We start from the raw sequence: 60,948 nt of genomic DNA, 5'->3' as shown, positions 1-60,948 counted from the left end.
AGCTATCTGCAATCTGCTATCTGAGTCTGCACTGAAAAATAGAAGCTTCAGTCCTAAGGAAGGTTCAGCTCTGCTTTTAGATTAGCTAGAAAGCAAGAAATTCAGTGATTTCCTGCTTTCTAGCTAATCTAAATCTCCTGGCACAGCAGAACAGCTGATGGTGGGGGGGAAAAGGAAAAATAGCAATTTAGCAGGCAAGTTTGATGGTGCCCATGCTAGGTAGGGAGTGAGTGGGTGGGGCGGGGAGGCACAGTGCCAGCCAGTGGCATGATTTGCCAGTTTTCTGAACTGGGCAGAATCATAACAACCAGTTCTATACAACCGGTCCAACCAGGTAGAATCCTACCCCAATTAAGAGTCAGAATATTATATTTCCCCAAAGGAGAAATGGAGAAACGTATTCATAGAGGCAGAAAGCAGCCCCCAGTCTTTCTTGATAGCCTCCAGCAAATGCCTGAAGTCTTTAGAGGTGGATATTTTGTGTCCATTAAGAAAGACTGGGCCAATCTATTCACAAACAAAACACCTTCAGCTCCAGCTGATGGGATTAAGAAGGACAGGACAGGATCTTTTAGGACATAATAGGATTAACCCAGAGGTGGTATTCAGTAGGTTCTGACCAGTTCTGGAGAACCAGTAGCAGAAATTCTGAGCAGTTTGGAGAACCGGCAAATGCTACCTCTATTCTCTGCCTCCCGAATCCCAGCTGATTGGCTGGGTCTTCTTTTGTTGCCCTGCCACAGGAGAACGGAGCTGGAAAGCAGGTTAATGGGGTGAGGAGGAAATGGGGATTTTGCAGTATCCTTCCCCTGCCACACCCACTAAGCCACACCCACCAAGCCACGCTATGCCCACAGAAGCTACCGAGAGTCACTTCAGATAGTAAGATGGTGACATATAAATTTAATAATAGATAAATGAATGAATTAGATACTTTCTTTGTTTTATCTCTAATCTTTTCTAGATAACCAGAATTTTACCTCTTGTTCATCAAGGTATCCCTGCCTCTTGCCCTTCTCAATGCAACTTCAAAGTTAAAGTATCTAGAATGCATGTGGCCCCCAATGTCAAGTTAAAGTACAACAGATGAACAGCGAATTGCATAAATCACCCTCTGGGTGAAGCCCGTAGCCTGCAATGTATTGCTTGTTCTCCCTGTGTTATGAAATGTTTGGTAATTTATGGCAATGTTTGCCAGTTTACAATGTTTACACCTCGAGTACTGCATCCAGTTTTGTTCACCACATTATAAAAAAGATGTTGAGACTCTAGAAAAAGTGCAGAGAAGAGCAACCAGGATGATTAGGGGACTGGAGACTAAAACATATGAAGAACGGTTACAAGAACTGGGCTAGTCTAGTCTAGTGAAGAGAAGGACCAGGGGAGACATGATAGCAGTCTTCCAATATTTGAGGGGCTGCCACAGGGAGGAAGGGGTCAAGCTATTTTCTAAAGCACCTGAAGGCCAGACAAGGAATAATGGATGGAAAGTGAACAAGGAGAGATTTAACCTGGAAATAAGGAGAAACTTTCTGACAGTGAGAACAATCAACCAATGGAACAGCTTTGCCTTCAGAAGTTGTGGGAGCGCCATCACTTGAGACCTTCAAGAAGAGATTGGACTGCCATCTGTCAGAAATGGTGTAGGGTCTCCTGCTTGGGCCTATAAGGTCCCTTCCATCTCTGATTATCTGTTATCTGTTATCCGTTGAGCATTGCCAACATGATTGTTATCCTATTATAGATAATTTCCAACCTGGTTGCCGATCATTTCTGTGGTATCAGGAATTTTGGGCACAAACCTACACGTCCTTAATATCCCTGCCTCTTCTGTATGTTATCACATGAGCCCTAAGTGCTGTGATTCGATTTAAGCCCTTTTAATTTGTATATTAAACAACTAGCTCAATACCCGTGCTTCGCTACGAAACTATGTGATCGGGCTTAGTTTTTTGGGAGGAAAATAAGGAAAAAAAGTTCTGCTTGTGCCTACCAGCGTCCATTGGTATTCATCTGGCTAGCGTCCTGTCAGTGTGTGAGAGAGTTGAGGCCTGTTTGGAAACTGAAACAGTATTTGCTGTGTGAGCAAGAAGGAGACAGCAAGGAGCCTAGGTGTGGCTTAGCTCAACTGTAGTTGGAATAGATTTATTTTCAGGTGGGGAGTGATACTTGAGGGCTGTTTGGAAACTGAAATACTATTTGCTTTGTGAGCAAGGAGACAGCAAAGAGCCTGGGCGTGGCTTAGCTCAACTGCAGTTGGAAGAGATTTCTTTTCAGGTGGGGAGGGGGAGTAGAACTCCTTAGCTTCAGAGCCTGTTAATAATAATAACATAGGAAATACTAATGCTCTGATGGTCATTTCGAAAAATCCTTTCTTAGTGAGCACCTAGAAGGCAAGAGGAATATACGTGGCAAATTTCAAGTTTGTCGGCTTTATGGTTCTGGAGATTTTGTGATGATGCGTGAGTGGCATTTTGCTTTTATATATGTAGTTTGGGGGTGTTTGCTGCAGATGCTCTGACACTCACAAATTATATATGCAGACAATCCTCAACTTATAACAGTTCATTTAGTGATCGTTCAAAGTTACGGCATTGAAAAAAGTGGCCTATGACTGTTTTTCACAGTTATGAACTTTGCAGCATCCCCATGGTCACATGATCAAAATTCAGATGCTTGGCAACTGGTTCATATTTATGACCTGTCATGCCCTTGTTAGAGTCAGACTCTGAGGGAGAGGAGGAACAGCCGACAGGGAGTGAAGGTGTGGTTCCGGAGGTTGTGGAGGAGGCTGGGGAAGGGCAGAGGCCGGCTGGGCAGTCAGAGGAAGAACCAGGCCCATCCCCTCTTCATCCTAGGACATGCAGGGAGGAACGGAGAAAGAAACAACTTGGCTTACAGGAGAGGAAGCGGCCATGATCCCCTCATTGGTTGCAGCTGGGGAGACTAGTATATAAGAGAGATGGTTAAAACACAATGTTGCCAGAAGCAAAGCAAAGTTATCTTGGTTGGCGGCCTTCCAACAGACTGTGCCTTGTTATCTCCTTGAAGTTGGTAATTACTAATCCTGGTCCATTGTGAAAATTCCTTCATTGTAGTTTGTTTTAGTTTTTTATTTCACCTCTATCTGCTCATTAAGTTTGGACTGTATTGCTTTCTTTTGAAGACTATTTTTGAATAAGTTTTATCTCCAACTGAGAATTATTGAACAGTGGGGCCAAGTTGGAGGCATTAAAGGACATTTATTTACGTTTTGGCTTTTGTTATGTTTGTGTTACACTCTGGGTCATCACATGACTGTTGCTGTGTCCCCAATCTCCTTTTGCGACCTTTTGACTAGCAAAGTCAATGGAGGCTTAACAACTGGGTTACTAACTTATCAACTGCAGTGAAACATTTAACATCCATGACAAGAAAGGTCATAAAATGGGGCAAAACTCACTTAACAAATATCTCGCTTAACTACAGAAATTTTGGGCTCAATTGTAGTCGTAAACTGAAGACTACCCGTATTGTCAATTTCTGCGGTATAGCAAAAATTGGTAATTTTTAAAACGCCGTCTTCCTCAACCTACTTACTGGTGCAGATTGGGAATTCTGGGATCTGTTATCCCAAGTACAGGTAGTCCTTGAGCCCAAAATTTCTGTTGCTAAGCGAGACACTTGTTAAGTGAGTTTTTTCCCCCTTTTACAATCTCTCTTGCCCCAGTTGTTAAGTGAATCACTGCAGTTGTTAAGCTTAGTAGCATGATTGTTAAGTAAATCTGGCTTCCCTATTAACTTTGTCAAAAGTTTGCAAAAGTTTGATCACATGACCCCAGGACGCTGCAATCCATCCTAACTATGAGTCAGTTGCCAAGCATCCAAATTTTGATCATGTGACCACGGGGATGCTGCAATGGTCATCAATGTGAGAACTGGTTGCAAGTCACTTTTTTCACTGCCGTCGTAACTTGGAACAGTCCCTGAACAAACTGTTGTGAGTCGAGGACTACCTGCACTTTGGAGGTTGCCAGATGAAGGCGACCTTAAAAAACATCGCTTGATTCTGAAAAAGGCAACTTCAAAAATTCAGGTCTGTCAGAACTCACAAGGCTGGTGTGGGAGGCTGTGTGTTGTAATCCACAGTGAAACTGTTCATGTTGCCATTCTCATCACTGATCAGGACTTCTGCTAAAGGAGAACAGCAGCTGGACCTAGAGAGGAGATAAACATAGAAGATGGCTAAGCAGGTGATGGTAAATGGACACTCCTTAAGAGCTTTCTGAAAGGCTGGTAGAATCAGAAGGTGATGACATTCCAAACATGCAACCCAAAAAGACACATTTTCTGGGTCTTCCTAGAACAGGGGTCACCAACCTTTTGGACCTCAGGGACCACCAAACTTATAATTTTAAACCCCGCGGACCACTAATATGAATTTTGACTGACGGTGGCTTGCTGACGTTGGTGGGAAAGTCGGTCCCATATTCTAGAGCTGCAGTAGTCACAGGACTGGCGCTTTGGTCATCCCGGAGCAGCTGCTCTTCCACCCGGTTGCACCGGCCTGCCATGGACTGGAGGAGCTGCTCTGGGATGACCAAAGGGCCAGTCTTGTGACTATTGCAGCTCTGGAATATGGGACCGACTTTTTCCACCAATGTCAGCAAGCCACCCCAGGGTGGATTTCTCTCCTCCGCCGCTGGTCTTAACTTCCAGTTCCAGCTCACGTGGCTCTACTCAAGGTAAGGTTTGCACTCGGCTGAAGGGTGGGGGCCAGCGGGTGGGCAGGCCATGTGGGTGGCGCAGCCTTGTATTCCGGTGCAGCCTTGTGTTCCTGCACAGCCTGGATTAATTGCTTTGGGGGGAGTGCTTTGGGGGGGACATTTCTCTGAGGACCACCAAAATTTTCTCACGGACCACCAGTGATCCCTGGCCCATCGGTTGGCAACCACTGTCCTAGGTGATATTTTTATTGATGGGAACTGAAGTGTGTTCCTCTTGTTGGACCTGATGAAGCACATAGAAGCAGGTGGGGAAACACGGTCCTCCAGATGTATTGGCCCCAAGCTATAAAGGTCAAGGGTGGGATCCTGCCGGTTTGGAGCGGTTTGTGCGAATCCCTAGCTCCGGTGATCAGCTGGCTCCAAACTGGTTTGCTCCAACGATCATGTGGGCCCGCCCACTCGCCCGCCCCTGCGCTGTACTTACCTATATCTGCTCAACGGATTCGCGTGGCAGAGCTGAATTGCCGCACCTCAACTGTGTTACTTCCCCAAAGTAACATCGAAGATAAGTAATTTTGAAAGCTGTGCATGGACATGCAGCGCGCGCAGCTCACGATTAGCGAACCGGTTGTTACACTGGCAGCATCCCACCACTGATGAAAGTAGTAGGAGATAACCAGAATCTTGAATTCCACTCAGAAGCATATGGATTATGGAAGCCAGGGAAACTTGCCGAAAAAAGGGTGCAACACGAACATAACATGATGGGAGGGGTCCTTGGTGTGCTCTCTGAGCTTGTTTGTTTTCTTGCAGATGTTTTTAAACAGTTAAAATCGTACTCCTGCTGTTCCCTCCCTGCCTCCCCAAAGTACATATAGTACATGATTAATATATAAGGCATTTCATAGGTGGCTTACTTGTTTCTTTCTGTGTGGAAAGGCGAAACGTGTACAAGAAAAGCAGGGATGGGATTCTACTGGTTTGGACCGGTTTGGGCGAACCGGATGTTAAGTTTTCATCTGGTTCGCCAAACTGGTATTTTTCAACTGACCGGCTGGCCTTGCCCACCCCGCCCCACCCTCCCAGGAATCTCCATGTAATGCAGGTAAGTGCAAGGTCCACATGGAGGCTCTGGGAGGGGAAAAAAATGGGCCTTCCGGAAATCTGGAAACAGGCCTGTTTCTGGCTTCCGGGGGCCCTCCAGAGCCCGGGGGAGGCCATTTTCACCCTCCCAGAGGCCTGAGGGAAGCCTCCGGACTCTGGGGAAGGCGAAAAACAGCCCTCCAGGAAGTTCCAGTAGGCCACACCCACCATGGTCACACCCACCCAGCAACCGGGCAGCGAACCAGCTGCTGGAATTTTTGAATCCCACCCCTGAAGAAAAGCCATGTTTGAAATGGGCCTCAGAAATGGCCCTGAACTGAGAAATTTCAAATATGTTATACATAAGCTCTATAGCTATACTAGACACATAGACAGACAGCAGCTTAGGTAGCTTAGGTTATAAACCAACAAGATAAATAGAAAAGATAAATATATCAATCTTTCACTGCAGCAGGCAGTGGTCCCATCGTGCTTTAAGATGGCCATTATTTTGCCAGTGCCAAAAAAAAGTCTACAATTATGGGTCTCGATGATTACCGTCCAGTTGCACTTACATCCATCATTATGAAATGTTTTGAGAGGCTGATGAAGGACTTTATGGTATCCAGCCTCCCTCCGGCATTTGACTCACTTCAGTTTGCTTACTGTCCAAATCGCTCTACGGGGGATGCTATTTCTTCTGTAATCCATCTGAGCTTGCCGCACTGAAAGAAGCAACTGTGTGCGAATGCTGTTTGTCGACTTCAGTTTGGCATTGAATATAATCATTCCTCGGCATCTAGGAGACAAACTGAGCCTTTTATAGGCTTTAATACCCCTTTGGGCAACTGGATTCTTGATTTTCTTATTGACAGGCCCCAGTCAGGGGTGTGATTCAACCAGTATAACAACTGGCTTGGTGAGCATGTGCTTTGCGCACGCACATCCTTCGTGTTTAAGAAAGCTATTACTTACCTTCAATTGCAGCTGAAGAAAACAGCTGAGGCACGGCAGACCACTCTGCCGTGTGAATCAGTTGTGCTCTGACAAAAAGACATAAAGCACAGGAAAAAGCAGGGGCGGGCAGGCAGGCCCACTATTAGGAATATAAGTCACCTAACAGGTATTTGGGTTAGAAATATATAAACCAGGATAAACATTTTAGTACTATGTCTTTAAGAGATTGCAAAAACTGCAATTGGGTGTGGTTTTTCAAACAGCCATAAGATGGAGCCAGAAACCTGGATTAGTCTTAGTCTTAGTCTCAGAAGAGAGTGTGTCTGAGTGAGTATCTCTGTTTCCTTCTGTTGGAAAGTATTGCCGTTGCTCCATTTCTTCTAATTGACTGATATTACTGGATTTAATGTAAGTCTGATACTGAACTGTTTTTGACACTGGAATTTGTTATTGGATTATCCCTGGATTGAAAACTGACTGAATTTACCTGTGAATGACTTTTGGACTGCTTATTTTGGACTTCGCTTAAACCTTTCTGGAAGTAAAAACCTACATTTACTGTACAGTGTATCTGTGTGCTGTGTGTGTATTATTCCAACACTACTCTCTATACGTCTCCCTGTATGCACTCATTCTCCTAATGGGGAATTACCTCAACACCCACATGGCTTATCGGAGTGAACTGGTTTGGAGCCACCTGATCGTTGGAACAAGGGGTTCTCCTGAACCAGTATGAACCAGAAGAATCCCACCCCTGGCCCCAGTATGTGCGAGTTGGGATTAATCTTTCTAAACACCATTTTCTTGAGCGCAGGTTCTCCCCAGGGCTGCGTCCTAAGCCCGCTGTTGAACTTGTTGACCTGCGACTGTTGTGCTAGGTTTGCTACCAACCATATTGTGAAGTATGCAGATGGTACGATAATAGTGGGCCTTATTCAAGATGAAATGATGGTGCTTACTACAAGGAGGTAGATGGTTGAGTGAACCGGTGTAACAAAAGACAGCCTCGTTTGAAACGTAGGAAAAACTAAAAGGGATCATTGCCGATTTCAGAAAAGGCAGCCACAGCCGCACACTTCTGTATATTAATGATTCACCTGTGAAGGTAGTTAGCAGCGCCAGGTTTCTGGGTGTGCAGCTGAGTAAGCTAGCTTGGTGGCTCAACAGTGAGATGCTGGGGAAGTGGGCACAGCAGCGCCTGCATTTTCTGCATCGCATGAGAAAAATACATCTTCCTTCCACTGTCCTTACCACTTCCTGTTGAGGGACAATCGAGAGGATCCTGTCCTATTGCATGACAGTCTGGTTTGGAAGCATTACTGCTTTGGACAGGAAGGCGGTGCAGAGAGTGGTGAGGATGGCAGAAAAGATTATTGACAGGTCACTGCCTTCTATCCAGGACATGGCGAATAAGTGATGCTTGAGCAGAGTCCGCAAAATTGTCCGGGACGCTACACGTCCTCTTCACAACCTGTTTTCCTTGTTAACTTTTGGGGAGAAGGCTCCGTGGTATCTGAAGCAGACCATCCAGATTCAGCCAGAGTTTCGTTTCATATAGCACCAACCTTGCTTAGAGAGGGCTGGAAAGCACTGTGAAGCGATATATACGTCCAAGTGCTATTGCTATATAGCATGTGCATATGTTTGTTATGTATGGGTAGATATATATACTTTCTTTTGCGAGCAGGCAACAGAATTTCATTTTTAATGTGGGCCAGTATGCTCACAGTAAGAAATGATAGTAAAGGTTACCTTATCTTATTACTGATGATGTGAGCAAAACTAAGAAAACACATATGGTTCTTGACTTACAACTGTCATTGAGCCTGGCAATTGCGATTGTAAGCCGGTCACCCAATGAATGGACCTGATTTTGCAAATTTTTTTCATGGCTGTTATGAAGCAAGTCCCCCCACTGTTTGCTATCGGATGGTTTTTGCCGGAAACCAGGAAATAAAGACCTGTTTTGGGCGCCATATTGATAAATTGCAGTCACATGACTGTGGGGTGTTGCAAACAGCCGTAAGTACAGGGGTCGCCGAGCGCTTAAAATGTAGTCACTTGACCATGGGGTGGGCAAGGTCAGAACTTCAAAACCAGGCTATAAGTAGTCTTTTTTTTGGGGGGGGGGAGGGGTCGGTTGTAATTTTGAACAGTTGTAAGCTGAGAACAACCTGTATATAAAGCGGGAACCTAAACACTCCAGAGCAAAAGAACCAGCTCTTTGTACGGAGAAAGAGACGTAGCAATCCTTCTCCCACGGTTTGATGGATCAACCCAACCTTTACAGGTTTTCTGAAAATCAGAAGGGAGAGACCATTCGAACATCTGGAGGGGGGATACTGGGAGGGGAAACATCTGGAGCAGCCACTGAAAAGCAGTGGTGGTATTCTACTGGTTCGGTTGAACCGGTAGTAAAAAAAAAAAAAAGCTATTGGTTTGTATTTCTTTTTTTTCCTCCCAACGACCGGCTGTTCCAAGGATCACCTGCGCCAGGATCCCCCTCACTGTCTTACTGCTTCTCCCGGGAGGCTTCCTGAGGCCCAGGAGGCAAAAAAAGGGGCACAGACCCCCGCCCATGCTCCGTTTTTTGCCTCCTGGGCCTCAGGGAAGCCTCCCGGGAGCAAAAACGTGGTTTTACCAGCAGGCCTGGGGAACCCAAAGTGTGATGGAGCCCATAAAATGGCTGATTTAATCATGTGCTGAGGCAGGAGCTGGGTGGGTGGTAGGTTATTGTTTTATTTTAATCTTTTTTCTATTTTTTTCTATTTTTATTTTTTTCCTATTTTGTGTTTTTTTTTACTGTTTGTGAGCAAGTAGCCGGCTATATAAATGTCATAAATAAATAAATAAACAAACAAATAAATAAATATTACTCTGGAGAGCAGCTGGTTGACAACTGTACATTCTGTACTACAGTTGTTCAGAAAACAGAGATACCCACTTGTAATCACAGATGAGCTTCTTATTGCTACCTTCCTCTTCTGAATGACAAGATAAAGCGCTGGGATCTGGGCTGATCTGGACGCTAACAGCAGCTTCAGCACCCTCAGCAGAAAATGTCATGTTCCAGATGTGTTGAGAGCAGTCAGGTCTTTGCCAGCTGTCAGCTCCACAAGGCATGTAGAATTGAAGAAGGTGATAGACTGGTGGGTTTTCTTTAGTTTCCTGGAGGAAGAGCGCATATCTATTAATCCTCCTGGTGACTAGACATTTAGATACAGATTAACAGAGTTGGAAGAGACCTTGTAGGTCATCTAGTCCAACCCCTCCGCCCAAGCAGACCTTACACCTTATGTGACAGATGGCAGTCCAGTGTCTTCTTGAAAACTTCCAGTGATGAAGCTCCCACAACGTCTGGAGGCAACTGTTCCATTGGTTGATTGTTTTCAATGTCAGAAAATTTCTCATTTCCAGGTTGAATCTCTCCTTCCACCCATTATTCCTTGTCTGGCCTTCAGGTGCTTTAGAAAATAGCTTGACCCCTTCCTCTCTGTGGCAGCCCCTCAGATATTGGAAGACTGCTAACATGTCTCCCCTGGTCCTTCTCTTCACTAGACAAGCCAAGCCCAGTTCCTGCAACCCTTGATCGTATGTTTTAGCCTCCAGTCCCCTAATCATCCTGGTTGCTCTTCTCTGCACTCTTTCTAGAGTCTCAACATTTTTTTTATAGTGTAGTAACCAAAACTGGGTGGAGTACTCTAGGTGTGGTCTTATTAAGGCTTTATAGAGTGGTATTTGTGCATAATTGAGCAGTAAAGCAAAAACAGTAAAGAAACAGCCAAGCCTCCTACAACTGGTCCCAATCCATTGGGCTCACAACCTCTGGTGATCACAGAAAAAGAAGTCCAAGATCTATTCCACAGACAAAAGCCAGGAAAAGCACCAGGGCCAGACAAGATAACTCCTTCTTACTTAAAAGTCTGTGCTGACCACTTGGCCCCCATCTTCACCCGAATCTTCAATAAATCATTAAAGATGTGCTATGTTCCTTCTTGCTTCAAACACTCTACTATCGTCCCAGTGCCAAAGAAGCCCTCCATCAAGGAACTGAATGACTACAAACCAGTTGCTCTAACATGTGTAGTTATGAAAATCTTTGAAAGGCTAGTGCTGTCCCACCTGAAAACCATCATGGATCCGCTGTTAGATCCCATGCAGTTTGCATACCGAGCAAATAGATCGACAGATGATGCTGTTAACATGGCTCTGCATTACATCCTACAACACCTTGAATCTCCAAATACCTACACGAGGGTCCTCTTTGTAGACTTCAGTTCAGCATTCAATACCATCATTCCAGACACCCTTTTAATTAAATTAAACCAACTAGCGGTACCTGAACACACTTGTAAGTGGATCATAAGCTTCCTAACAGACAGGAAGCAGCAGGTGAAGCTAGGCAGAATCACATCTGATACCTGTACCATTAGCACAGCAGCTCCCCAAGGCTATGTGATTTCTCCACTTCTCTTCTCTCTCTATACCCTATATTCCCTTGCTGGCTTGGGAATTCTAGGAGTTGAACATCAAACATCCTAGTTACCAAGTTTGAGAAACATTTGGCTAGACAGAGAAAGGTTTTCTTACTGTTTTCCCCTTAAATCAAGCAAACCAGAAAGAGCAGGAACACGGGGTTGGACTTTGAGCCATTGTCCGCAAGTTGAGAAACCTTCTGCCCAATCTTTTGGTTTAAATTTAGCTAATTTAAGACAAAGTGGCTCCATTTTAATCAGTGCTTGTATTTTTTCTTGTTTTTCGGAGGAGCAACAGTTGTTTCTCCTAAGACAGGTTTGTCAAACTGGCAGCCCGCGGGCCGGATGCGTCACATGCAGGCCATGCCCACCCCAGCTCCGCAAAGCGATACGTCAAGTGACAGCAACATGATGCTGTGAGTTTGACACCAGTGTCCTAAGATATTGGTCTGGATCAGTGATCCCCAACCTTTTTGACACCGCGGCCCGGTACCGGCATCAGCTGGGCGCCGCCATCTTTTTGATGAAACGGCTTCGGTGAGCTGGGCACCCAGAAAAGCTCACGGCAGCAGCTGGCGCCGCCATCTTTTTTGATGAAAAGTGCTTCCGGTGAGCTTTCTACCTGGAAAAGCTCACCGGAAGCGCTTTCGCCCTTTTTGATGAAACCGGAAGCACTTTTTCTGAAAACAAAGATGGCGGCGCCCAGCAAGCCGCGACCCGGTGTCCGCGGACCGGTGGTTGGGGACCCCTGCTCTGGATCATGACAAGGCAGAGAACCAAAACCAGAGCTGCCAAACCAAGTAAAAAAAAAACAAACAAAGATTGCAGATTACGATGCTCTCCTTGGCTGAGGGATTGAAGTCCGCGTATCTTGAAGTTGATAAGGTCAAGAAAGACTGCAACGTAGAACCAGTGGTGGGATTCAAATTTTTTTACTACCGGTTCTGTGGGTGTGGCTTGGTGGGCGTGGCAGGGGAAGGATACTATAAAATCTGCAGTCAGAGGTGGCATTTGCTAGTTCTCCGAACTACTCAAAATTTCTGCTACTGGTTCTCCAGAACTGGTCAGAACCTGCTGAATACCCACCTCTGTGTAGAACACACAAACAAATTTGCAGAAGTTTAGCAGTAATTTGGGAACCGTGAGAGAAAAGGAGACTCACCGAGGCTGTTTTGGGAACGACAGTGATGAGCAGAGTCAGGTAGTTTTGTGATGAACTGGTTTTCGCTGTAAATGTCGCAAGACTGAAAGAAAAGTTAGTGGTGATTGTTAAGAATGGAGGCATTTCTTTGGAAGGGTGATATGAAAAGCCCCCCCAACACACAGGGGTCCCCAACCCTTGGGCCGCAGCCTGGTACTGGGCTGTGGCCTGTTTGGAACTGGGTCACCCAAACCGCGGACAAGTGCACACATGCAGCTCAGTGGTGGTATTGAATTTTTTTTACTACCAGTTCTGTGGGCATGGCTTGGTGGGTGTGGCATGGCTTGGTGGGAGTGGCAGGGGAAGGATACTGCAAAATCCCCATTCCCTCCCCACCCAATAACCTGCTTTCCAGCTCCGTTCTCCTGTGCAGGGCAACAAAAGCAGACCCAGCCAATCAGCTGGGACTCGGGAGGCGGAGAATAGATGGGGGCGGGGCCAATCAGAGGCGGTATTTGCCGGTTCTTCAAACTACTCAAAATTTCCACTACCGGTTCTCCAGAATCTGTCAGAACTGGCTGAATACCATCTCTGATGCAGCTCCATTTGTGTGAGTGGTGGGCACTCATGCACACCCATGAAACTCCAGCACAAATGGACCTTCGCTTGTGCATGCAAATGCCCACTGCTCATGCACATTGAGCTGACCATGCGAGCATGCCTGCCTGCCACCTGCATGGGTCCATTTCCTCTCCCCCGCTTCCCTGGCTGGTTCTGCAGAACCAAAATGGTTGGAGATCACTGCTTTAGACAACCCAGCACTTACACTGCTAGTTGGGACTGGCTCTGACCCAGAGGTGGTATTCAGCAGGTTCTGACCAGTTCTGGAGAACTGTTAGCAGAAATTTTGAGTAATTCGGAGAACCGGCAAATCCCACCTCTGACTGGCCCCACCCCCATCTATGCTCTGCCTCCCGAGTCCCAGCTGATTGGCTGGGTCTTCTTTTGTTGCCCTACACAGGAGAACGGAGCTGGAAAGCAGGTTAGTGGGGTGGGGAGGGAATGGGGATTTTACAGTATCCTTCCCCTGCCACGCCCACCAAGCCACGCCCACCGAACCAGTAGTAAAAAAATTTGAATCCCACCACTGCTCTGACCCCATTTCAAATTTAAAATAATTCAAAGAAGTCAAGAAAGTTATAAAACATGGCTTTCAGAGTTTCTCTCTCTGAGATTAAGTATTGGAACTGCAATCCTATCTGCTTCAAGATTCCCTCTAAGGAATCTTTCCTTTTAATCCAAGTCAAACTGTAGGTAAATGTTGGAATAAATGGAAGGTTGCCTCAAGATGGCATGAATGCTTGAGGCAGAAATTGGTTTTCTAATGACTGGGTTTGTGTATCGCAATAAACCATAATGCAATTGCTTGGGTGCACTGTCCAAAACCAGCCATAATGGTTTAAAAACTGGATTTAGTAGAAGGAGGAGAAAGCTACTTTAATACCAATACTGGCAGGCCTTGACTTATGACCAGAATTGAGCCCCAAATTTCTCTTGCTAAGGGAGACAGTTACGTGAATTTTGTCCCATTTTATGATCTTTCTTGCCACAGTTATTAAATGAATCACTGCAGTTGTTAAATTAGCAACTTGATATCAGACCTGCCCTAATTTAGACATTTTGGAAAAAAAGACCCTCCATTTGATTGAAGTGATAGGTTCTGTGATGACCCGGGGCGTGGCACAAAGGCAACACAGATAACTAGTAGGAGTCCCTTTATTAGCTCCAACTTTGCCTCCAGTGTCCTGGTTACCTTCTGGCTGGAGAAAAACTCCCAGGAACAGCCTTTGGCTGCAGAGAATGAAGTCCAAAACATGGTCAACAAAAACTGTAACTATAAGTCCAATCAAGGCAAAGTGAGATAATTAATCTGGCAGGGCAGGATTAAGAAGTCCAGACATGAAGGCATGGCAATAACTCAACATGGTTGGGAAGACACCAGGAACACAGATATCCAAAGTCAATACAAGATAAACTCATGTTTGCTCCCAGCAGCTGCCACACTCAGCATGCATTTCTTTAAAACTCTCTTCCCAGCTGTGGCTAATGAAGGGAATCAGGGCCCTTTCCTCCCCCAAAAGCCACACAACCCATGTTGCTCTCTTCTCCATTCCTCCCTACATGCCCTAGGATGAAGAGTGGGTGGGCCTGGGTCTTCTTCTGGAATCCCTCTCCCTTGTTCTACCTCTTCCCTGCTCTGCCCAGCCGGACTTTGCCCTTCCCCAGCCTCCCCCACCGCCAACGGAGCCACACTCCCACTCCCTGTCAGCTGTTCATCTTCCTTCTCAGATTCAGACTCCGACAGGTCCTTTAACTAAAGCTAAGTGGTTGCAGAGAAAGTAAAGCTAGATCTGAACATTCCTGCAGAAAGATTACACTTTTCCCCCTTTCCCTGGCCCTCCCCCCTTGACCAGTCCATCAGTGTCCAATAGGATGTCTTTTGGATGTTTTGGGAATGACTCAAAGTGTGGCGTTGCTCACTGCGTTTTTGCATTTGGTTCCCAGCCCAAGTGTCCTTGGAGACTGGTTTATTCCTATTTGGCACCTCTGGTTCCCATTAACATCCCTCCTGCCGTTTGTCTTCTCCTTCCCCTATTACTGCCCAAATTTCTCCCCCCACTCCCTTGCAATTGATGGCAGGATGCCAGCAAAGTGAAGAAGCTGAAGATGCCGGACCTGACACACGATATCCCAAATGTTGGTACTGCTATCTTACCTTGAGGCAAAATTGGAGCTATTGACAGGTGCCACAAACGTTGCCACGAGAACAGCGCTCTCTCCTTTCTTCAAGAAACGTTGTGCTGGTCTAAAGCTCTGTGTGAGACGCAGGTCATCTCGGACATTAAAGGTGAATGTTGCAGCTGCTGATCCATCATTCACCACCTGGACAGAGACCTCTAGGCTCCCACCGGGCAACAACGTACCTTGGAAATACAATAGGGCACACTGAAGATGGGGATAACTTGCGCGATTAAAGGTGACTGAGTTGTCATATAATGGAAGTCCTCACCATTTGGGACTGATGGCTCCATTGAACTTTCTGAGAACCATGGTGGCGCAGTGGTTAGAATGCAGTATTGCAGACTAACTCTGCCTACTGCCAAGAGTTCGATCCTGACCGGCGCAAGGTTGACTCAGCCCTCCATCTTTACGAGGCCAGTAAAATGAGGACCCAGATTCTTGGGGACAATATGCTGATTCCCCTGTTGGAATCTGATTCCGAGGGGGAGGTGGAACAGATGACAGGGAGTGGGAGTGTGGCTTCGGTGGCTGTGGAGGAAACTAGGGAAGAGCACAGTCCGGCTGGGCATGTAGAGGAAGACCCAGGCCCACCCCCTCTTCATCCTAGGGCAAGCAGGGAGAAACAGATAAGGGAGCAAAGTGGATTACAGGGGAGAAAAAGGCCTTGATTCCCTTCATTGGCTGCAGCTGGGAAAACAGGATATAAAGGGTGTTTGTGCACAGCACCATGCTGGAAGCAAAGCGTGCATTATCATTGTTTGTCAAGTCTTATCTGGGTTCTGGCAACCTCCCAACTGTGTGTTTCATTATCTTTTGAAGTCTGCAATTGCTTATCCTGCCCTGTCTCGTTAATTGCTGCAGCGTGGTTTGTGTTGGTTTTTATTTATAATTTATATGTACTTTGGGTTCGGACTGAATTTGTTCCCTTTAAAAACTGTTCTTGGGAGAGGTTTTTTTTCTCCAGCCGATGATAACTGGACATTGGGGGGCCAAGTTGGAGGAATTAAAGGGACTTTACCTACTTTTGTGACTTGGTTGCTTTTGTGCCACGCCCTGGGTTATCACAGCACTGTGAAGCAGTGTATAAGTCTAAGTGCTATTGCCAAGTGCTAACCTGTAGTAGGTGCTGAAAGGCAATGATTATTATGGGAGAGGAATAACCTTCGACCCAAATGACTCCAATGGGGCTGAGCGATCATCAGTCTCAAAATAACCATTTTTCAGCCAGCATTCATCAAAAGCCAAATTCATTTATTAGAAGGCCCAAATTCCCAAATTCTTCATCCTTTCAGGATTCTCTCCATCCTCCTGTCCCTTAAAGGTTTTCCTTGACATACGACCACAATGGAGCTCAAAATTTTGGTTGTTACGTGAGACATTTGTTAAGTGAGTTTCGCCCCATTTTATGACCTTTTCTTGCCACAGTTGTTAAGTGAATCACTACAGTTCCTAACTTAGTAACCCGGTAGTTAAGTGAACCTGGCTTCCCCATTGACTTTGCTTGTCAGACGGTCGTAAAAGGAGATCACATGACCTTGGGACACAGCAACGGTCATAAATATGAACCAGTTGCCAAGTGCCTGACTTTTGATCATCTGATCATGGGATGCTGTAAAGGTCATAACTGTGAAAAACAGTCATAAGACACTTTTTTCAGTGCCATCGTAACTTTGAATGGTCACTACATGAACTGCTGTAAGTCCAGGACTATCTGTAGTCCTCACTTAACAACCCGTGGCTTCAAAAGTGACCATTTGAAGTTACAATGGACCTCCACAGAAGGACTTTCGATTTGATTTCAAAGTTACGATGGCCGCTTCCCCCAGACAGTCACATGATCACTGTCAACTTAAAAAAGCACACCCTCCTTTGGTCTTTTTAGTTGCCAGCAGAAAGGGAGGGGGGAGGAGGGAAGCAGTGCATTCCTTAAATGCCTTAGATAATCGCCTTAGCAGCCCAAAGCAGTCAGCAGGCAAGAAATTTGCTGGAGAGCATGATTGATGACTCTTGGCTATGGATGTGTCCCATTGGAGAATGTACATCCAGGGGGTGGGGAGAAGACCAGGGTCAAGGGGGAAATGAATGATGTATTTCAGTGTTGGCTGCACCCAGCTAATGCCAACTTGGCCATTCCTAATAAAACATTTTTTTTTAACTCTGAGAGATGCGGCTAGAGACTTATAATTTGAATGGGGGTGGATTTGTTAGTGCCCTGACAATTGCACTTTGGATATGTGGCAACCGGCTCACATTTATGGCTGTTTGCAGCATCCTGCAGTCACATGACCAAGTTTTGGGGCAGTTTCCAGCATTTCTGGTTTCCAGCAAAAAATAATAATAATAAAGTCCATTGGAGAAAAATGGGTTTGTTCGACAAATTGCCAGGTTTGCTTAAAATCCGCTACAACAAAGTTGTAAAAGCAGGCATAATTACAGGGTCATTATTACAGGTTCAGTTACAGTTGTAAGTCGAGGGCTGTCGTATTTTGGTTTTTTTGAGAAGACGGTCACATTTATTGGGCGTCGATAATTTTTATTTTCTAAGGCTGACTTTGCAGGTTTCCATGGAGCTGAAATACCGTTGGAAACAAAGCTAGATATTAGAGGCTGGGACCAGGTTTTACAGCACGCCGACTTCCCTTTTCATTCTGTTTCAGTCACTGCTAAGAAAGGAAATGGAAAAAGGAAAGCAAGCCATTTGGTTCCTGAACAGCAAGGGAAACAGGTGTGCTTCTCCTCAGGTGTGCAGGCATTGCATTTATATCAGCTGGTTTACCTGCTTTGAATAGTAAAATGGAAAATGCTCCTGGTTTTTTTTTTTTTAAAAAAGACGCCTCCTTCCATTTTTTTTTTCTGGGATGAAAATTAACTGGACTCTTTCAGGGGAGGCAGGAGGGGGAGTTCTGGGAGTTGAAGTCCCCATGTCTTGAAGTTGCCAAGTTTGAAAAATGAGGTTGCACACCTTGGTTTGTTTCAACAATCTTGTCCCAAAGACAACTGGACTTTCTTTGCTTTGCTCGAAGACCTTTCGCTTCTCATCCAAGAAGCTTCTTCGGCTCTGAATGAAGTCTGAACTGATAAACAACTCTCAGAAAGAGTGCTAACAACCAGATGACTGTAAGGAATATAAATCCTTCCATTCACCACCATTCAGTCAGAACTGAAGAAGCTTCTGGGAGGAGAAGCGAAATGTCTTCAAGCAAAGCAAAGATAGTCCAGTTGCCTTTTGAACAAGCATCTTTGGGACAACCATGACCTGGATGAGTGAGAATCTCCATAGACTTTCAACATTCTTCTTAGCGGTGTCTGTGAGTTCTGAATGGAAGGTAGGTAGATGTAGCACCAATTGAAGAGCATCTATGTAGCTCTGGGTTGAACTGTGGAGTCCTTGAGGCTTTCTGTCCTTTGTTGTTTGCTTGTAGATGTTTTGTTTCCTGACTTGATAAGATCTAATTACTTGGTTGGCAACATCTGTTATCTAATTGGGGAACAAAATGTCTACAAACGAACAACCAAGGATTCCACAGGTAGATGCAGTTCCACTAGAACTGACTATGGAGATTCTCCATTATCCAGGTCGTACTTGTTCCAAAGGTGGTTATTCTAAAAAGCAGTGGGACTTTCTTGGTTTTCCACTTAACGTTTCGCTTCTCATCCAAGATGTTTCTTCAGTTCCGAAGTGATGAATAGCTGAAGAAGCTTCTTGGATGAGAAGCGAAACGTTAAAGATAAAACCAAGAAAGTCCAGTTGCCTTTTGGAAGAAACATCTTTGGGTTTGCTAGATCTGACATGCAAATATTCAAATGACCAATAGGTGGTAGCAAATTCTTATATATATTTTTTCTGTACCTCTTTGCTGCCATGTTTGCTTTTGGCTCACAGCTCTGGTAGTCCTAGGTCCATGATGGCGAACCTGTGTCACATGTGCCAGAAGTGGCACGCAGAGCCATCTCTCTGGGCACGCTAGCCATCGCCTGTTGCTCTTCCGTGTTCCAGCATGCCAGCCAGATGGTCTTCGTGCGCACAGGAGCACCAGAAACCGGAAGAGGAGCACATGCGTGTGCCGGCCAGCTGGTCTTCGCACATGCATGCACATTAGAAACCAGAGGAGCAAGTGGATGGCGCATATGCACATGCCAGGAAGTTAAGCTTCTGGTTTCTGGCGCTCCTGCGTGCATGTGTCAAGGAGGCTGCTCTTCCGGTTTCCGGCGCCCGCGCAGATGGATCAACATGGCAAAAGAAGTTTTCATACTGCTGCCAGGACTTACAATCTTGGTCGGCCAAGGGTAGAATCCTTATTGATGCCACATGGATAGGATTGGTGTTGAGGCGTGAGAAGGGCAGGTTGCCAGGCGACAGGCCTTCCACTCTCAATATTGGAGACTGGAAAGTTAAAAAAAAGGGAATTAATGGATTTTACATTGTTTGTCTCTTGCATCTTGAACAGAGAAGAGATTATTCCAATCGTTTCTGCTGTTCTGGGTAGATAACTGTACTCAGCTGCTGAGAAGCTGCTTTTTAAAATATAAACAAAGTCCTTAAAGGCTTAAGAAATTATAGCTATAGTCATTTTTTGCAGTTCGTAATACCGTAGCTGGCTATAGAAGGAAACCTCGATTCTGCTTTTTTCTTTTCTTTTTTCTTTTTGGGCTTTTATTTTAATCCTTTGTAGTTTTAATTGGAGCAATCTGGATTTTGTTTTGAATGCTGCTGTTTTAGACTGTGATTGCATTTCTTCTTCTTTTTTTTTTTTAATAAAGTTTTATTTGGGTTTTCACACATACAAAATACAAGTAAAACATCTTTTTTGAAAATAGCATGGTCCGGGGTTGAACTTCTTCATACAGACACAAAACTCAATTTTATGCTCCTTTTTGTGTTCTATTCCATATCTTATACTATTTTACATTTTCTATATAGTTTTTCCCCTCTTTTAATTTTCTCAATTTTATTTTGATTATCTCATCTCAATTCAAATCATTATATTTATACTTTTGTCTGTTCTGTTTCAATTTCATATTATCTTTTTTCATTAAACAAATGTTCTCCTGTAGTTATTAAATGGAGTATGACACCTTTATATCTTTTAATTACATCCATTCAACTCTTATTTAAACTTCAATATATACCTTAAGTTTATGACCTTCTGTGGAAAGGGAACTTCATGAGGACAGTGGTGACACCCAAGCAGGAAAATCCCAAAGGGAACAAACACTTCAATATAATACATAATACATAACTTCCAATCGAACTCTGCTTGGTACATTCTCATAATACACACTGTATTCTTTTTTAAAAAATAAATTGTAAATATATGTAATTATAAACCCTCATACCATTCCAGTTCAGTTCTATCATTAATAATCATTAAAATCTTAACATCTTTAACACTTCTTTTCAATTAAATATCATACTTCCTTAAAAACTCATATAATCTCCATAATTAATTTTCCTTATTTCTCTTCACATATGTTTTATAAATCATTAAATATACCTTTTGTTACATTTATTTATTGACAAGCATTCCACTAAATTACGATAGCTATTTTATCAGACATTTTAATCATACATTGTTTCATATTTTCTAAAATTATTTCTGCTTCTAATATAACCATACTATCTTATGTACCTTTGCAGAATTCCTTTTTCCATTAAGTTTTCACCCATTATCTCTAAATAGGCCCCGTTTCTCTATATTTTGCTTCTGTCCTTTATAACTTCTTTTCCTTTCTTTCTTCCCTCTCATCTTCTCCCTCCCCTTTTTACCCCTTGTCTCTCTAGTTCTAATTCTCTCTTCTGCATTTCCCTCTTCTGTTGCTGTCTGATTTTATACTGTTTAAGATTGGGAAAACAACTCCCCCCAAAAAAAATAGAGTGAAAATCTCTATTTTTTTTTTTGGAGTTGTTTTTCCCAATCTTAAACTTTCCATTCTCTTTCCCCTTTCCTTCCCCCCCCATCTAGGATTACTTGTTCATTAAAGATGGCTTCTTCTTTGTTGCAATCTTCTTGTTCTGCAGGCATTTCTTGTTTTTCTCATAATTCCAAATCTCCATTTCTAAAACTGAAATACGAAGCCAAAAGAACATCTCCTTTCTTGTGCATCTTCTTTGTACTTTTTAAGTTCCATTTTCAGTTCTTCTAAAAGTGGAGCCATTTTAAACAGTTTTAAACAACCACCCGATTGATTTTAGTCATTCAAAACAATAACCAAGAATCCAGAAATCATCAAGTAATCCGGATAGTCCTGAGTTATATCTTCTTATTTCTTTTTCGACTTTTTCTTCCTGGGGTTTTTGTTGCGATATTTCAGTTAGAATGTATCTTTTGGAAGTCTTGTTGAGATTTTGCTATAAGTTCTTTTTTAATTCCAGGTAGTCTCCTCCCTTCCAGATCCTACCCTTTTATTCTTTTTCTCTCCTTTCCTGTTTTCAAAAGCTTTTAATTATCCAGAAATCTTTATTATCCCTTTGACTTTTTATTTTCAGCATGCCTATCTTGCTTAAGTCTCTTAGCTGTCAGTATAGGAAAAGGAGAAAACCAAATCTTTTCCCTTTTCTCTCTCCTTCGCAGCTTAAAAATCTTCTTACGGAACAATGTTATTGTTTTTTAACAGTTTCAATTCCAGGGTACCTTATCTGTTGCTTTTGCTGTTTGACCCGGTCAACCAAAACTTTCTCTTCTTATCTTCCTCCTGCACATTCTTTTCCGGTCGAGTTCTTCTTTGTGGTGGCCATTTCTGACCACCACTGCAACCGCCTTCGGGAAAGGGAGTAATGGCCAGCTGGGGAGGAGAGATGCGACTCTCCTCAACCCTGCTGGCAGTCTCCCCTCCTCTTCACCACCTCTACGGGGTGGCTTAGCCCCGAAACCATCCGGCTCGGGCGCTCCAGCGGTAAGCACGGATCGAAGCCTTGCAGAAACGAGGTTTCAGTCTGTTGCTGAACAAGCTCAAACCGGAAGGCCCCGCTGATTGCATTTCTTTGGTTGATTATTTATTTATTATATTTAATTCCCTTGCCCTGGGGGACTATAAGCCAGGCTCCTAATTCAGCTCCTTCACCACTGCCTCATATGAACTCATATCCTCATGAAAGAGGTATCAGGGTTCCAAGTAACAGACCCAAAGCAATCAAAACTCCGAGGCAGACATATTCCTCAAAGTATGAACTTATTAGGAACGTCATATTGGCACAGCTGGTTAAAAACCTGACTCTGAAGGACCAGAGGTTTTCCCCACCCAAATCAAAACCACAAAGTTCTTGCCCCCAGATCACACGTCTGTCACGTGGTCCAATCAGGTCGCAGCCCCAGCTCCGTCTGGTTTTGGTCCACGCCTCTCCAACACCTGGTTAGAACGTCCTTGGCTCCCATGGGAAAGAATGTTATTTTGGCTACATATTCCCCAGCTATCACTATCTCTCCCCTCATGTTTCCCACAGCTCCAACCCGCCTTGCTGTGGCAGGCCTGAACATGCTCCCAAAATTGAACGGGTTCAGAGGTATTTCTCGAGAAAAGTACTCCACTCCTCCACTCACAATAGAATTCCCTATGCTTCCAGGCTCGAAATTTTGGGCCTGGACAATCTGAAACTGTGCCGCCTGTGGTCTGATCTATGCATAGAATTTTGAATTTTGGTCATGTGACCATAGGGATTTTGACAAACTGAATTTTGGTCATGTGACCATGGGGAAGCTGCAATGGTGGTAAGTATGAAAATCAGTCATAAGTCATTTTTCTCAGAGACGTTGTAGCTGTCACTGAACAAACTATTGTAAGTCAGACTACCTGTGCCAATAAATGAGGGAATCAAAGAAGATAATAAGAAGGATAAGCATTAATATTACAGTCACACTATATGGATTAATATGCATAGACATTAGACATAACGTTATCTTAATGGTTACCATGGAAGTTTTAAATGGTCATGCGACATGAAGCCAAATCAGAATGAAAAAACAAACAAACTGTGATTCATACCAATGAATCCAAATGAATTGGGACAAAGGCCAGGATATTGCCAAGGCCATCAGATGTTTGGTTTAAAACGATGGAGTGAATAGGACCTCTTAGTCCATCAGAAACGACCAGACGCTGCATCTGGATACCTCTGGCTGCCTCCAGCATCTTTATGGAGATGGTATAGGTTGATCCTGAGAAAAATGTAGAAAGTTAGCAGAGCACTCCTCCAGAGTCCTGTCTCTTCCTCAATACTTCTGAAATATCCCAAAGGTGATTTTTTTCAAGAGGTAACGGGACTTTCTTGTTTTTTCTTTTGAAGAAGTTTTGCTTCTCATCCAAGAAGCTTCTTCAACTCTGACTGGATGGTGGGGAATGGAAGGATTTATACTCCTTGCAAACAACTGGCCATTTTGTTAAGGTATTAGGAGTTAAGAGCTGACCAGCAATGAATAGCTGCTATATGCTGTGAAGCTGATATAAGTCTGGCTGAAGTAACAAGAGTGATTCAGCAGAGTATGAGTATTTTCCCTTTAAGATCCCCTTAAGAGGTGTGTATATAAATGGCAGCCATTAGAGGGCGTGGTTCTCTTTCCTTGTGACCAGTATTCAACGCAGAAGTTCTCCATGTGTTAGGAAGAAGAAAAACTTGCTTGTAAAATTTTGCTACCACGTGTATATTGTCTATATATACTTGTATATTAAACCACTGTTAATATCTAAGTCTCTGTGTGCTATATGTTGTTCCTGGGTTATCTCATAAAGGTAGTCACACTGCCAAATGCTCTGACAATTTGCATACTTTTTAGAGAGTCTTTGAAGCCACTTGGAGTTTAATTTGTATGTCCTCAGGGTCACCTGAGTAGTGCCAGCATCTCAAACTGAAGCGCAAATGGTTCCTGTAGTCTGTAATTTTTTTCTGGAAATCCATTCATACTCCAGCACCATTCGAAGAGTGTTCATCCTAAAGTGGACAGTTAAATGTCTATGGAGATTCTCAGTCATCCAGGTCATGGTTGTCCCAACTTACTTTTTCACTTTCTTGTTTTTCTTTGAAGACATTTCACTTCCCACCAGTGGTGGGATTCAAAAATGTTTACTACCAGTTCTGTGTGTGTGGCTTGGTGGGCGTGGTGTGGCTTGGTGGGTGTAGCAGGGGAAGGATGCTGCAAAATCCCCACTCCTGGGGAAAGGATACTGCAAAATTCCCATTCCCTTCTCACCCCACTAACCTGCTTTCTAGCTCCGTTCTGTGCAGGGGAACCAAAGAAGACCCAGCCGATCAGCTGGGACTCGGGAGGCAGAGAACAGATGGGGGGCGGGGCCAGTCAGAGGTGGGATTTGCCGGTTCTCCGAACTACTCAAAGTTTCCGCTACCGGTTCTCCAGAACTGGTCAGAACCTGCTGAATACCCACCTCTGCTTCTCACCCAAGAAACTTATTCAGCTCTGAATGGATAGTGGGGGACGGAAGGATTTATAGTCCTTTCAGAGAGTTGGTAATTTGCGTTCTTTTAGATCAGGAGTGTCAAACTCAATTTCATTGAAGGTCGCATCAGGGTTGTGTTTCATTTCGAGGGGGCAGGGGGGGCATGGCCAGCTCGACATCACTCGTGCCGGGGTCACTTGTGGTGGCTCAAGGGCTCTGCCAGAGAAAACAGGCTCCCGAGCTTTGTTTTTGGCTGCGATGGCCTCCTGCAACCCTCTGCCAGTGAAAACGAAGCTCGGGAGGGCTGTGTGTAACCCTCATGAGCTTTGTTTTCACTGGCAGAGGCACCGTGGGCCAGTCCTTTACTGTCTTCAGAGCAGCCCTGCAGGCCAGATCTAAGCACCCTGCAGGCCGGATCTGGCCCCTGGGGCCTTACGTTTGACACCCCCTGTGCTGGTTAGACAGTATATAGTTAGTTTAGGAATGAGAGCTGCCCCCTTAAGGGAATGCTTCATGGGAAATGTAGTTAATGCCTCTTGGGAGATGTAGTTCATGTCACGTGGTCACATCTTTAATCCTGATTGGTCACTGAATTGATCTCCGGTTGGGCTGGGGGAGTTTTGGGGGCATTCTTACCTGGACCACAGCATCGTGCTGGAGGCTTCCTTTGCTATAATACCATGGGATGAAGATAACCATCTTTTCACTTTCATGTTCCAGGCAAAACTTTTATGTCCCCAAAATTCCTGGAGCAAGCAGTCCAACACTATTGAGGTGACTATCAAGGCAAAGATTGGACTGTTAGTTAGATGGATCTCAGCATAAATGTGATTTATATTTTGAGGATGCCTAACAAAATCCAGTAAATGAACTTTGCATGGAAGCCTTTGTACTGTTGGACTGCTTGTCCCAGGAACTTTGGGGACATAAAAGTATTACCTGAGACATGAAACCCCTGTTTTAGAGAGTTGTGGAGGCCACCTTGGGACAACCATGAGCTGGATGATTGACAAGCTCCATAGTCATTTAGCTACACACTGAGAGCTTATGCACTGGAGGCAAATTCCTTGTGTGTGTCCAATCACACTTGGCCAATAAAGAATTCTGTTGACTAGAAAACTTACCTTTCACAGGCTGTCCTTGGATTGGAAGCATGTAGCCGTTCTGCTTTTGCATTATCTGGTAAGTAAAGCCAAGCAAACTCTTGCCTCTAATCTCTACCTCATAAGAGCCGCCGGGAGTCATAGATACAGCCCACCGACCTGGCTGAGGGAGAGGAGATACCTCCACGATCTTGTGATTGCTTGTGTCAATCATCATACGATACTTGGTGAATGGATCACCTATCGTGGAATATCAGACACAAAAAAAGGAAGGAATTATATTACAGGTGCTCCTCAACGTCCGACCACAATTGAGGTTGCTCCAAAATTTCTTGTTGCTAAGTGAGACGTCTGTGAAGCGAACTTTGGCCCCTTGTACGACTTTTCTTGCCGCAGTTGTTAAGCGAATCCCTGCAGTTGGTCAATTAGTCACACACGGTTGCTAAGTGAAACAGGTCTCCTCCCCCACCCCATTGATTTTGCTTGTCAGGTGGTCGCAAAAAGGGAATCGCTTGACCCCCTGGACACTGCAACCATCATAAGTATGAGTCAGTTTGCTAGGCGCCTGAATTTTGATCATGTGACCATGGGGATGCTGCAATGCTCCTGAGTGTGAAAAATGGTCACTTTTCTCAGTGACGTAGTAACTTTGAATGGTCACTAAATGAACTGAAGTCGAAGACTATCTGCAGAGGCTAAAATGGCCGGCATTATGGCTTCCTCCAATTCCGGGCATCCATGATTGTGCAACTGAAGCCCCCCCCTTTTTTTACACATGTCCCACATCAGACAAGGGAAGATGTTTGTGTGACGACCCAGGGCATGGCACAAAGGCAACACAGTCAGATAATCAGTAGGAGTCCCTTTATTAGCTCCAACTTTGCCCCCAATGTCCTGGTTACCTTCCGGCTGGAGAAAACCTCCCCTAGGAACAACCTTTGACTGCAGAGGATCAAGTCCAAAACATGGTCAGCACAAACTGTAACTATAAATCCAATCAAGCCAAACTGAGGTAATTAGTTTGGCAGGGCAGGAGCAAGAATCCCAGACTTGCAGGCATTGCAATACTCACACGGTTGGGAGGACGTCAGGAACACAGATAAGCAAAGGCAACACAGGATAAAGTCACGTTTGCTCCCAGCAGCTGCCACAGTCAGCATTCAATTCTTTTAAACTTTCATTCCCAGGTGTGGCTAATGAAGGGAATCAGGGCCTTTTCCTCCCCCATAAGCCACGCAACCCACGTTGCTCTCTTCTCCGTTCCTCCCTGCGTGCCCTAGGATGAAGAGGGGGGTGGGCCTGGGTCTTCCTCTGGAATCCCTCTCCCTTGTTCTACCTCTTCCCTGCTCTGCCCAGCCGGACTTTGCCCTTCCCCAGTCTCCCCCACAGCCAACGGAGCCACACTCCCACTCCCTGTCACCTGTTCATCTTCCTCCTCAGATTCAGACTCTGACGGGGGTATGACAGTTTGCTTGCATTGTTGCAGCCTTGTGTGACCTTTTTATATACTCCCTTTTTGACTCTGTTCAATTACCTGAAGGTTGGAAGATATTAAAGTTGAATCTCTCGTGCCTTAAAGTCTTGACTGAGATTGATATTTTGGAGAGAGTTTCATCCACAGGGAAGGAGAACTGGGACCCATCCACACAGTTATGGGCTATTTTAACAGGAGCGGCGTTCATGGACAGCTCCACTGTGCCAAAGGCCTTAGAAAGTTGCTTTTTCTTCATGTTCAAGAAGTAGCCACCAGAAAAGGATGCTAAATCTTCATAGACTCTTTGAGAGGCTCTAGCGTTCCTCTTAACAACTTCTGCAAACAAAAATGAAATACACATTTCTCCTTTTAAGTAGCTCCTCCCGAGTTCACCCTTTAAGGCAAATCATTTTAGAAAAGTGCCCTTTTGTTCCTATACAGGTAGTCCTTGACTTACGACCACAGTGGAGCCCGAAAGGTATGTTGTTAAGCGAGATATTAGTGAAGTGAGTTTGGCCACATTCCTTAAGCGAATCACCACAATTGTTAAGTTAGTGTGTCGTGTAAGCATCTTTTGTGACCTTCTGACAAGCAAAGTCAGTGGGAAGGCAGAGTCACTTAATAAACATGTTACTAACTTAATCCCTGCAGTGATTCACTTAACAAACTCTGGCCCGAGCGGTCGTAAAAGGAGGCAAAATTCACTTAACCACTGTCTCACTCAGCAACAGAAATTTGGGGCTCAATTGTGGTCGTAAGTTGAGGACTACCTATATATGGTCCCTTGATCAATGAAATATGCCTACGGCCAGGGAGATTTGCATGTTTCTGAAATGCCATGGAAATTGACAAAACCACTCATAGCATCATGGCCCTAGCACAGTCCAATGAAGTGTTGAAGGGGCGGAGTTTGAATCATGTCCTCAGGACACGCCCTTCCTCATTTGCCCTTCCTTGCCCTCCTTCCTAGACTTATATACCGCGGTATACCTCTAAGCGGTTTTAGAGAGTCAGCATATTGCCCCCGACAATCTGGGTCCTCATTTTGCCAACCTCTGAAGGATGGAGGGCTGAGTCAACCTTGAGCCAGTGGAACCCGAGCTGCCAAACCGCTGGCAGCTGCTGATCAGCGGGAGTAGCCTGCAGCGCTTGCATTCTAACCACTGAGCCACCACGGGTTGGACTAGAAGACCTCCAAGGTCCCTTCCAACTCTGTTATTCTGTTCTGTTCTGTTCTATCTTTACTGCCCTCCCCACTAAGACTCATGGATGCCATTGGCAGCAAGGGCAACCTTTCTTCAGGTTGTTTCAGACCACCAGGGATTCTGGCTTACCATCTCGTACAAAAATGTTCTTTGCGGCTTCAGTGGCCATTTGTCCAGCTTCTTGGTGCAAATAGGAATGAGAAGAGAGGAGAAGGTCAGTTCCCTTTTTATGGCTTTCCCCAGGAGAGGAGGAAGCTTGGGTGGCATCATTTTTCCTGCCATGTCCACCTTTGCCTGAATGGGGAAAAAAAAGCATAACAAAAATGCACATTAAAAAAAAGGGCAGGGTTTTTCATTATGTAGTTGCAGTGGCTTCCCCCCCACCTCTTTTAAATTTATTGAAAACATTTATATAGCTGCCCAACTTACAACCAGCTCTGGGCGGTTCCCAGTCAAGAACGAAAAGACATTTAGAATTCTTTTGAAAACGATAGAAAACAACCAGTGAAGACATAAAACATGAAAGAGAACAAAAAACCTGGCAACAGCACATGCTAACGTGTCATTCTCTATTATTCCCCCACCTAACACCTGAGAGAAAAGCCAGGTCTTTAAAGCCTTAAGGAAAGTGCAAAGGGTGGAGATTAAAGGGCAAGGTGTTTCATCACGCAAAGGCTGCCGTGGAAAAGGCACACTTCCTATCTCCCATCAGATGACAATATTTAGGATAAGGGACGGAGTGTGCTTGCCCTATTTGACCTTGTAGAATAGGTTAGATGTTCTTAGGCAGGGGTCCCCAACCACTGGTCCCCAGACCGGTACCGGTCTGTGGATCATTTTTTACCGGGCCGCAAAGCTTGGGCGCCGCCATCTTGTTTCGACGGCGCTTCCGGGTTTTCGGTTGGAAAGCGGCGTTTGGGTGCTCGCGCCTTGGTTTCGACGAAGAGGAGGCGGCTTCGAACGAAGAGCCGTCCCGATGGCAGTGGAGTCTCGCGTTACTCAGGTACCGGTTCGTGGAAGAATAAATAATCGTGAAACCGGTCCCTGGTTCAAAAAAGGTTGGGGGCCACTGTTCTTAGGGATAGGATGGTCTGCACAGTGGTGAGATTCATTTTTTTTTTACTACCGGTGCTGTGGGCGTGGCTTGGTGGGCGTGGCAGGGGAAGGATGCTGTAAAATCTCCATTCCCACCCCACTCCAGAGGGAAGGTTACTGCAAAATCCCATTCCCTCCCCACCCCACTAACCTGCTTTCCAGCTCTGTTCTCCTCTGCAGAGCAACAAAAGAAGACCAGGGGCCAGTCAGAGGTGGCATTTGCCGGTTTCTCCGAACTACTCAAAATTTCCCCTACCGGTTCTCCAGAACTGGTCAGAACCTGCTGAATACCCACCTCTGGTTCTACAGATAATCTAGCCCAGTGCCTTGAAAGATTATGATTTGCACCCTGAATTGCACCTATCAAGAAACAGGGAGCTAGTGTAGTTCACACAACAGAGGTGTTATCTGGGCTGAGCTTTAGTGATTTGTACGCCTTCCTCAGTAGCAATTCTTAATAATACTTCATCATTCTGGGCCCTGCTGACGATGTGATCAAAGTATGTCCCAACGTCTGAAGACGTTTAAAGTTTAACTAAATGGAAAGAAATAGGCTCTGAGTAAGGTTGAGTTTTTGTTTCTATATCGAAGTTCCCTTTTGGTTCCAGTCTCAAAGGGTTCGCGCTTCCTCTTGTAGGAAGAAAAATCCATCTGGTTCGGTTCCAAGCTTGGAGAAAGGCGCTGGAAATAAAATGGAGGCTGACTGGAAAGAAAGTTTATTGGTGAAGCAGAACCACTAATGGCGTGTGGTTCTGGGGCAGCTGACCAATTGGTTGAATAAGTGGATGGATCTTTATAGGTTTCTGTGATGCTGCTGGGGGTTGTGCAATGTCTGAAAGGCCTCTAGGGGTTGTGCGATGTAGTGAGCTCTGTGTCTTTTGCTATTCTAATAGCGGTGGGTTAATCATATTATATCCTAAAAGATCATGTCCTATTCTTAGAATTTGGGTGGAGGAGAATGTAAATTTTTAAAATTTAAATTTAAATTTAAATCCCATTGCTGGAGGTGAAGGTCTTTTATTTGTGAGTAGGCTGGCCCAGGATTTTTAATGGGCACAAAATGAGTTATTAAGAGAGACTGGGGCGATTTTTATGTCTCTAAGAAGATGTTTCTCCATTTCTCCTTTTGGAAAATATAAAATTCTGCCTCCAATATTCCATATTCCCCAAAATATTTCATTCTCTGATGTGTGTGTGGGGGGTGGGGGGGTGGGGGGGCTTCCCACACTCTGAAACAGCAGATCCTGCATTCTGGATCAATTAAAGGTACCAGGTAGTCTTCAGGGACAGCCCCATGTAGAATGCATTGCAGTTATCCCCACAGGAGATGACCAAGGCATGAGTGACAGTGAGCAAGGCCTCCTGTGCAAAAGACCCCCTAGCCAGAGCTGCCAGGTACTTCTTGAGCAGGAAACTTGACTCCAGGAGATTTCCCCAAACTGATCTGGGGGAAGTCTTTCCCCACCCAGATTCAAAAGAAAGAATCATCTGGGCCTTGGGAGGGGCAAAACCCCAAACCACTCCATCTTGCCAGGATCAAATCTGTTAGAAATTCTGTTTATACTGTATATAGCAAACAAAGAGTACAGTCACCATGTGCTTTACTGATCAACCGTTTAAGAACAAAAGAGCACAGAGCCAAACTTGTAACACTGCCATCAATCGGCTGAATACTACCATAGTTGTCGCATGGAAATACATTCCAACAGAATCCAAGCTGGTTCCTCCTCAGCCAGACCTTATAATCTCCAGGCACTTGACCAGCAAGTCACCACATCACTTGTCTTGACTCTTGTGAACTCTTCTGCTTTTTTAAAAAAGTGAAAATACCCATTTTGTCACCTGAATTGGTATTTTGTTGCTGAATTTGGGGCCTCATCAACTTTTTCCCCAGCTAGAGTCAATCTCTTGAATGAGTATCAAATCAATCACAGGTCACGTTTTGGGAAAACTGCTATTTTTTTTTTACTTCGCTGCCTTCTCCAAAATCATTACAGATACAGGTAGGACAGCCACAGAAAAAGTGATTTATGACCGTTATAGCATCACTCCTGCAGTCACGTAGTTGCAATTACAATTACTGGTTGCAGCATCATGTAATCCATTAAATTAAATTCTACAAATTACGTACTTTTCTTATAATTCTGGACACTTTGCTGAGAGCTTAAACTTTTCAGACAGTACAACTGTTCTAATTATTTGGATTCTTTTTATTTGGAAACCTGTCTTTCTTTTCTTTAATAGGGCCACCTTTCTATATAAGAGATACTCCAGTGCTGTTAGCACAGCTGGTAGACCAGATCAGGAAATCAACAGAGGAAGGCTAAAACTATTTTCTATTGAAATTGACTATAATAACAGTATTTTACAAGTCTGATTGATCTCTTTTCTTTCTTACACTCCTGTGAGTGTAAGACAGGTGTCTGTCTAGGTCTCTGCTGAATATTATCTGTCTATTTGGGACCCGATATATTTTTCTCCTTCATCTCTTTGATAATGTAGTTTGTGTATCTCTCTCAAAGTCATCTTTTTTACTCTCTACATCTCTGTTAAAGTTGTCACGAATATAGAAAAAACAAAGAAATGGATCCCTAACAAATTTGCTCTTACCATATTTTTTTTTTTTTAAAAAAAGTTTCATTTCTTTGTTTGATTGTTGTGAGACATCAGGAGTTGTTAAGAATCAGGTGGCATGTAAGTTAATACATTCTTATTAATGTTTTTTTAAATTCTTTTCCTGGCTGGGATCCCCAGATCAATGGAAAGCATACAAACAACAGATGTTCCTCATGTTGGTTACACATAGAAAGGAGTACTCCATCTTCTCTAGCCAAAATGTACATCAAATGTGCACCTCACATCTCAAAAAACAATGAAAAATGACTGATTTCTTTTTCTAGAAGTGCAGCTCCAGAGAATGTTTGTGAGCAGAACGATTGACATGGAGGAAAAGGGAACCAAAAATTATAGAGTAAGTAAATGGTCATAAAGCCCCTATTGTTCCTGGCCAGATACTACAGACAAAAGAACTTCAAATATTGCAGCTGAAATAGCTGTTGCTAAGAAACACTTAAATCCTGGCAACCCAGAAGCTATAGGAAAATCTTAAATCCCTGACCAATAAATTCAGACCTCATGCTTTCCCTTAACACAAAAGCGTAATCATGAAATCTCAACTCTGAAGATACTTCAGCCTCCTCTAAATTAGAGTTTCATAACCTTGGCAATTTTAAGGTGTGTCCCTGGGGAATCCTGGGAGTTGAAATCCACCTCTCTTCAACTTGCCAAAGTTGAGAAACATCTATATTCTGTCATAAGTACCCTGTTTCTCCAACAATACGGCCTCCCCCAATAGGAAGTCCCAGCATGTTTTATAGGCATGAAATGAAATTAAGCTCCTCCCCCCAAATTAAGGCCTATATTAAAACATGCGAAATGGGGGGAATGGTGGGGGGGCTTGCTGTTAGGAAGTACTTTTGTTGCACACCCGGATATGGTGCTACCTGCGTTGACCCCGATACGAAGTGCCCCACCAACGCCGAGGTCAACATCCAAGCCGTCACCGCCCGCCCGAAGATGCAAGGGGGGGGGAATTAAGTCACCCCCGAAAAGACGGCCTAGCCATTTTTTCAGGGCTCAAAAACAAAACAAAAAAGACCCGGCCTTATTATATGAGAAACACGGTATAATATATCCAACCTCCCACCAGTCCATCTGTTCCCTGATCTCACTCGATCATAGCTATAGAGGCTAGTGAGAGATGTGGAAAGGAAGGTGCTGGCAGGTCGGTCCCTTGGATATGCCTGCTTGAATTCAAGCACATGGCAGCTGTAACAGATCTAAACAACTTACCTGAGCTTGGTTGCTTTCTTGCGGACATTGCATTATCCCGACTAGATGGGATAATGTGGACCAGTGGATTAGCACTGATGATGTTAACTTAGTTTGGATAATGAAACGTCTCCAAGAAAAACAAGCAAGCTCAGAGAGAGATGATGATTTGCACTGTCAGTCATAATTGTGGAGACATGCTCGGTGACAAAACTCGGTGACATTACCCGAATGTCTACAAAATATTAAATAAAATACGCCCATGACACCTTGTACAGGCTGAGTACAACTTTTTTTTTTATTTTGCTTATTTTCTGGAGGAAAAATATATTAAGGACAATGGCTCTGAAGTTTAGTAGTTAAAAATTAGGACGGGGAAATTTGTATCCCAGAAAAATTGGTTTAATTTCATGTGGCTTCTATGGCCTGTTGAGATATGACAACCAAGCTAACTCTTATTTGTTTTTCTATATAGAACAACTACTTGTATTGAACCGTGGTAGCTTAGTGGTTGGAGGGCAGTACTGCAGGCTACTTCTGCTGACTTCTGGCTGCCTGCAAATTGGCAGTTCAAATCTTAACAGGCTCAAGGTTGACTCAGCCTTCCATCCTTTCAAGGTGGGTAAAATGAGGACTCAAATTGTTCGGGGCAATAGGCTGACTCTGTAAACTGCTTAGAGAGGGCTGTAAAGCAATATAAAGCGGTATATAAGTCTAAGTGCTATTGCAGCCTCCTCAGATGCATGGGGGAGATGCTCTTGGTCTGGCCCAGAACCAGAGAGAGAGAGAGAGAAGAGACAAAGTCGTGGGAGAAATGAGGAGAGACAATAAGAACTACAAAGATTGTTTTAGAAGGGAGTAGGAAGAGAAAAAAGGTGGAGAGTACTCGGGATGTGAGTGTGTGGAACAGCTGGTTCTCCACTGGAGCAGAAAAATATATGGCGGTTTCTCTGAAGGAAGAGAAGCGAAATACCATAGAGATGATATTTTCATCCTAGATGGGACAGAGGGAGAAGGTGGCTATGATAGAAGGTCTTTAATAAAGCCCTAGTCTCTGGGAAGAAAGAATTGGCGGAAGACTCCCAAGAGAGGTTTTCTTTTCCCAATGGAGCAGATGCAGAAGAGGATCAGCTAAGCAGATCCAAGGAAAGGAGATGAGTAGTGCTGAGCATGCTCATTTGTAAATCCACCCTTTTTACTCTTTCTCGATAATCCTGGAAATGGAGATATAGTGAAGGGTGGGGAAGAAATGAAGCATTCAGGAGGAGAGTTAGAGGGGAATAGTCACCAGGATAGAGACCTAAGACCCTGGGTAGAAGTCAGGATTTTGTTGTTAATATCTATTGTAAATAGTTTTGCTGTATACAGTAAAGAAGGTCCATAAAAGCCTCCACTGTCTTGTCCCAAAGGTGCTTTTTTTTCAAGTGGCAACTGGACTTTCTAGTTTTCTTTGAAGATGTTTCACTTCTCACCCAAGAAGCTTCTTCAGCTCTGACTGGATGGAGGGGAATGGAAGGAAGACAGCTGGTCATTTGCACTCTTTTGGAGGGTCACTGAGGCCCCTTGGAGGTTTATCTGTCCTCAGGGTTGTCTGAATAGTGCAAGTGGGTGTGGAGCCTTCTGGGAACTGTTGAAAGGACTGTGTCTGAGATAGATGACTACTCAGATGACCCTGGGGACACAGATAAACCTCCAAGTGGCCTCAATGATTCTCTAAAAAGAATGCAAATGACCAGCTGTCTGCAAGAAGTATAAATCCTCCCATTCCCCACCATCCAGTCAGACCTGAAGAAGCTCCTTGGATGAAAAGCAAAACATCTTCAGAGAAAAACCAGAAAGTCCAGTTGCCTCTTGAAAAAAAAGCACCTTTGGGACAACCATGACCTGGATGACTGAGAATCTCCATAGTCCACCACTATCTTGGTTTCTCTGTGTCAGTTACCCTCTTGTAACTCTAATTACACCTCCCGTCCTAAAAAGAACCCAGTTGCACCATGGCAGGTGGAAACAATGGACCTTCTGACGTCATACCAAGCTTCCTGTATTTTCACGATTTCACCATAGGGGAAATGGTGGAGGATCTATTTGAGCTTGGAGGGGAAAAGCAGGACGTATCCCATGAAGACCTTCCCACTCTCCCACCAGTTACCTTCAAAACGGGCTTGGAATGGTTCCGTCCCATTCGTCTCTTTAAGGGCTCCACCTTTCTTGAGATATTTTCCAGGCAGAGGGTTTTTCTCCACGACAGTCTGCCTCACCCTCTTTTCTGGGACATCGGCGTCGGTGAAAGCACTTGATGCCATGCCCTCCGATTCATGGTTGGGATAAAACCCGTTCACCAGCCCCACGCACAGGAGCAAAGGAAGCTCTCTGGCCAAGAGCATAGTTCGTGGCTTGATTTGGGTAGGCAGGACAAAAACTGAAAAAGAGGTTCCCTCCAGGTCTGCCTCACGACCTCTGTCTACCTGCCTTGGCTGTGGGAGTTTAATAGCTGAAGTTACAACCGGGGGGTGGGTGGGAGGTGGGGGAAATGAGCAGCTGTCAATTGTTCATCTTTTTTTTGTTTTTTTGTTTTCCATATTGAATCTGCCTCTCTAATGAAGTCAGCATCGTTACCCTCCAGCTGCAAAGAGGAACATGGCAAATTGAGTTTCTGACCAGTTGCCAGACTGGCATTTGCTCAAACTCCATGGGTTGCAGTGGGGGGAATATGTGAGTCCTGTTTGTTTAGATCCGTGTTGCGTAACCCTTGGCCACTTTAAAGATGTGCGTGCTTCAACTTTGACAGGAAAGACCTTTCACAGTGTGTTTGTACTGAAAGCATTGGACACGTTGTCATTTCCTAAGTTTTTCTGGCACAAGAGCACAATGCAGCCTTCTGATAACAGAATAGTAAAAAAAAACAGAGTTGAAAGGGACCTTGGAGGTCTTCTAGTCCAACCCCACCCCCCCTGCCGAGGCAGGAAGCCCTACACCACTTCAGGCAAATGGTTATCCTACATCTTTTTTAAAACTTCCAGTTAGCTTGAACCCTTCTGAGTCACCCTTTTAGAGTGTAGAAATCTAGATGGTCATAAGAATTATGCCACCTTATGCCACCAGACATGAAATTCTAGAACTAGAAAACCTTGAATTACGCCGTCTTCGGTCTGATCTAAGTATGGTATATAAAATCATACATTGCAATGTCCTACCTGTCAATGAATCCTTCAGCTGCAACCATAACAACACAAGAGCACACAATAGATACAAACTCAAGGTTAACCGCACCAAACTTGATTGCAGGAAATACGACTTCAGCAACAGAGTGATCAATGTCTGGAATACTCTACCAGACTCTGTGATTTCTTCCCCAAGCCCCAAAAACTTTAACCTTAGACTGTCTACTATTGACCTCACCCCTTTCCTAAGAGGTCTGCAGGGGGCGGGCATAAGCGCACCAACGTGCCTACCGTCTCTGTCCTATTGTTTCTTTTTATTTTTCTTATATGTACCCATTTCATGTATTCATAACTATGTATATACTTATACTTATTATCTTGTAAACAATTGACAAATCAAATAAATAAATAAATAAAAGAATGTCCCTGGCTCTACAAGTGATGCTGTCGAGGTTCTTAACCAGGGCCTGGAGTCTGTAAGGGTTTGGACGGGAGAGAACAGATTACAACTCACCCTGGCAAGATGAAGTTGACTCTGGGTCTTTGGGTCCCCTGGATATGGTGATTATTTTTTTTTTTCATCTTTACCTCTTTATGAGATAACATCCCCCAGAATGAATGGTGTACAATCTTGGGGTCCTCCTGGATTCATGGTTGCTGCTCAAAGAGAAGGTGGCCCAGAGGTGGTATTCAGCAGGTTCTGACCGATTCTGGAGAACTAGTAGCGGAAACTTTGAGTAGTTCGGAGAATCGGCAGATACCACCTTTGACTGGCCCCACCCCCGTCTATTCTCTGCCTCCCGAGTCCCAGCTGATCGGCCGGGTCTTCTTTGGTTTCCCTGAACAAGAGAACGGAGCTGGAAAGCAGGTTAGTGGGTGTGGGGAGGGAATGGGGATTTTGCAGTAACCTTCCCCTGCCATGCCCACCAAGCCACACCACACCACACCCACCAAGCCATGCCCGCAGAACCAGTAATAAAATGTTTTGAATCCCACCACTGAGGTGGCCGCTGTAATCACGAGGGCCATTGAACAGATTCATCTTGTGCACTGGTTGTAATGTTTCTGCTCTACACAGTATCACTTCCTGATTGGATTACTTCAAGGCAGTCTATATGGGGCTGCCCTTAAAGCAAGGGTTGCCAACCTTTTGGACCTCAGGGACCACCAAACTCTAATTTTAAATCCCGCGGATCAGAGACCCTGGGAAAATCCCCGAAAAAGTCTGCAGGACAATTCCCCATCCCATTTTCCTACCGATCGATCATTCTTTAATTTGGGATCGCAGGATACTGTCTCCAGCTCCATTCTCGGGGGGGGGAGGGGGGGGAGAGAGAGAGACTTTTGGCTTCATGCAAAGAAAGCAGCAGAAGTCTTTCTTTCTCTCCCACAAACTCCACCAGAAATGAGTCTTTGCCGGCGCAGCCTCTTGGAGCAGGATGCCTTTCAGGGTCCCAATGACTCATTTCTGGCGGAGTTTGGGGGAGAGAAAGAAAGACTTTTGCTGCTTTCCTTGCGTGCAGCCAAAAGCAGAAGAAGAAAGAAGCGGAAAGAAGCAGCCCGGTGGCCAGGCCAGGCACATGGGGTGTGTGGGGCAAGTTACCCCATCCATCCTTTCCCCCCTCCCTCCCTACCTCCTGATGTTCCCAATGCAAGCGATGCATACTTGGGTTCCCGCAGGCTATGTGGGTGTCACAGCCTTGTGTTCCTGCGCAGCCTGGATTAGTTGCTTTGGGGGGGTTGCTTTTGGGGTGACATTTCTCTGCGGACCACCAAAATTTTCTCGCAGACCACCAGTGGCCCCTGGCCCACTGGTTGGCAACCGCTGCCTTAAAGAACATTTCAAAGGTGCAGAATGTGGCTCGGTGTTTATTTTTGGGTGCTCCAAAGTTTGTTTATTTATGGAATGTACTGTATTTGCCACCCATAGCACAACCTCCTTAAAGCATTAAAAATATTAAAATCTACAATCATATAACACAGCGAATAAAACCATTAACAAATAAAATCCATTAACATCAGATGGGAAAGGAAGGAGCTGGACACCCGGGGTGGGGTGAGGAGGTGGGTTAAGTTTTAATTAGTAACCATTTTGTAGAAAGTTAGCAGCCACCCCTCTCCTAGAAGAATTAAATATTTTGAGAAATGTTAAAAAGGCTAAAATATTTCCCCTAAGGGAGACAGAAAGACAGAGCTCCAGCTGCCTGCCCCCAGCAGATATTTGGTGCCCATTAAGAAAGACTGGGCCAGCCTATCTACAAGACAAAAGACCTCTAGCTGCAGTCTGATGGGATTATGACATGACCCTCCAGGACATAATAGGATTAATCCATCTAGCAGCAGAGCTCAGCACATGGAAAATCTAAGGACATTGCATCACCCAGCAAGCTTCAACCAAACCTGGGAGCTCAGACAACCTCTGAGCTCCCAGGTTTGACCTCTGCATAGCCCCGTGGGAGTCTGACAGCAACCAATAGAATACATGTTCTTGCACAGGAACAGTGTCAGTGTTCCAGAGATTATCCATTCCAGTCAGTAACTCCAAATCAACCATAATCTCAAAGTACTTTTATTAGAATAGAAACTTGGTACCTGTGTGGAATTCCGAAACTAAAGTTTCCCCCCAGATTTATTTATTTTTATTTATTGATTTGATTTGTCAATCGCTTACAAGATAATAGATATCAGTATAAACATAATTATGAATACATGAAATGGATACATATAAGAAAAAACAAAAAACAATAGGACAGGGACGGTAGGCACGTTGGTGTGCTTATGCATATCCCCTACAGGCCTCTTAGGAAAGGGGTGAGGTCAATAGCAGATAGTCTAAGGTTAAAGTTTTTGGGGTTTGGGGAAGAAACCACAGAGTCAGGTAGAGTATTCCAGACATTGACCACTCTGTTGCTGAAGTCGTATTTCCTGCAATCAAGTTTGGTGCAGTTTACCTTGAGTTTGTATCTACTGTGTGCTCTTGTATTGTTATGGTTGAAGCTGAAGTATTCATCGACAGGTAGGGCATTGTAATGTATGATTTTATATACTGTACTTAGATCGGACCGAAGGCGGCGTAGTTGTAGGTTTTCTAGGTCTAGAAGAAATTTCAAGTCTGGTGGCGTGAGGTATTCTGCAACGAGTAGAGGAGTGGAGAACTCTTCTTGTGAAATATTTCTGGACTTTCTCAACTGTGTTAATATCAGATACGTAATGCGGATTCCAGACTGATGAGCTGTACTCAAGTATTAGTCTAGCAAATGTTTTTCCCACAAGGTACCAACCTACAAACCATTCCCTTTTCCCCACATCATACATCACGTGAACCAATCCCCCTTCAGTCTCAATTCTTCCTGCGCCATTCATAATGATCTTGAATGACTAAAGAATTGATTTTGTCTATTGAGAGCTACTCAGATAATATCAGCCCTGTTAGGAATATAAGTCACCTAACAGGTATTTGGGTTAGAAATATATAAACCAGGATAAACATTTTAGTACTGTAACTTTAAGAAAATGCAAAACTGTAATTAGGTGTGGTTTCTCAAACGGCCATAAGATGGAGCCAGAAACCTGGTTTGTCTTAGTCTGAGTCTCAGAAGAGACTAAGTGTATCTCTGTTTCCTTCTGTTGGAAAGTATTGCCGTTGTTCCATTTCTTCTAATTGACTGATATTACTGGATTTAATGTAAGTCTGATACTGAACTGTTTTTGACACTGGAATTTGATATTTGGATTATCCCTGGATGAAAACTGACTGATTTACCTGTGAATGACTTTTGGACTGCTTATTTTGGACTTTGCTTAAACCTTTCTGGAAGTAAAAACTTACATTTACTGTACAGTGTATCTGTGTGCTCTGTGTGTATTATTCAAACACTACTCTCTATACATCTCCCTGTAAGCGCTCATTCTCCTAAAGGGGAATTACCTCAACAAGCCCCGTCCAATCCTCCGCAGCTGTGTGGCAGCTTTTAATAATGATTCCAAAGCTGACAAACAGGAAGCTCAAGTTCAAAGCCCGAGCGAAGGTATAAATATCCTCCACTCGCAACTCCATGTAGTCAGCTACCCAGAACCATCTGCTTGGCGGTTCCGCTTCATCAATAAACCATCTTTCCAATCAGCCTCCATGTTTCCAGTGCTTTTTTCCCAGCTTGGAACTGAACCAGATGTATATTTGTTCCAGCAATCTCCAGTATGAAATTGCCCCATTGGGTCCCCAATCTGTCACTGATGGAGTTGCTATGTAGTAAAGCTGACGGAGGTAGCAAAAATGGCGAAAATGTTTAATTAGAGAAAAGATTTTATCTAGCTTTGTTTCTGTGTGGAAACCTCCTTTGGAATTTTGCTTGAAACTGAAAAAAAATGAAAATTTGATTTTAGGTTTTGATGATTAAAATAATTTTGTTATTATAGGTTTAGCTTGAAAAGTGAAATGTGAAGCAAAAGGTTGACGTGTTTTTATTTTTATTTTACTTGCACTGAAAAGAATCAGAGGTCACCACTTTTTCCCCTTTTCTCTGTTTGCACTTTTTCTTTCTCTTAGCTTTCTAGCTTTTGTTTTTTTCTGTGTTTTTATTTTTAATGCAACTTAATAAAAATTATATACAAAGAAACAATTTGCTATGCAGTACCTGGGCATTTTTTTTTGTATTGGGTTACTTTAGTTGATGATCATTTTTAATATATTTTTTCTACAGATTGTTCACCATCCAGAATTGCTTGTTTAAGGTGGGAGACTGTATAGATTTTCTAAATAGAATAAAATAAATAAATAAAAACTCTCCACAGACACAAGTGCTTCTGAAGTTAGTTTTATTTGGATCCACCAGAGACTTGGGGCAAGGGTACTAACATTTTTTATTATCTCAGTGTGAGGCACATCCAGGGACCAGAAATACAATCCATTTTGTGTCAGGACATTCCTTCAATGTACGTCATCTCTATGGAGTAAAAGTGAACAAAGGAATTGGTGCGAGAAATGTAAGCTATTTTTCATCATCTCCCTTCCCCAGATCTTATCCATAAGGCTATCAGAAAAATTGGCAACCCTGGCTTTCTGGCTAACAACTGTTATTGTTTTGTTTTATTTTTTATTTTTTTAAATACAGCATTTCTCAATGTTGGCAACTTGAAGACGTGGCTGGCTGGGGAATTCTGGGAGTTGAAGCCCACATGTCTTAAGGTTTGAATTCTAGTGCCGAGAAGGGCCAATGGGAGAAGATGCACCTGCTGGATTTTACACTGGCCACAAGCTGTTCAAGAGGAAGTCTATTGCTTTGTGGGGTCTTAATCCTTTTTCTCTGACTTTGGAAATTCTCTGTTTGGTGGACTAGTGTGACAACAAAGCAAAACTACAATGTGGCTGCAGATGGCCTTTAAAGTTGTGTTGTATTCTCCTTAGGAGCGCTCACAAAGTCTATTCCAGCAAATCCATCACTTTTCTGCATGTGATATTGCAAAGTGCATAGAAAATGGGCGGTGCTTGTGTTGTGATGTTGTCACACTGCTTGTGTTACTCTCTCATTGTCCCCCTGGATCTATCTTAACTCTCTTTGGTATAAACAGGAGGGAAGGAAGGAGGCATAGAGGAAAAATGCCACCAAGCTTCCAAGATTCCTTACTTGCCGTGTCCTGCAGAGGTGGTATTCAGCAGGTTCTGACCAGTTCTGGAGAACCGGTAGCAGAAATTTTGAGTAGTTCGGAGAACTGGCAAATACCACCTTTGACTGGAGATTTTACAATATCCTTCCCCTGCCACGCCCACCAAGCCACGCCCACAGAACCGGTAGTAAAAAAAATTTGAATCCCACCACTGGTGTCCTGTATTAGTTTTTCTCAACCTCAGCAATTTTAAGATGCATCAGGGAATTCTGGGAGTTGAAGTCCACACATCTGAAAGTTGCCGAGGTTGAAAAACACCGCTCAATATCAGGGGTGTCAAACTTGATTTCCTTGAGGGCCACATCAGGGTTGTGTTTTGACCGTGGGATGTATGTGTGTGTGGCCGTTGACGGGGTGTGTGGCCAGCTCGACATCACTTGTGTTGGGGGTGCTTGTGGCGGCCCGATTGCTTTGCCAGAGAAAACGGGCTCCTGAGCTCCATTTTCGGGTGTGACTGACTCCTGTAACCCTCTGCCAGCAAAAACGGCGCTCGAGGGGGCTCCTCTCCCGAGCTCCATTTTTTCTGGCAAGGGTACTGCATGCTATTTCCAGGACGGCCAGATCTAAGCATCTTGCAGGCCGGATCTGGCCCCCAGGTCTTGAGTTTGATACCCCTGCTCTATATCAATAAAACGGGCTCCAGAATTTCTGGTGCAGTCTATTCTTTCCTTAAGGGGCTGATAAATACAACTTCCAGATTCATAGGTGACATTATTTAAAAGAATTTTTTAAAAAAATTGCTGTTGTTATTTACACACAGTGTTCCAAATAGTTCTAACTGGATCCAGTACTTTTGGCTATTAGGTCCTTCCTAAAATCTGGGACCCATCATTGCCACAGAATTGAAATTTGGCAAATTTTATAAAAGCATTTTAGGACATCCAAATGACCATAAAGCATTTTGTGACAAATTACAAAATGTCATGAAAGATTTCCTGCGGCCAACTGGTGACGTTTGACTGTGTTATACAAGAGAGGTGCCCATTGCCCGGGCCGCAGGCTGATACCAGTTTGTGGACCGTTAGGAACCGGGCCTCACAAGCAAGCGAAGCTTCATCTCCACGTGTGCGAGATCTAGGTAGTGTGTGAAACCACACACATACCATTAGTCTGTGGAAAAATTGTTTTCCACAGAACTGGTTCCTTGCATCCAAAAGGTTAGGACCCACTGCTATACGGTTCAACACTGGCTATTTTCAAGGCAGATACATCCCTAAAATTTTAAGAACATTTGTAATGAAAGCAGCAGTGCATTAAGTGCCAGAGAAATCAGAAAATCCAGGCAGTTCAAATGAGTATAAAGGTTTATTGCTCGCTACAAGAATCTGAACTACTAACAGTCAAAGCAAATTGGCGGTAGATGTCAAAGGAATTCAAGGATTTCTGGATTTAGATTTCTTATGATTGCGAAAGGATTCATGACTGATGACACATTTGACACCCCCCCAGGCTCAGCCAGGTCATCTCCTACACCTGCCATTGTTGATGGCATTGAAGAATCTGGCAAGAAAACATCTCTTTATCTACGAGCCAGGCTCATGGGTTGTCTAGTTTGGACTAAAGAGAAAGGTAATGTGCTTTAGTGAATGAGTTGGCAGCTTCAGATGTTTAACTCACTAGCTTGGAGGAGGATTAGGGTTTCTGTAGTCCATCGTGAAACTGCTCGTGTTCCCGTCTTCATCACTGATCAAAACTTCTGCTAAAGGATCGCAGCAGGTTGACCTATGGAAGAGAGCAAAAATAACACGGTGGATAAATAACGGGAGAGAGTGAAGGAGGAAAGAGTTTGGACAGCTACAAGCGGAATGGGGTTTAAAAACAAGGACACCAGAATGAAAGAGTTCTGCAAGCAGTGAAAGAATTAGAAGGCGTGACCGCTTCACTAAGGCAATTCCGCTGTTAACATGTTTCATCAAGGCGAAGTGCAGGTTGTCCTTGACTTATGACCATTCATTGAGTGGCTGTTCGAAGTTACAACAAAACTGAAAAAGTGACTTACAATCAATCCTTGCACGCATGACATTGTAGCATCCCTACAGTCACGTGATCAATATTCAAATTCTTGGCCTGTGGCATGTAGTTACAAACGGTTGCAGCACCCCAAGGTCATGTGATTGGGGGGGCCTTTCCAGCCAGTTCCCAACTGGGGGAAAATCTGGATTCACTTAATGATATGCAACTCATTTAACAACGGCAGTGATTCACTTAAAAACTGTGGCAAAAAGGTCATAAATTTGAATGTGACTTACTTAGAAACCACTATGCTTACCAGTAGAAATTCTGGTCCCAGTTGTGGTTATAAGTTAAGAATGACCTGTACTTATTTTCTTATGCTACACAGTCTGGTTGAAATACGAACATACATTATTTTACCTTGATCAATGAAGAAAGAAAAGGAAGAATATAGACTAGTGTTCTGCAGCTGCTGTGTAGCTCCTTTTAGGTTCAGGGCTAAAATTGGGGTTTGAACAGGATGTCTCAAAAGTAACTGGTCAGGGCATCATAAAAATGAAATTTTGTTCAGATTAAATTTAAATATGGTCAATACATTTTTTCCGGTACTAATATGTTTTTACTATTTTTTTTACCTTTACGTTCAGAATTACAGTTTGGTAATAACTGTGGGAATTTAGAATGTCAACTTTTCTCAAAGTAAGGAAATGCTTTAATAAGATGGTGATTTGTAATGTTAGTAATTAGTAATTTTACATGGATGGAATGACATTTATTCTCTTCATGTTAAGGAATAGATTCAACATATGTGATGTGAAGTTACCATATATACTCGAGTATAAGTCGACCCGAATATAAGCCGAGGCACCTAATTTTACACAAAAAACTGGGAAAACTTATTGACTCGAGTATAAGCCGAGGGTGGGAAATGCAGCAGCTACTGGTAAATTTCAAAAATAAAAATAATTAATTTGGGAAGCGATCTCACTATCATGAAAGGTTTAATTGATTCACTAACCCAAAGAAGAAGATGATGATGACAGCGGGAGGCAGGAGTCACTCTCTTCCCCTCCCTCGGAGGCCCCTGAGTCAGGAGTCACTACCGCCGGTGCGGCCCCAGTCCGCCGCCTCGGGAAGGGAAGGCAAAGCGCTTTTGCCTTTCCTTCCCGGCTGAAACTGTGGGAGTCGCTGCCGCCGGAGGCCGCGACTCCACACCATTTTTTTTCAGAGGGAATCTGACTCGAGTATAAGCCGAGGGGATTTTTCAGCACAAAAAATGGGCTGAAAAACTAGGCTTATACTCGGTATATACAGTATTGTTATTATTATTTGGAATTATAGATATATTCTAAAAATGGAGCATTTTTTTCTAAATAGTGTCGATTTAATAGCCTTAAGGGCCAAATTAATTTCATATATATATATATATATATATATATATATATATATATATATATATATATATATATATATATATATATATATATATATTTCATTTCTTCTTTTTCTTATTTTTCTCCCATTATGTTCATCTTTGCTTTAATCCTTGTAATGTATGTAGGATTTGTATTACATACCCACTGACATTATTTTTGTTATTAATAAAAATAAAGCAATTGTACTGCTTTGATTTTTTTTCATTGCTCAGAAAATTAAAATAAAATTGTCATAAATTAAAAACCTAAGAGTTTCAAAAGAAGAAAAAATAAAATCAAAACATGTTTAATATACGCTCTGTCCTAAATATTAGCTAATTTTAAACCTAAAAATTAGCTAATATTAATAACTGCACATTCTGTCTGCTTTAGCAACAATATTTTTTTTTGCTACTTCTTTACCTAATAAAGATCTGGCTAAAATATGGGTGTTTTGTAATTTTGGTTTCAAACTAATAAAAGCATTACTTTAATTCTGGATTACTTTCCCCTAGGGAAAAGATATTTCATAGCTGGGGTTTAAATGAATAAAGACATCCATCTCTTTGCATCTTTGTTTTCTATTTTCGATGAAAACTTGTAAACTCCAGGGGGCACTCTAAGTCTACTTCAGAAATAGGCCAGCTGATTTTCACAAATCCCCTGGAATTAAGCACACAATCCGCATGCAAACTGTTATAAATGACTCAATCAATCAATCGTTCAATCAGAATAGAACTGGGAGGGACCTTTGAGGTCTTCTAGCCCAAACCTCTGCTAAAGCAGGAGACCCTATACCTTTTCAGACAGTTTGCTGTGTCCAATGTCTTCTTAAAAACCTGCAGTGATGAAGGCAAACTGTTCTAGTAGTTAATTCTCCTCACTGTTCCAGGTTGCTTCTGTTCTTGATTAGTTTCCACCCATTGTTTCCTGTCCTACCTTCTGGTGCTTTGGAAAATAAATGGACCCTCTCCTCTTTGTGGCAGCCTCTCAAATACTATCCTGTCACCCCTGGTCCTTCTTTTCTCTAGACTAGCCAAAGCCAAACTCTTCATAGGTTTTAATTATTTGGCTTGCTCTTTACATATAATAAGAAGCTCAGGCAATAATAAAGACTGTTGCTAGTGTTGGAAGTTAAAACCCACCCATCTCTGAGAGAAATGAAACATTTTAGGATATATTAAAAAGGCAGAATTATAGAGAAGTAGACACTCAGAGAGGCAGAAACTAATGGGCCATGAAGGCCCGGGGCAGTCTATTCTACATAACAAAGATCTACCTCCTTCAGGCAGATCCATAATAGGAATTGCCCAAAGCCCTTTCGTTACATCATCATCCAGCAGGGCTCAACCAAGCCTGGGACTCAGGACAGCCTATAGAGTTGCCCCTGCATGGCCCCATGGGAGTCAGACAACCAATCAGAATACAAGCTCAAATTCAAATCCAGACAGACGGCATAAAACCCAGGGACTCTCAGCATCTTTTCCCTTTTTCGCCCAAGAGCTCCAAGGCATGTGACCCTGTCCACCATTAAACCATCTTTCCAAACAGCCACCGTTTCCAGTATCTTTTTCCCCACTTGGAACCGAAGCCAGATGGACATTTCTTCCAACACTAGTGTTGGGGACCTGAAAAATGTTGTGTGCTGAAAAACGGATATTGCGCATTGGTAAGGCAGGCAAGGGACAAAACAGGCTTTGGGATGTCATGTTGTAAAATCCAGGGCAGAGAAGGAAAAAGCTAAGATTTATTTGCACTTACATTTACAGATAGTCCTCGACCTACGTCCACAATTGAGACCAAAATTTCTGTTGTTAAATGAAGCAATTATTAAGTGAGTCATGCCCAATTTTACAATCTTTTTCCACCATGGTTTTTAAGCGAAACCCTTCAGTTAAGTGAATCAGGTGGTTTTTAAGTGAATCTGAATTTTCTATTGATTTTGCTTGTCGTAAACCAGCTGGGAAGGTTGTAAATGGTTATCACATTACCCGAGGATGCCACAACCATTGTAAATACATGCTGGGTACCGAGCAATCAAATTCTGATCACGTGTTGCTTCATTGGTTTTAAGTGTGAGGAAGTTACATTTTTCAGTGCTGTTGCAACTTTGAACAGTCACTAAATGATTGGTTGTAAATCGAGGACTAGCTGTATTTATCTATTACCTTTATTATTATTACTTTCATATAATTATTATAAATAATTAAAGGAAAAGATATCTAATACTCCTTCCTCCTCTTTTCCCCCCCATAACAACTAAGATGGAGCTAGAACTCACAGTCTTCCTGTCTCTAACTTGGTGCCTTAGTGTTAGAAATTCTGTTTATATATAGCACCATAGAGCAAACAAAGAGTATGGTCACCATGTGCTTTACTGCTCAACTGTTTAACTGTAACAGGAAACAGGACACTCTATCGGGAATAAAAGAGCATGGAGTATATACCATAGATCCAAACCTGTAAACAGTGCCATCTACTGGCTGAATACTACTGCGGTTGTTGCATAGAAATACATTCCAAAAATGAACTCCAACACTTAGCTACTAGAGAACTTGCCTTTCAATTGTTCTCCTTCAGCTCCAGATTAAAGGAACTTTCACAGAAAACAAAAGGAAGGTCAGGTAAAATTGAATCGGAAACATTCAAGTTTCAAGTTTCTGTTACACAGACAAGCATAGGTTTAAAACTGTAAGAAACTTGGGGGATGCAATCATTTTAATTTTCCTTGAATTATTTTAATTAGACACTGCTAAAAACTAACTGGAGTGGTGTGGTGTCCTAGAGATGAAGACAGTTGCCTCCCATTCGAAGGTTGATCATTCAATCCCAGGCAGTGATCGATGTTTCTCAATCAAGCCACAAAGAGAGAAATATCTGCTGCGAACTCTGTAAATGCTCAGTTCGATTCAATTATCCCAACCCCACCACAAACAAGGTCATAAAAAGAAAAAGAAATGCTAGAGACTAACTGAGTTTGTAGGAGTCTACATCCAAAGTATGATTGCAGGAAATACGACTTCAGCAACAGAGTGGTCAGTGTCTGGAATACTCTTACCTGACTCTGTGGTTTCTTCCCCAAACCCCAAAAACTTTAACCTTAGACTGTCTACTATTGACCTCACCCCTTTCCTAAGAGGTCTGTAGGGGGCGTGCATAAGCGCACCAACGTGCCTACCGTCCCTGTCCTATTGTTTCTTTTATTTTTCTTATATGTACCCATTTCATGTATTCATAACTATGTATATACTTATACTTATTATCTTGTAAACAATTGACAAATCAAATAAATAAATAAATAAATAAAAGAATGTCCCTGGCTCTACAAGTGATGCTGTCGAGGTTCTTAACCAGGGCCTGGAGTCTGTAAGGGTTTGGACGGGAGAGAACAGATTACAACTCACCCTGGCAAGATGAAGTTGACTCTGGGTCTTTGGGTCCCCTGGATATGGTGATTATTTTTTTTTTTTTCATCTTTACCTCTTTATGGGATAACATCCCCCAGAATGAATGGTGTACAATCTTGGGGTCCTCCTGGATTCATGGTTGCTGCTCAAAGAGAAGGTGGCCCAGAGGTGGTATATTCAGCAGGTTCTGACCGGTTCTGGAGAACCGGTAGCAGAACTTCTGAGTAGTTTGGAGAACCTGCAAATCCCACCTCTGACTGGCCCCACCCCCGTCTATTCTCTGCCTCCCATTGAGTCCCAGCTGATCGGCTGGGTCTTCTTTGGTTGCCCTGAACAGGAGAACGGAGCTGGAAAGCAGGTTAGTGGGTGTGGGGAGGGAATGGGGATTTTGCAGTATATCCTTCCCCTGCCACGCCCACCAAGCCACACCACACCCACCAAGCAGAACCAGTAATAAAAAATTTTTGAATCACTGAGGTGGCCGCTGTAATCACGAGGGGCATTGAACAGATTCATCTTGTGCACTGGTTGTAATGTTTCTGCTCTACACAGTATCACTTCCTGATTGGATTACTTCAAGGCAATCTATATGGGGCTGCCCTTAAAGCAAGGGTTGCCAACCTTTTCGACCTCAGGGACCACCAAACTCTAATTTTAAATCCTGCAGATCAGAGACCCTGGGAAAATCCCCGAAAAAGTCTGCAGGACAATTCCCCATCCCATTTTCCTACCGATCGATCATTCTTTAATTTGGGATCGCAGGATACCGTCTCCAGCTCCATTCTCGGGGGGAGAGAGAGAGAGACTTTTGGCTTCATGCAAAGAAAGCAGCAGAAGAAGCAGAAGTCTTTCTTTCTCTCCCACAAACTCCACCAGAAATGAGTCTTTGCCAGCGCTGCCTCTTGGAGCAGGATGCCTTTCAGGGTCCCAATGACTCATTTCTGGCGGAGTTTGGGGGAGAGAAAGAAAGACTTTTGCTGCTTTCCTTGCGTGCAGCCAAAAGCAGAAGAAGAAAGAAGTGGAAAGAAGCAGCCCGGTGGCCAGGCCAGGCACATGGGGTGTGTGGGGCAAGTTCCCCCATCCATCCTTTCCCCCCTCCCTCCCTACCTCCTGATGTTCCCAATGCAAGCGATGCATACTTGGGTTCCCGCGGGCTATGTGGGTGTCACAGCCTTGTGTTCCTGCGCAGCCTGGATTAGTTGCTTTTGGGGGGGGGGTGTTGCTTTTGGGGTGACATTTCTCTGCGGACCACCAAAATTTTCTCGCAGACCACCAGTGGCCCCTGGCCCACTGGTTTGGCAACCGCTGCCTTAAAGAACATTTCAAAGGTGCAGAATGTGGCTCGGTGTTCATTTTTGGGTGCTCCAAAGTTTGCTTATTTATGGAATGTACTGTATTTGCCACCCATAGCACAACCTCCTTAAAGCATTAAAAATATTAAAATCTACAATCATATAACACAGCGAATAAAACCATTAACAAATAAAATCCATTAACATCAGATGGGAAAGGAAGGAGCTGGACACCCGGGGTGGGGTGAGGAGGTGGGTTAAGTTTTAATTAGTAACCATTTTGTAGAAAGTTAGCAGCCGCCCCTCTCCTAGAAGAATTAAATGTTTTGAGAAATGTTAAAAAGGCTAAAATATTTCCCCTAAGGGAGACAGAAAGACAGAGCTCCAGCTGCCTGCCCCCAGCAGATATTTGGTGCCCATTAAGAAAGACTGGGCCAGCCTATCTACAAGACAAAAGACCTCCAGCTGCAGTGTGATGGGATTATGACATGACCCTCCAGGACATAATAGGATCTAGCAGCAGAGCTCATCACATGGAACAATCTAAGGACATTGCATCACCCAGCAAACTTCAACCAAACCTGGGATCTCAGACAACCTCTGAGCTCCCAGGTTTGACCTCTGCATAGCCCCGTGGGAGTCTGACAGCAATCAATAGAATCTTGCACAGGAACAGTGTCAGCGTTCCAGAGATTATCCATTCCAGCCAGTAACTCCAAATCAACCATAATCTCAAAGTACTTTTATTAGAATAGAAACTTGGTACCTGTGTGGAATTCCGAAACTAAAGTTTCCTCCCAGATTTATTTATTTATTTTTATTTATTTATTTGATTTGTCAATCGCTTACAAGATAATAGGTATAAGTATAAACATAATTATGAATACATGAAATGGATACATATAAGAAAAATAAAAAAACAATAGGACAGGGACGGTAGGCACGATTGGTGTGCTTATGCATGTCCCCTACAGGCCTCTTAGGAAGGGGGTGAGGTCAATAGTAAACAGTCTAAGGTTAAAGTTTTTGGGGTTTGGGGAAGAAACCACAGAGTCAGGTAGAGTATTCCAGACATTGACCACCTTGTTGCTGAAGTCGTATTTCCTGCAATCAAGTTTGGTGGAGTTTACCTTGAGTTTGTATCTATTGTGTACTCTTGTATTGTTATGGTTGAAGCTGAAGTATTCATCGACAGGTAGGACATTGTAATGTATGATTTTATATACTGTACTTAGATCGGACCGAAGGCAGCATAGTCGTAGGTTTTCTAGGTCTAGAAGAAATTTCAAGTCTGGTGGCGTGAGGTATTCTGCAACGAGTAGAGGAGTGGAGAACTCTTCTTGTGAAATATTTCTGGACTTTCTCAACTGTGTTAATATCAGATACGTAATGAGGATTCCAGACTGATGAGCTGTCCTCAAGTATTAGTCTAGCAAATGTTTTTCCCACAAGGTACCAACCTACAAACCATTCCCTTTTCCCCACATCATACATCACGTGAACCAATCCCCCTTCAGTCCCAATTCTTCCTGCGCCATTCATAATGATCTTGAATTACTAAAGAATTGATTTTGTCTATTGAGAGCTACTCAGATAATATCAACCCTGTTAGGAATTTAAGTTACCTAACAGGTATTTGGGTTAGAAATATATAAACCAGGATAAACATTTTAGTACTATAACTTTAAGAAAATGCAAAACTGTAATTAGGTGTAGTTTCTCAAACGGCCATAAGATGGAGCCAGAAACCTGGTTTGTCTTAGTCTGAGTCTCAGAAGAGACTGTAAGTGTATCTCTGTTTCCTTCTGTTGGAAAGTATTGCCGTTGCTCCATTTCTTCTAATTGACTGATATTACTGGATTTAATGTAAGTCTGATACTGAACTGTTTTTGACACTGGAATTTGATATTTGGATTATCCCTGGATGAAAACTGACTGATTTACCTGTGAATGACTTTTGGACTGCTTATTTTGGACTTTGCTTAAACCTTTCTGGAAGTAAAAACTTACATTTACTGTACAGTGTATCTGTGTGCTCTCTGTGTGTATTATTCCAACACTACTCTCTATACATCTCCCTGTAAGCGCTCATTCTCCTAAAGGGGAATTACCTCAACAAGCCCCGTCCAATCCTCCGCAGCTGTGTGGCAGCTTTTAATAATGATTCCAAAGCTGACAAACAGGAAGCTTAAGTTCAAAGCCCGAGCGAAGGTATAAATATCCTCCACTTGCAACTCTATGTAGTCAGCTACCCAGAACCATCTGCTTGGCGGTTCCGCTTCATCAATAAACCATCTTTCCAATCAGCCTCCATGTTTCCAGTGCTTTTTTCCCAGCTTGGAACTGAACCAGATGTATATTTGTTCCAGCAATCTCCAGTATGAAATTGCCCCATTGGGTCCCCAATCTGTCACTGATGGAATTGCTATGTAGTAAAGCTGACGGAGGTAGCAAAAATGGCGAAAATGTTTAATTAGAGAAAAGATTTTATCTAGCTTTGTTTCTGTGTGGAAACCTCTTTTGGAAGTTTTCTTGAAACTGAAAAAAAATGAAAATTTGATTTTAGGTTTTGATGATTAAAATAATTTTGTTATTATAGGTTTAGCTTGAAAAGTGAAATGTGAAGCAAAAGGTTGACGTGTTTTTATTTTTATTTTACTTGCACTGAAAAGAATCAGAGGTCACCACTTTTTCCCCTTTTCTCTGTTTGCACTTTTTCTTTCTCTTAGCTTTCTAGCTTTTGTTTTTTTCTGTGTTTTTATTTTTAATGCAACTTAATAAAAATTATATACAAAGAAACAATTTGCTATGCAGTACCTGGGCATTTTTTTTGTATTGGGTTACTTTAGTTGATGATCATTTTTAATATATTTTTCTACAGATTGTTCACCATCCAGAATTGCTTGTTTAAGGTGGGAGACTGTATAGATTTTCTAAATAGAATAAAATAAATAAATAAAAACTCTCCACAGACACAAGTGCTTCTGAAGTTAGTTTTATTTGGATCCACCAGAGACTTGGGGCAAGGGTACTAACATTTTTATTATCTCAGTGTGAGGCACATCCAGGGACCAGAAATACAATCCATTTTGTGTCAGGACATTCCTTCAATGTACGTCATCTCTATGGAGTAAAAGTGAACGAAGGAATTGGTGCGAGAAATGTAAGCTATTTTTCATCATCTCCCTTCCCCAGATCTTATCCATAAGGCTATCAGAAAAATTAGCAACCCTGGCTTTCTGGCTAACAACTGTTATTGTTTTGTTTTATTTTTTATTTTTTTAAATACAGCATTTCTCAATGTTGGCAACTTGAAGACGTGGCTGGCTGGGGAATTCTGGGAGTTGAAGCCCACATGTCTTAAGGTTTGAATTCTAGTGCCGAGAAGGGCCAATGGGAGAAGATGCACCTGTTGGATTTTACACTGGCCACAAGCTGTTCAAGAGGAAGTCTATTGCTTTGTGGGGTCTTAATCCTTTTTCTCTGACTTTGGAAATTCTCTGTTTGGTGGACTAGTGTGACAACAAAGCAAAACTACAATGTGGCTGCAGATGGCCTCTAAAGTTGTGTTGTATTCTCCTTAGGAGCGCTCACAAAGTCTATTCCAGCAAATCCATCACTTTTCTGCATGTGATATTGCAAAGTGCATAGAAAATGGGCGGTGCTTGTGTTGTATGTTGTCACACTGCTTGTGTTACTCTCTCATTGTCCCCCTGGATCTATCTTAACTCTCTTTGGTATAAACAGGAGGGAAGGAAGGAGGCATAGAGGAAAAATGCCACCAGGCTTCCAAGATTCCTTACTTGCCGTGTCCTGCAGAGGTGGTATTCAGCAGGTTCTGACCAGTTCTGGAGAACCGGTAGCAGAAATTTTGAGTAGTTCGGAGAACTGGCAAATACCACCCTTGACTGGAGATTTTACAGTATCCTTCCCCTGCCACGCCCACCAAGCCACGCCCACAGAACCGGTAGTAAAAAAAATTTGAATCCCACCACTGGTGTCCTGTATTAGTTTTTCTCAACCTCAGCAATTTTAAGATGCATCAGGGAATTCTGGGAGTTGAAGTCCACACATCTGAAAGTTGCCGAGGTTGAAAAACACCGCTCAGTATCAGGGGTGTCAAACTTGATTTCATTGAGGGCCACATCAAGGTTGTATTTTGACCGTGGGATGTATGTGTGTGTGGCCGTTGGTGGGGGTCGTGGCCAGCTCGACATCACTTGTGTTGGGGGTGCTTGTGGCGGCCCGATTGCTTTGCCAGAGAAAACGGGCTCCTGAGCTCCATTTTCGGGTGTGACTGACTCCTGTAACCCTCTGCCAGCAAAAACGGCGCTCGAGAGGGCTGCATGTGCCCCCTCTCCCGAGCTCCATTTTTTCTGGCAAGGGTACTGCATGCTATTTCCAGGACGGCCAGATCTAAGCATCTTGCAGGCCGGATCTGGCCCCCAGGTCTTGAGTTTGATACCCCTGCTCTATATCAATAAAACGGGCTCCAGAATTTCTGGTGCAGTCTATTCTTTCCTTAAGGGGCTGATAAACACAACTTCCAGATTCATAGGTGACATTATTTAAAAGAATTTTTTTTAAAAATTGCTGTTGTTATTTACACACAGTGTTCCAAATAGTTCTAACTGGATTCAGTACTTTTGGCTGTTAGGTCCTTCCTAAAATCTGGGACCCATCATTGCCACAGAATTGAAATTTGGCAAATTTTATAAAAGCATTTTAGGACATCCAAATGACCATAAAGCATTTTGTGACAAATTACAAAATGTCATGAAAGATTTCCTGCGGCCAACTGGTGACATTTGACTGTGCTATACAAGAGAGGTGCCCATTGGCCGGGCCGCAGGCTGGTACCAGTTTGTGGATCGTTAGGAACCGGGCCTCACAAGCAAGTGAAGCTTCATCTCCATGTGTGCGAGATCTAGGTAGTTTGTGAAACCACACACATACCATTAGTCTGTGGAAAAATTGTTTTCCACAGAACTGGTTCCTTGCACCCAAAAGGTTAGGACCCACTGCTATACGTTTCAACACTGGCTATTTTCAAGGCAGATACATCCCTAAAATTTTAAGAACATTTGTAATGAAAGCAGCAGTGCATTAAGTGCCAGAGAAATCAGAAAATCCAGGCAGTTCAAATGAGTATAAAGGTTTATTGCTCGCTACAAGAATCTGAACTACTAACAGTCAAAGCAAATTGGCGGTAGATGTCAAAGGAATTCAAGGATTTCTGGATTTAGATTTCTTATGATTGCGAAAGGATTCATGACTGATGACACATTTGACACCCCCCCTCCAGGCTCAGCCAGGTCATCTCCTACACCTGCCATTGTTGATGGCATTGAAGAATCTGGCAAGAAAACATCTCTTTATCTACGAGCCAGGCTCATGGGTTGTCTAGTTTGGACTAAAGAGAAAGGTAACGTGCTTTAGTGAATGAGTTGGCAGCTTCAGATGTTTAACTCACTAGCTTGGAGGAGGATTAGGGTTTCTGTAGTCCATCGTGAAACTGCTCGTGTTCCCGTCTTCATCACTGATCAAAACTTCTGCTAAAGGATCGCAGCAGGTTGACCTATGGAAGAGAGCAAAAATAACAAGGCGGATAAATAACGGGAGAGAGTGAAGGAGGAAAGAGTTTGGACAGCTACAAGCGGAATGGGGTTTAAAAACAAGGACACCAGAATGAAAGAGTTCTGCAAGCAGTGAAAGAATTAGAAGGCGTGACCGCTTCACTAAGGCAATTCCGCCGTTAACATGTTTCATCAAGGCGAAGTGCAGGTTGTCCTTGACTTATGACCATTCATTGAGTGGCTGTTCGAAGTTACAACAAAACTGAAAAAGTGACTTACAATCAATCCTTGCACGCATGACATTGTAGCATCCCTACAGTCACGTGATCAATATTCGAATTCTTGGCCTGTGGCATGTAGTTACAAACGGTTGCAGCACCCCAAGGTCATGTGATTGGGGGGGCCTTTCCAGCCAGTTCCCAACTGGGGGGAAATCTGGATTCACTTAATGATATGCAACTCATTTAACAATGGCAGTGATTCACTTAAAAACTGTGGCAAAAAGGTCATAAATTTGAATGTGACTTACTTAGAAACCACTATGCTTACCAGTAGAAATTCTGGTCCCAATTGTGGTTATAAATTAAGAATGACCTGTACTTATTTTCTTTTGCTACACAGTCTGGTTGAAATACGAACATACATTATTTTACCTTGATCAATGAAGAAAGAAAAGGAAGAATATAGACTAGTGTTCTGCAGCTGCTGTGTAGCTCCTTTTAGGTTCAGGGCTAAAATTGGGGTTTGAACAGGATGTCTCAAAAGTAACTGGTCAGGGCATCATAAAAATGAAATTTTGTTCAGATTAAATTTAAATATGGTCAATACATTTTTTCCGGTACTAATATGTTTTTACTATTTTTTTTACCTTTACGTTCAGAATTACAGTTTGGTAATAACTGTGGGAATTTAGAATGTCAACTTTTCTCAAAGTAAGGAAATGCTTTAATAAGATGGTGATTTGTAATGTTAGTAATTAGTAATTTTACATGGATGGAATGACATTTATTCTCTTCATGTTAAGGAATAGATTCAACATATGTGATGTGAAGTTACCATATATACTCGAGTATAAGTCGACCGAATATAAGCCGAGGCACCTAATTTTACACAAAAACTGGGAAAACTTATTGACTCGGTATAAGCCGAGGGTGGGAAATGCAGCAGCTACTGGTAAATTTCAAAAATAAAAATAATTAATTTGGGAAGCGATCTCACTATCATGAAAGGTTTAATTGATTCACTAACCCAAAGAAGAAGATGATGATGACAGCGGGAGGCAGGAGTCACTCTCTTCCCCTCCTCGGAGGCCCCCTGAGTCAGGAGTCACTACCGCCGGTGCGGCCCCAGTCCCGCCGCCTCGGGAAGGGAAAGGCAAAGCGCTTTTTGCCTTTCCCTTCCCGGCTGAGGCTGTTGGGAGTCGCTGCTGCCGGAGGGCGCGACTCCACACCATTTTTTTCAGAGGGAATCTGACTCGAGTATAAGCCGAGGGGATTTTTCAGCAAAAAAAATGGGCTGAAAAACTAGGCTTATACTCGAGTATATACAGTATTGTTATTATTATTTGGAATTATAGATATATTCTAAAAATGGAGCATTTTTTTCTAAATAGTGTCGATTTAATAGCCTTAAGGGCCAAATTAATTTCATATATATATATATATATTTCATTTCTTCTTTTTTCCTTATTTTTTCTCCCATTATGTTCATCTTTGCTTTAATCCTTGTAATGTATATAGGATTTGTATTACATACCCACTGACATTATTTTTGTTATTAATAAAAATAAAGCAATTGTACTGCTTTGATTTTTTTTCCATTGCTCAGAAAATTAAAATAAAATTGTCATAAATTAAAAACCTAAGAGTTTCAAAAGAAGAAAAAATAAAATCAAAACATGTTTAATATACGCTCTGTCCTAAATATTAGCTAATTTTAAACCTAAAAATTAGCTAATATTAATAACTGCACATTCTGTCTGCTTTAGCAACAATATTTTTTTTTTTTGCTACTTCTTTACCTAATAAAGATCTGGCTAAAATATGGGTGTTTTGTAATTTTGGTTTCAAACTAATAAAAGCATTACTTTAATTCTGGATTACTTTCCCCTAGGGAAAAGATATTTCATAGCTGGGGTTTAAATGAATAAAGACATCCATCTCTTTGCATCTTTGTTTTCTATTTTTGATGAAAACTTGTAAACTCCAGGGGGCACTCTAAGTCTACTTCAGAAATAGGCCAGCTGATTTTCACAAATACCCTGGAATTAAGCACACAATCAGCATGCAAACTGTTATAAATGACTCAATCAATCAATCGTTCAATCAGAATAGAACTGGGAGGGACCTTTGAGGTCTTCTAGCCCAAACCCCTGCTAAAGCAGGAGACCCTATACCTTTTCAGACAGTTTGCTGTGTCCAATGTCTTCTTAAAAACCTGCAGTGATGAAGGCAAGCTGTTCTAGTAGTTAATTGTCCTCACTGTTCCAGGTTGCTTCTGTTCTTGATTAGTTTCCACCCATTGTTTCCTGTCCTACCTTCTGGTGCTTTGGAAAATAAATGGACCCTCTCCTCTTTGTGGCAGCCTCTCAAATACTATCCTGTCACCCCTGGTCCTTCTTTTCTCTAGACTAGCCAAACCCAAACTCTTTATAGGTTTTAATTATTTGGCTTGCTCTTTACATATAATAAGAAGCTCAGGCAATAATAAAGACTGTTGCTAGTGTTGGAAGTTAAAACCCACCCATCTCTGAGAGAAACGAAACATTTTAGGATATATTAAAAAGGCAGAATTATAGAGAAGTAGACACTCAGAGAGGCAGAAACTAATGGGCCATGAAGGCCTGGGGCAGTCTATTCTACATAACAAAGATCTACCTCCTTCAGGCAGATCCATAATAGGAATTGCCCAAAGCCCTTTCGTTACATCATCATCCAGCAGGGCTCAACCGAGCCTGGGACTCAGGACAGCCTATAGAGTTGCCCCTGCGTGGCCCCATGGGAATCAGACAACCAATCAGAATACAAGCTCAAATTCAAATCCAGACAGACGGCATAAAACCCAGGGGCTCTCAGCATCTCTTCCCTTTTTCGCCCAAGAGCTCCAAGGCATGTGACCCTGTCCACCATTAAACCATCTTTCCAAACAGCCACCATGTTTCCAGTATCTTTTTCCCCACTTGGAACCAAAGCCAGATGGACATTTCTTCCAACACTAGTGTTGGGGACCTGAAAAATGTTGTGTGCTGAAAAACGGATATTGCGCATTGGTAAGGCAGGCAAGGGACAAAACAGGCTTTGGGATGTCATGTTGTAAAATCCAGGGCAGAGAAGGAGAAAGCTAAGATTTATTTGCACTTACATTTACAGATAGTCCTCGACCTACGTCCACAATTGAGACCAAAATTTCTGTTGTTAAATGAAGCAATTATTAAGTGAGTCATGCCCAATTTTACAATCTTTTTCCACCATGGTTTTTAAGTGAATCACTTCAGTTAAGTGAATCAGGTGGTTTTTAAGTGAATCTGAATTTTCTATTGATTTTGCTTGTCGTAAACCAGCTGGGAAGGTTGTAAATGGTTATCACATTACCCGAGGATGCCACAACCATTGTAAATACATGCTGGGTACCAAGCAATCAAATTTTGATCACGTGTTGCTTCATTGGTTTTAAGTGTGAGGAAGTTACATTTTTCAGTGCTGTTGCAACTTTGAACAGTCACTAAATGATTGGTTGTAAATCGAGGACTAGCTGTATTTATCTATTACCTTTATTATTATTACTTTCATATAATTATTATAAATAATTAAAGGAAAAGATATCTAATACTCCTTCCTCCTCTTTTTTCCCCCATAACAACTAAGATGGAGCTAAAACTCACAGTCTTCCTGTCTCTAACTTGGTGCCTTAGTGTTAGAAATTCTGTTTATATATAGCATCATAGAGCAAACAAAGAGTACGGTCACCATGTGCTTTACTGCTCAACTGTTTAACTGTAACAGGAAACAGGACACTCTATCGGGAATAAAAGAGCATGGAGTATATACCATAGATCCAAACCTGTAAACAGTGCCATCTACTGGCTGAATACTACTGCGGTTGTTGCATAGAAATACATTCCAAAAATGAACTCCAACACTTAGCTACTAGAGAACTTGCCTTTCAATTGTTCTCCTTCAGCTCCAGATTCAAGGAACTTTCACAGAAAACAAAAGGAAGGTCAGGTAAAATTGAATCGGAAAGATTCAAGTTTCAAGTTTCTGTTACACAGACAAGCATAGGTTTAAAACTGTAAGAAACTTGGGGGATGCAATCATTTTAATTTTCCTTGAATTATTTTAATTAGACACTGCTAAAAGCTAACTGGAGTGGTGTGGTGTCCTAGAGATGAAGACAGTTGCCTCCCATTCGAAGGTTGATCATTCAATCCCAGGCAGTGATCGGTGTTTCTCAATCAAGCCACAAAGAGAAAAATATCTGCTGCGAACTCTGTAAATGCTCAGTTCGATTCAATTATCCCAACCCCACCACAAACAAGGTCATAAAAAGAAAAAGAAATGCTAGAGACTAACTGAGTTTGTAGGAGTCTACATCCAAAGTATGATTGCAGGAAATACGACTTCAGCAATAGAGTGGTCAATGTCTGGAATACTCTACCCGACTCGACTCTTCCCCAAACCCCAAAAACTTTAACCTTAGACTGTCTACTATTGACCTCACCCCTTTCCTAAGAGGTCTGTAGGGGGCGTGCATAAGCGCACCAACGTGCCTACCGTCCCTGTCCTATTGTTTCTCTTATTCTTTTATTTTTCTTATATGTACCCATTTCATGTATTCACAACTATGTATACACTTATACTTATTATCTTGTAAACAATTGACAAATCAAATAAATAAATAAATAAAATAAATAAATAAAAGTAGTAAGAAGAGATGCTCAATGAGATGCTCCGTAGATGAAAGACAGTGGCTGTAAGAGCTGCCATTTTTTTCAACAGAGAGTAGGTTTAATGTTCTTCCCAAAGGCCACACCTTCTCAAATTTGCTGCATAGTCTTACAAAAGGGCAGAGTTTTGAAAGAGAGCTCATTGCACTCTTTCCAGAGAATATAATTAAGCAAGAGAAAGTAGACCTTTCAGAAGCTAGTACCACCTCAAGCCTGCTGCACAGACCGATGGCCCCACATAGCTCTGCTCTTTTGTTTTGGCCAGGGAGAAAAAAA

At 43.0% G+C, this 60,948-nt stretch overlaps 2 protein-coding genes and 1 long non-coding RNA gene across 3 annotated transcripts in view; all 3 read right to left on the bottom strand.

Annotated features, from left to right (window-relative positions):
• Nucleotides 1-4,087: 4,087 nt before the first annotated feature.
• LOC113424950 (uncharacterized) lies at nucleotides 4,088-35,693 on the bottom strand. Its single transcript, XM_087953978.1, has 10 exons — nucleotides 35,409-35,693; nucleotides 28,463-28,627; nucleotides 27,189-27,464; nucleotides 25,676-25,894; nucleotides 23,145-23,317; nucleotides 19,434-19,548; nucleotides 15,139-15,346; nucleotides 12,384-12,465; nucleotides 9,691-9,914; nucleotides 4,088-4,196 (listed from the first exon to the last, which is right to left on the bottom strand). The coding sequence occupies exons 1-10, from the start codon at nucleotides 35,641-35,643 to the stop codon at nucleotides 4,088-4,090; spliced, it is 1,806 nt and encodes a 601-aa protein (XP_087810104.1). The 5' UTR covers nucleotides 35,644-35,693.
• A 5,525-nt stretch (nucleotides 35,694-41,218) lies between these two features.
• LOC113424949 (uncharacterized) lies at nucleotides 41,219-43,810 on the bottom strand. Its single transcript, XR_003372544.2, has 2 exons — nucleotides 43,702-43,810; nucleotides 41,219-41,363 (listed from the first exon to the last, which is right to left on the bottom strand). It is a non-coding gene; the product is annotated as an uncharacterized LOC113424949 (long non-coding RNA).
• An 11,480-nt stretch (nucleotides 43,811-55,290) lies between these two features.
• The window catches only part of LOC113424589 (von Willebrand factor A domain-containing protein 7-like), a 59,272-nt gene continuing 53,614 nt past the window's right edge, over nucleotides 55,291-60,948 (bottom strand). The window contains exon 17 of the mRNA XM_087954257.1: nucleotides 55,291-55,729. Within this exon, the coding sequence (XP_087810383.1) occupies nucleotides 55,624-55,729 (106 nt within the window). The 3' untranslated portion in view covers nucleotides 55,291-55,623. The remainder of the gene's footprint in view (nucleotides 55,730-60,948) is intronic.

This window comes from Notechis scutatus, chromosome 2, assembly GCF_049901735.1.
Source record: "Notechis scutatus isolate UNSWTSFEM ecotype Mainland chromosome 2, rNotScu1.2, whole genome shotgun sequence".
In the NCBI taxonomy this organism is placed as follows: domain Eukaryota; kingdom Metazoa; phylum Chordata; class Lepidosauria; order Squamata; family Elapidae; genus Notechis; species Notechis scutatus.
Note: the sequence above shows the minus strand (reverse complement) of the source record. Positions and strands in the feature narration are given on the sequence as shown.

Excerpts from the sequence above, each read along its gene's own strand:
- LOC113424950 (XM_087953978.1), bottom strand. The coding sequence starts at position 35,643 with ATGCTCTTGGCCAGAGAGCTTCCTTTGCTCCTGTGCGTGGGGCTGGTG. Across the intron at positions 25,895-27,188 it reads TAATATCTTCCAACCTTCAG|GTGATCCATTCACCAAGTAT; the intron begins GTAATTGAACAG and ends ATTCCACGATAG. Across the intron at positions 9,915-12,383 it reads TCGTTCCCAAAACAGCCTCG|GAAACTAAAGAAAACCCACC; the intron begins GTGAGTCTCCTT and ends CTCTTCCTCCAG.